At 47.4% G+C, this 71,673-nt stretch overlaps 1 long non-coding RNA gene across 6 annotated transcripts; it reads left to right on the top strand.

The window, feature by feature from the left end:
• The first annotated feature begins 21,260 nt into the window (after positions 1–21,260).
• LOC140476630 (uncharacterized) lies at positions 21,261–69,811 on the top strand. 6 transcript variants are annotated; one of them, XR_011960535.1, is made up of 8 exons: positions 21,261–21,332; positions 23,177–23,332; positions 29,610–29,718; positions 32,248–32,347; positions 49,213–49,305; positions 51,169–51,713; positions 56,761–56,867; positions 62,724–63,043. It is a non-coding gene; the product is annotated as an uncharacterized lncRNA (long non-coding RNA). The 6 variants fall into 6 exon arrangements; XR_011960537.1 differs by lacking the exon at positions 49,213–49,305 and adding an exon at positions 36,581–36,725; XR_011960536.1 differs by lacking the exon at positions 49,213–49,305 and adding an exon at positions 32,614–32,793.
• The last annotated feature ends 1,862 nt before the right edge of the window (positions 69,812–71,673 follow it).

Raw genomic sequence — 71,673 nt, 5'->3', positions numbered from 1 at the left:
AGAGAGTGAGGGGGCAAGAGAGAGACAGGGGGTGGCGAGAGAGAGAGAGGGAGCGAAAGAGAGAGAGAGGGGGAGGGGGTGAGAGCGAGAGGGAGGGGAGCAAGAGAGAGAGGAAAGGGGGTGAGAGATGGGGGTGTACGAGAGAGAGAGAGAGGGAGGGGACGAGAGTGTGAGAGAGGGAACGGGTTGAGAGAGAGGGAGGGGGACGAGAGAGAGAGGTAGAGGGACAAGAGAGAGAGAGAGAGGGAGGGGGTCGAGAGAGAGGGAGGGGGTGAGATAGACAGGGGGGAGTGAGAGAGAGAGAGAGAGAGAGGGAGGGGGCGAGAGAGTGGGAGTGAGATGGGGCGAGAGAGAGAGGGAGGGGGTTAGAAAGAGAGAGAGGGGCGAGAGAGAGAGAGGGAGGGGTAAGAGACAGAGGGAGAGGGTGAGAGCGAGGGAGAGGGTGAGAGAGAGGGAGGGCGTGAGAGAAAGAGGGAGGGGTGAGAGAGAGAGAGAGGGAAGGTTTGAGAGAGGGAGAGGGAGGTGTGCGAGAGAGAGAGGGAGGGGGCGGGCGAGAGAGAGAGAGAGGGGAGCAAAAGAGAGAGAGAGGGAGGGGGTGAGAGAGAGAGGTAGGGGGACGAGAGAGAGAGAGGGATGGGGTCGAGAGTGAGGGAGGGGGTGAGAGACACAGAGGGTGAGTGTGAGAGAGAGGGAGGGGGCGAGAGAGAGGGAGGTGGCGAGAGAGAGGGAGGGAGGTGGGACGAGAGAGAGAGAGGGAGGGGGTGAGAGAGAGAAAGAGGGAGGGGGCAAGAGAGAGAGAGGGAGGGGGCGAGCGAGAGGGAGAGGATTGTGAGAGAGAGAGAGAGAGCGAGCGAGGTGGGTGAGAGGGAGAGGGAGGGGGTGAGAGGAAGGGAGTGAGGGGGCGAGAGCGAGGGAGGGAGGGGGATGAGAGAGAGAATGGGAGGGCGGGTGAGAGATTGAGAGAGGGAGGGTATGAGAGAGGGGGAGGGGGATGAGAGAGAAACAGGGAGGGGGAAAGAGAGAGAGGGAGGGAGGCGAGAGAGAGAGTGCGGGAGGGGGGTTAGAGAGAGAGGGAGGGGGCGAGAGAGAGAGAGGGAGGGGGCAAAAGAGAGAGAGGGGGAGGGGACGAGAGTGTGAGAGAGGGAACAGGTTGAGAGAGAGGGAGGGAGACGAGAGAGAGAGGTAGTGGGATGAGAGAGAGAGGGAGGGGGTCGAGAGAGAGGGAGGGGATTAGAGAGACAGAGGGGAAGTGAGAGAGAGAGGGAGGGGGCGAGAGAGAGAGGGAGGGAAGTGGGGCGAGACAGAGAGGGAGGGGGTGAGAGAGAAATAGGGAGGGGGCAAGAGAGAGAGAGGGGGCGAGAGAGATGGAGAGGATTGTGAGAGAGAGAGCGAGGTGGGAGAGAGGGAGAGGGAGGGGGGTGAGTGGAAGGGAGCGAGGGGGGCGAGAGCGAGGGATGGCGGGGGATGAGAGAGAGAATGGGAGGGCGGGCGAGAGAGTGAGAGAGGGAGGGTATGAGAGGGGAAGGGGATAAGAGCGAGAGAGAAGGTGGGAGGTGAGAGAAAGAGAGGGGGCGAGTGAGAGAGGCAGGGGTGGAGAGACAGAGGGAGGGGAGAGGGACTAGGACAGAGAGCGGGAGGGGCCGTGAGAGAGAGAGAGGGAGGGGGTCGAGAGAGTGGGGGAGGGGGAGTGAGAGAGGGAGAGGTAGGAGAGGAGAGAGAAGGAGTGGGACGAGAGAGAGAGGGGGACAATAGAGAGGGTGGGGGCGTGAGAGAGAGGGAATGCGAGAGAGAGGGAGGGGTGAGAGAGAGTGGGAGGGGAGTGAGAGAGAGGAATGGAGGGCAGGCGAGAGAGACAGAGAGAGAGGGGTGAGAGGGAGAGGGAGGGGGATGAGAGGGAGAGAGAGGGTGAGGGTTGAGAGAAAGAGAGGGAGGGGGAGGAGAGAGAGAGGGAGGATGATGAGAGAGAGAGGGAGGGGGACCGAGAGAGAGAGAGCGGGAGGGGGTGTTAGAGAGAGAGTGAGGGGGCGAGAGAGAGGGGGCGGCGCAAGAGAGAGAGAGAGGGAGGGGGAGAGAGAGAGAGAGATGCAGGGGGCGAGAGAGAGAGAGGAAAGGGGACGAGAGAGAGAGGGACGGGGTGAGAGAGACACGGAGGGGGATGAGAGAGAGACCGAGGGAGGGTGAGAAAGAAAGAGGGAGGGTGCAACAGAGAGAGAGTGAGGGGCAACAGAGAGAGAGGGAGGGAGGGGTTGAGAGTGAAAGGGAGGGGGAGAGAGAGAGGGCATAGAGAGAGCGAGAGAGGCACGGGGCGGGAGAGAGTCAGGTAAGGGGACGAGAGAGAGAGGGACGGGGTGAAGGGAGAGACGGAGGGGGACGAGAGAGAGAGGGAGGGAGGGTGAGGCGGGGCGAGAGAGGGGGATGGAGGGGGCGAGAGAGAGAGAGAAGGGGATTAGAGAGAGAGGGAGAGGTACGAGAGAGAGGGGGCGAGAGAGAGTGGGAGGCAGGATGAGAAAGAAAGAGGGAGGGTGCAAGAGAGAGAGAGTGAGGGGCAACAGAGAGAGAGGGAGGGAGGGGTTGAGAGTGAGAGGGAGGGGGAGAGAGAGAGAGGGGGAGAGAGAGAGGCAGGGGTCGGGAGAGAGAGAGGTAAGGGGACAAGAGAGAGAGGGACGGGGTGAGAGAGAGAGAGAAGGGGATGAGAGAGAGAGTGAGAAGTACGAGAGAGAGGGGGCGAGAGAGAGAGAGGGAGAGAGTATGAGGAAGAAAGAGGGAGGGCGCAAGAGAGAGAGAGTGAGGGGCAACAGAGGGAGAAGGAGGGAGTGGTTGAGAGGCGGAGGGAGGGGGCGAGAGAGAGAGGGAGGGACGCGGGAGAGTGAGAGGGAGGGGCTGTGAGAGAGAGAGAGGGAGGGGGACAAGAGTGAGAGGGAGGGGGACGAGAGAGAGGGAGGGAGGGGGATGAGAGAGAGAGGGAGGGAGGGGTGTTTGAGAGAGAGGAAAGGGGGTGAGAGAGAGAGAGGGAGGGGGACAAGAGTGTGAGAGAGGGAGGGGGTTGAGAGAGAGGGAGGGGCGAGAGAGAGAGGGAGTGGGGTGAGAGAGAGGGGGCGGACGAGAGAGAGAGAGAGAGGGAGGAGGCAAGAAAGACAGAGAGATGGGGCGAGAGAGAGAGAGGGAGAAGGAGGGAGAGAGAGAGAGGGGGAGAGAGAGAGGGGGAGAGAGAGAGGGGGAGAGAGAGAGGGGGGGAGTGAGAGAGAGAGAGGGTGGAGTGAGAGAGAGAGAGGGGGAGAGAGTGAGAGGGACGGGGCGAGAGAGAGAGGGACGGGGCGAGAGAGAGAGGGACGGGGCGAGAGAGAGAGGGGGAGGGGGTGAGAAAAGGGGAAGAGTGCGAAAGAGAGAAAGAGGGAGGGGGTGAGAGAGAGAGAGGGAGGTGGGCGAGAGAGAGAGAGGGAGGTGGGCGAGAGAGGGAGGGGGCGAGAGAGAGAGGGAGTGGGGTGAGAGAGAGGGGGCGGACGAGAGAGACTGAGAGGGAGAGGGGCGGATGAGAGATAGAGGGAGGGGCTGGGAGTTACAGGGAGGGAGGGGGCCAAGAGAAAGAGGCAGGGGGGCCAGAGATAGAGAGAGGGAGCAAGAGAGAGAGGGAGGGGATGTGAGAGACAGGAAGGGTGGCGAGAGAGAAAGAGACAGAGGGGGTGAGGGTGAGGGAGAGAGAGGCTCAGAGAGAGAGAGAGAGAGGGAGAGGGCGAGAGAGAGGGAGAGAGAGGGGCTGAGAGAGAGTGGGAAGGGCTGAGAGAGAGAGTGAGGGTTCGAGAGCGGGAGAGAGGTGGGGGGACAAGAGAGAGAGGGAGAGAGGCGAAAGAGAGAGGGAGGGGCGAGTGAGAAAGGGAGGGGCGAGAGAGAGGGATGGGGGAGAGAGAGAGGGAGGGAGAGAGAGAGAGAGAGGGAGGGGGCGAGAGAGAGGGAGGGGTGAGAGAGAGAGGGAGATGGTAAGAGAGATCGTGAGAGTTCGAGTATGGGAGAGGGGTGCGGGGGCAAGAAGAGAGGGAGGCTACCGAGAGAGAGATGGAGGGGAGCGAGAGAGAGGGGCAAGAGAGAGGTGGATGAGAGAGGGAGGGGGGCAGGAGAAAGAGGGAAAGGGCGACAGAGAAAAAGGGTATGAAAGAGATAGAGGAAGGGAGTGAGAGAGAGATTGGGAGGAGGACGAGAGAGGGAGGGGGCGAGAAAGAGTGAGGGTGTGGGCGAGAGATAGGGAGGGAGACGAGAGAGAGAGGAAGGGGAGTGAGACAGGGAGAGAGAGAGATTGGGGCGAGAGCGAGTGATTGGAGCGAGAGAGAGAGATTGGGGCGAGCAAGAGAGAGGGAGGGGGCGAGACAGGGAGAGAGAGATTGGGGATGAGAGAGAGAGAGTGTTTGGGGGCGAGAGAGAGAGAGAGGTGGGGGAGCGAGAGAGAGGGAGGGAAGTGAAAGAAAGCGGAGGGGTCGAGAAGTAGAGGGAGGGGGATGGGTGATAGAGGAAGGGGTGTGAGAGACAGAGAGAGAGAGAGAGAGAGAGAGAGAGAGGGAGGAGGGTGAGAGAGAGGGGGTCGAGAGAGGGAGGGGGAGGGTGGCAGGAGAGAGATGGAGGGTGCGGGAGAGAGAGGGAGTGGGCGAGAGAGAGAGGGGTCGAGAGAGAGGAAGTGATGAGAGAGAGAGATAGAGGGGGCGAGACAGAGAGGGAGTGGGCGAGAGAGAGAGGAAGGGTGGTGACAGGGAGATGGAGGGGGACGAGAGAGGGAGGGGGCAAAAGAAATGGGAGGAAATGAGAGAGAAAGAAATAGGGGAGAGAGAGAGGGAGGGGTGCGATAGAGAGCGAGGGAGGGGGAGAGAGAGAGGGAGGGGGCGAGAGAGAGAGGGAGGGGTCGAGAGAGAGAGTGGGCGCGAGAGAGAGAAGGAGGAGGCAAGTGAGAGAGGGAGGGAGTGAGAGAGAGGAGGAGGAGGCATGAGAGAGGGAGGGGAGCGAGATACAGAGGGGGTCGAGCGAGAGAGAGGGGGGAGCTGGTGAGAGAGAGAGAGCGCGAGAGAGGCGAGAGAGAGTGCGAGGGTACGAGAGAGAGAGAAGGGGCAAGAGAGAGAGAGGGAGGGAGCAATTGAGAGAGGGAGGGGGACAAGAGAAGTGGAGCGAGAGATTTAGAGGGAGGGGGCGAGAGAGAGAGGCGGTCGGGTCAGAAAGAGCGTGAGGGGGCGAGAGAGAGAGTGAGGGGGCGCGAGAGATTGGGCGAAAGAGAGAGGGACGGGGCGAGAGAGAGAGAGGGGGCGAGAGAGAGAGAGGGGGCGAGAGAGAGATGGAGAGGACGAGACAGAAAGGGGGGGCGAAAGAGGGGGATGAGAAACCGACAGAGAGTTGGTCGAGAGAGAGAGGGATGGGGGTGAAAGAGGGAGGGGGGTGAGAGAGAGAGAGAGGGAAGGGGCGAGAGAGAGAGGGAGGGGGCGAGAGAGAGAGAGGGAGGGGACGAGAGAGAGGGAGGGGAGCGAGAGCGAGATAGAGATGGGGTCGAGCGAGAGAGAGAGAGGGTGGCAGACAAGAAGTGGGGCGAGAGATTTAGAGGGAGGGGTGAGAGAGAGAGGGAGGTGGGTGAGAAAGAGCAGGAGGGGGCGAGAGAGAGTGGGCGAAAGAGAGAGGGACGGGGCGATAGAGAGGGAGGGGACGAGACAGAGAGGGAGGGGGCAAGAGAGAGAGGGAGGTGGTGAGTTAGAGAAGGAGGAGTACGAGAGAAGTGGGGCGAGAGAGATAGCGGGAGAGGGGCGAGAGAGAAAGAAGGGAGGGGGTGAAAGAGAGAGAGAGGGGGCATTCGAGAGAGAGAGTGAGGGCGAGAGAGAGAGAGAGAGAGAGAGAGAGAGATTGTGAGAGACAGAGGGAGAGGGCGCGTGAGTGAGAGGGAAGTGGCAAGGGCGGGGTGAAAGAAAGAGGGAGGCGAGAGAGAGAGAGGGCGTGGCGAGTGAAAGAATGGAGGCGAGAGAGAGAGGGTGGCAGGAGAGAGACAGAGGGGCGGGCGGGCGAGAGAGAGAGAGGGAGTGCGCGAGAGTGAGAGGGAAGGGGCGAGAGAGTGGGGTGCGAGAGAAAGAGGGGAGGTGAGAGAGAGAGAGGGAGGGGGACGAGAGATGGAGGGGGGGAGGGAAAGAGAGGGAGTTGGGCGAAAGTGAAAGGGAGTGAGGCGAGAGAGAGGGAGGGGGCGAGAAAGAGAGAGAGGGGAAAGAGAGAGAGAGAGGGAGAGGGGGGAGGAGAGTGGTATGGAGGCAAGAGAAAGAGAAGGAGGGGGCGAGAGAGAGAGGGACGGCGGCGAGAGAGGAAGGGAGGCGGGTAAGAGACATAGGGAGGCGGTGAAAGAGAGAGAGGGAGCACGCGAGAGAGAGGGAGAGGGTGAGAGTGAACGGCAGCGAGGTGAGAGAGAGAGGGAGGGGCAAGAAAGAGAGGGCGAGAGAGAGAGGGAGGGGAGGAGAGAGAGGGGGGCGTGAGAGAGAGAGGGAGAGGGCGAGAGAGAGAGGGAAGGGCGCTAGAGTGAGTGGGGGTGAAAGAAAGAGGGAGTCTAGAGAGAGAGGGGGGCGAGAGATAGAGGAGGTCAAGGGAGTGGGAGGGGGGCGAGAGGGAAAGGGCGCGAGGCGAGAGAGAGAGAGGGTGTGGGTGAGAGAGAGAGCGAGGCGGCGAATGAGAGAGATGGAGGGTGGCAAGAGAGAGGGAATGGGCAACAGAAGAGGGAGGGGGCGAGAGAGAGGGAGATGAAGGGGGAGGAGAGAGGGAGGGAGGCAAGAGAGAGAGAGAGAGAGAGAGAGAGGGTGGGAGCGAGACAGAAAGGGGGGACGAGAGAGACCGAGGGAGGTGGGGGTGAGGGAGAGAGGGATGGGGCGAGAGAGAGATGAAGGGGGCGAGAGAGAGTGGGAGGAGGCGAGAAAGAGAGAGGGATGAGAGGGAGTGGGGGTGTGTGAGAGAGATAGAGGAGAGGGGCGAGAGAGAGAGAGGGAGGGGGCGAGAGAGAGAGGGGTGCTGGCGAGAGAGAGAGGGAGAAGGCCGAGAGAGACAGGGATGGGGCGAGAGAGAGATGGAGGGTGGCCAGAGAGAAAGGGAAGGGGCAAGAGAAGAGGGAAGGGGCGAGAGAGAGAGTGGGAGGGGGAGGAGAGAGGGAGGGAGGCAAGAGAGAGAGAGGGTGGGGGGCGACAGAAAGAGAGGGGGGCAAGAGAGAGAGGGAGAGTGTTGTGAGAGAGAGTGGGGGCGAGACAGACAGGGGGGATGAGAGAGAGGGAGGTGGGGGTGAGAGAGAGAGGGAGGGGGCGAGAAAGAGAGAGAGGGAGGGGGTGAGACCGAGAGAGGGATGTGAGGGAGAGGGAGTTTGCGCGAGAGAGAGAGGGAAGGGGTGAGAGAGAGAGGGACGGGGCAAGAGAATGGAGGGGTTAAAGAGAGGGAGGGGGTGAGAGAGAGGGAGGGGGGCGACAGAGAGAGGGAGGGGGCGAGAGAGACAGAGAGAGAGAGGGAGGCGGCAAGAGAGAGAGGGAGTGGGCGAGAGGGAGAGGGAGAGGGACGAGAGAGAGGGAGGGGGCGAGAGAGCATGAGTGGGGCGAGAGAGAGAGCGCGAGAAGGCGAGAGAGAGAGCGAGGGGTGCGAGAGAGAGGGACGGGGCGAGAGAAAGGGAGGGGCTGAGAGAAAGGTATGGGGTGAGAGAGAGAGAGGGAGAGGGTGAGAGCGAGAGAGGGAGGGGGCGAGAGAGAGAGAAGGGGGTGCGAGAGAGAGAGGGAGAGAGAGTGAGAGAGAGAGGGAGGAGGCGAGAGAGGGAGGGGGGCGAGAGAGAGAGAGAGGGAAGGGGGCAAGAGAGAGAGAGAGAGGGAAGGGCGCGAGAGAGAGAGAGGGGAGGGGGACGAGAGAGAGAGGGATGGGGGGAGAGAGAGAGAGGGAGGTGGTGAGGGCGAGAGAGTGGGAGGAAGGGGGGCGATAGAGAGAGGGAGGGGGCGAGAGCGAGAGGGACGGGGCGAGACGGAGACGGAAGGGGCGGGCGAGAGAGAGAGAGAGAGGGAGGGGGCGAGAGCGAGAGAGAGGGGGCTAGGGAGAGAGGTGGGAGAGCGTGTTCGAGGGGGTGAGAGAGATAGTGAAGGGAGCAAGAGAGTGAGACAGAGAGAGAGAGAGCGAAAGGGAGGGCAATTGAGAGATGGTGGGGGCGAGAGAGAGAGGGAGGGGGTGTGAAAGAGAGAGAGGGAGGGGGTGAGAGAGAGAGAGAGAGAGGGAGGTGGTGAGAGAGAGAGGGGGAGGGGCGAGAGAGAGAGGGAGGGGGCGAGAGGGAGAGTGAGAGGGATGAGAGAGAGGGGGGCGAGAGAGAGAGGGACGGGGTGAGAGAGAGGGAGGGAGGGGGCGAGAGAGAAAGAGAGAGGGATGGGGTGAGAGAGAGAGAGTGAAAAGGTGAGGGCGAGAGAGGGAGGGGGCGATAGAGAGTGGAGGAGGGCGAGAGAGAGAGAGAGAGAGAGGGGGAGCGGGAGAGAGAGAGAGGGAGGGGGCGAGAGAGAGGGGGAGGGGACGAGATAGAGGGAGGGAGGGGGCGAGAGGAGAGGAAGCGGGCGAGAGAGAGAGGGAGGGGGTGAGAGAGAGGGATTGGGCGAGAGACAGAGGGAGGGGCGTGACAGAGAGAGAGAGAGGAATGGTGTGAGAGAGAGAGAAAAAGGGATGCGACGAGAGAGAGAGAGGGAGAGGGTGAGAGAGATAAGGAGGGGGTCAGAGAGAGAGAGGGAGGGGGACGAGAGAGAGAGGGAGAGAGGACGAGAGAGAGAGTGACGAGAGAGAGAGGGAGGGGCCGAGCGAGGAACAGGGAGAGGGAGGGGGCCAGAGACAGAGAGAGGGAGGGGGTAGAAAGAGAGTGGTAGGGGGTCGAGAGAGAGAGTGGGAGGGGGTCGAGAGAGAGAGAGTGGGAGGGGGTCGAGAGAGAGAGAGGGAGGGGGCGAGAGAGAGAGAGAGAGAGGGAGTGATGGGGGCAAGAGAGAGCAGGAGAGGGTGGCAGCGAGAGGGAAATGGGCAAGACAGAGAGGGAGGTGGCGAGAGGGAGGGGGCGAGAGAGAGAGAGAGGGAGGGGGCAAGAGAGAGAGAGAGGGAGGGGCGCGAGAGAGAGAGAGAGGGAGGGGGCGAGAGAGAGAGATGGCGAGAGAGACAGGGAGGTGGTAAGGGCGAGAGAGTGGGAGGAAGGGGGTGCCAGAGAGAGAGAGGTGGCGAGAGAGAGAGAGTGGGAGGAAGGGGGGGCGAGAGAGAGAGGGAGGTGGCGAGAGAGAGAGAGAGAGGGAGATGGCGAGAGAGAGAGAGAGAGAGAGAGAGAGAGAGAGAGAGAGAGAATGGAACGGGGGTCAAGAGAGAGGGAGGGGTACAAGAGAGGGTGGGAGGGGGCGAGAGAGAGAGGGAGGTGGCAAGAGAGAGAGAGGGAGGTGGCGAGAGAGAGAGAGAGAGGGAGGTGGCGAGAGAGAGAGAGAGAGAGAGAGAGAATGGAACGGGGGTCAAGAGAGAGGGAGAGGTACAAGAGTGAGAGGGAGGGGGCAAGAGAGAGAGGGCGAGTCTGATGGGGACGGGGGGCGAGAGAGAGGGGGGGGCGAGTCTGAGGGGGGGCGAGAGAGAGAGAGAGAGAGGGGGTGAGAGAGTGGAGAGCGAGTGAGAAGAGGGCGAGTGAGAAGAGGGCGAGTGAGAAGAGGTCGAGTGCGAGAGGGAGCCAGAACGAGAGCAGGAGACACAGAGAGATGAACAATTTGGGCGAGCAAGTGAGCAAGCGAGCGCGTGAGAGAGACAGCGAGAGAATGAGGCCGCGAGAGAGAGAGTGCGAGAGAGACAGAGAGAGGGGGCAAGAGAGAGAGAGTAAGAGACAGAGAGAGAGTGGACACGAGAGAGAGAGATGGTCGAGAGAGAGAGGATTGGTAGAGAGAGGAGGGGGCAGGATAGAGAGAGAGGGCTACAGAGAAAGAATGGGGGAAAGTGAGAGTGTGAGAGAGAGGCTGCGAGAGAGAGAGTGTCGGAGCGAGAGAGAAGGGGTAGTGAGATGGAGAGACAGGGCGAGCGAGAGGTAAAGCAATGAGAGATGGGTGAACGAGAGAGAGGAGGCGAGAGACAGAGGGAAGGCCCAGAGAGGCAGAGACAGAGGGGTGAGAGAGGAAGAGAGGATGCAAGAGCGATGGGGCAAGAGCGAATGAGAGAGAGGTGGTGAGAGAGAGATGTGCCAAAGAAAGAGTGGGGCAAGAGAGAGAGATACGGGAGAGAGTGGGATAGAGTGGGGAGAGAGAGAGAGAGAGAGAGAGGAGCGAGATGGAGAGAGGGGGGCCTCATAGAGAGAGGGAGAGAGTGACCAAGAGTGAGTGAGAGAGAGAACGAGCGAGAGAAAACGAGAGAAAGAGGGAGAGAGTTGCAAGAAAGAGGGAAGGAGGGGGCAAATACGAGAGAGAGAGAGAGCGCGAGGGAAAGAGAGAGGGAGAGAGGGTATGGGAGAGAAGGTGAGGGAGAGAGTGATTGAGAAAGAGCAAGTGAGGGGTTAGAGAAGGGCAACAGAGAGAGCGAGAGAGAGTGAGAGGAGCGAGAGGGAGAGGTGACAGAGAAGGATAGAGAGAGAGCGAGAGAGGTGAGTGATGGTGACAGGGGGAACAAAGAGAGAGATATATATCGAGAGAGGGGCGAAAGTGTGTGTAAAAGAGAGAGAGGGTCACGTGCAAAAGAGAGAGAGGCAAGAGAGGGCGATAGTGTTGGGGGAGAGAGAGGAGAGAAAGGTGGTGTGAGAGAGGGGAGAAAGGAGAGCGAGAGAGAGAAGGAGTGAGAGAGAGGAGTGAGGGAGAGAGTTGGGGAGAGCGAGAGGGCGAGAGAAACAGGGGTTGAGTGAGAGAGAGAGGGATGAGAGACAGAGTGGTGTGAGAGAGGGAGGGAGGGCTGAGACAGAGAGCACGAGCAAGAGAGAGCGAAAGATAGAGATGCAAGAAAGAGCAAGAGAGAGAGAGAGAGGGCAGATACGAGAGAGAGAGAGAGAGAAAGGAGAGAGCGAGATTGGCAGAGTGGGAGCATCGAAGCGTGGGAGCGTGGGAACGAGGGAGTGAGGGAGTGAGGGAGCGAGAGTGGCAGAGTGGCTGTGAGGGAGCGGCAAGAAAGAAAGTGAGAGAGATGGGGAGGGTGGATAGAGGGAGGGGAGTTAGAGGGAGGGGATAGAAGGAGGGGGTCGAGGGAGAGGGAGTAGAGGAAGAGGGGGGTAGAGGGGGGTGGGGGGGCAGAGAGGGAGGGTGAGAGCGTGGGGGGTAGAGGGAGGGGGGTAGAGGGAGGGGGGTAGAGGGAGGTGGGAGAATTGGTGCGAGGGGGTGCGGGGGGGTGAGAGGGTGGCAGCAACAGGGGGGTGACAAGAGGGGGACGATGAAAGGGGGGCGATGGGGTGGGAGGGAGTGGGGAAGGGGGGAGAAGGAGTGAGAAGGGGGGTGGGGGGGCGAATGGATGGCCCGGTTGTCCGGAGGTGGTGCGAGAGGGGGGCAAGGGGGGGCGAGAGGGGGCGGCGAGGGGGGGCGAGGGGGGGCGAGGGCGGAGTGAGAGGGGGCGAGAGGGGATGCAAGAGGGGGGTTAGAGAGGGGGTGCTGGGGGGTGAGGGGAGGAGAGGGGGGTGAGGGGGGGCAAGGGGGGCGAGAGGGTGGCAAGAGGGGGGCGAGAGGAGGCGAGAGGGGGGTGAGTGGGGGGCGAGTGGGGTGCGAGGGGGGTGAGGGGGGCGAGGGGGGCGAGGGGGGCGAGGGGGCGAGGTGGCAATACAGGGCGAAGAGGGGGCGAGGGGGGAAGAGAGGGGTGGGGAGAGAGGTGGGGTCTTAAGAGGGGGATGCCGGGAGCATGCAAGAGGGTGGGGGAGGGGGGTGGGAGGGGTGGAGAGAGGGGGCAGAGAGTAGGGGAGAGAGGGAAGGAGAGTGCTGGCTGTGTCATTTCATCATCTGTGAAACACATTCAGACCGGCGAAGTCCCTCATCCTGATGATTTTCTGGTCAGGACTCCAGTCACTAACTTGCTGCCAGGTTCTGATAAATAACCAAAAACACAACAGGAATTGCACTTGCAGAGAAAAAGGGAGCCATGGTTTCATCAACATCAGAGCACAAGGAAGCTATTTCGCTCCATGAGCCTATTCCACCATTCACCCAAATTACAGTAATCTTCATCATCCTGACAAATCTCTGTCTTTGTCCCATAATCCTTCATCATTTTCATTCCAAATCTACCAATCTCAGATTTAAAATTTGCAAATGATTTCCAATCAATCGCTGTTTGTGGAACTTTATCCATTTCTGTGTATAAAAGTGTTCCCCGTTATCACAACTCAATGTGCTGACAATAACACTTTATCTGTTTAATCTTTCTTCTTAAATTAAACCTTGGAATCCAAATATCACTTCAGTAAATCTACACTGCACTTCCACTCAGAGGGATACTCTCCTTAAGCCGTAGTGCCCAGCCCTGACAGCTTGGTCTAACTGGGTTCGGATTTGCTGAAGCATGACTTCTAATCCTTTGGTTTCTTGTCTTCTGCAGAGATCAATTTCAACATTCCACCGGCCCCTTGATCACTTTTCTGAACCTGTCTGTGACATTTTCATAAACTATACAGCTGGATCAATCACTCTCTCTCTAATTCCACAATCAAGAAATATCCTATTTTGATCCAAACTCTCACTTGCCGACACAAACTCATCTGTTGTTGTTTTTCTCATTTACTGAATCTATCAAGATTGATTTCTAATGCTATGCTTCCATCTACCTACACTTGGAATCTCTTTAATCTGCAGAGTGGCCTCAAATTTTGAATGTGGTTTTCCTTTCATTATGAATAGTGAATAAATAGGGCTCCAACATTGATCCGTGCAGGATATCACTAACCATATCCTTCCAATGATAATATGTCTTATTATCTACACAAATGTCTCTTGTTCAAATCAAATTCATCTGCAAGGACATCTTTTGCATCTTATTACCTTTAATGGACAGTTGAAAGGTGTAAATTCAGGGACATTCTTTGCAGTCAAATTTGCCTTGTGTTTATATGATTGGGAGAGCAGTGAATACCATTAAATATTAATCTTTGTCTTCACCACATGGTAACTCGATCACAAAGATTAACAATGTGAAATATTTATTCTCCTTCATGATTGATAAACTCTGGGCACATTGTTACCGAGTGGAACTGGCTTTTTTTTCAAAAACACAGGCCCCGCCCAACTGTTGGCTCACACCCGTTACACCATGTGGTCCTCGTCCTCTCCATCTGAATCTTATGGCAAAGTACCTCGAACATGGAGAGGAGCAACTATTCCAAGCACTGAGATCGCAGTAAGTGGTACCACCACTCACCCTAATCCATTGGAGAAGCCGATTGGTCCCACACTATGTCCTCATCTGAATCATGCTGCTGGCTGCGTTCGTTCCCCATATTAAAGTGGTGATGGCTCTCTGATGGCAGAAGGAATGGAAGATTTCTCTTTAATCTGATCTTTAGTCATTGACTCGTTGAATTTAAGGGAGTACTGAGTGGGAACAGAAGTAGAGTCTGGAGAGACAATAAATGATTGACATTGTTCTATGTTATTTTGCATTGCTCACTGAAAGGTTTATAAATTGAACTTGAAGTTAAGGGCTGAGCTAGAATCCTTGGGTTAATTATCTGCTCAAGGAGCAGAGTTGGGTTACAATTATTGATTCAACACAACTTTGATATTGAATCAGACATTGTTTAAGTTTCCTTATGCACAACCCCAGATCCAAGGGAAACACAAGGAAGGTGGATTGAATAGCTGAAGCACATGACTGAATAAAGGAATCTTTGACCCACATATCCTTTGGGGAGGGAAGGGGTGCTCACGCAGCAAAAGATTTGATTGATTGAAATCATCTAACTGAAGAGACACATTTCCCTGCTTAAGTCATGAGATCAGTGGAAGGACAAAACATCATTTCTGGTTAAAGAATTCATCTTTCTCACCAGGTAATGAAGGCACACTGTCTCTGCGGATCGAGACCTAGACCACTGTTTGACCCACCTCCTCAATAGAGCTATTTCCCTTTTGTGTGGCCAGAGGTTCTGCTTTTCTCCAAGAATGGTAAGGGTGAGCTGCCTTGTTTACTGCTGCCGCTGCTGCTCCTATAGAAATGTCACAGAACAACACAGATGCATAGTTTCAGGACACAAAACAGGTTCTCAGTATTTGTGATTTACTCAGACATCCTTCCCAACCTAAACCCATCAATATAGTTTTCTTCGATTTCTTGTATTCCAAGCTCCTCCTTGAATTCATCTGTGATTTGCTTCAATTATTCCTGATGAAGTAAGTTCTACATTCAAACCCCTTTTTGTTAAAGACTTTGTCGCCCTCTGCAAATTCCCCATTAGATTTAATAGTGATTACAATTATATCCCCAGATCCAGTGGATTCTGTCATTCACAAGCAGAAACATCTTTTCCATGTCTACTCGATCAAACGTAACTGGACCATGTCACTCTTTTTCAATGAGACAAGACTGCCCAATCTTACTTGATGAATTCAAACTCAGTTTGGATATAATTCCAGTAACTATTCTTTACCTTCCCCGATCCGAACTGTGTGCAGTGCTCCAAGGGTGACCTGTCCATGGTCCTACACATATCGAACACATTTCCATTCTGTCGCCCCCGAAATAAACCCATGACCTACTTCTCCATCTAACCTCACAAACCGGTGCCACTTGCTGCCAGTGACTCATTCCTATCTCCAGATCCTTCTGCCCTATTTAAGGACATATTTCCAAAGAGGAAGTCGTCTCTTTAGTCTTTTGATCAGAGTGTACTACCTCACACATGGGTGGAGGTTAATCTTCCACAGCTTTGACTGCAATATTCCCTTAACCAAATCTTCCCAACAGTAAGTCTTCCTAAAAACAAAACTCCAATATATTAATGTACTTAATCTCATCAACTATTTCTTATTTGAAAAGCACTAACTGTCCAGCTCAGTTTTGAACAAACCTCCTCTGCCACAGTTATTAAAATGGCACAAGCTGAACTACAACCACTATTTTCATTCATATTCATTGGAGCCCAAGAATGAGAGGTGGTATCATTGAGGGTCTATAAAATGGTCAAGGGATTGACCAAGTAGATGCATAGAAGATGATTCAATCTACAATGAGTCGTCATAAGTTTAAAATAAAGGGAAAGTTGGAGGAAATAGTTCTTTCAGAGAATGGTTAATCTTGGGAATTCACTCCCTCAGAACAATGTGGATTCTGGGACATGAAGTAAATTTAAATAAGAGACACACAGGTTTTTAATTAGTAATGGGTTGAAGAGTTAAGGAGAGCTGGCAGGAAAGTGGTGTTCAGGCCAAGATGAGATTAACCATGTCTGTAGCAAATGGCAGAGCAGGTACAAGGGGCTGGATTAATAATCCTGCTCCTCATTCTGATGCTCTTATGTTCTTATTTCAAAATGTGGAAGTAAGAGGAATGGACAAATACAAGGTGTTTAATGGGGTATTGGAAAGACTATGGTGAGAGGCTGTTTGATTTGGTGAGGTGAGGCACAATATCTCTACAGTAGTGTCAGCAGACCAGCTGAGCCCAGCACAGAGAAAAGACCGTGATGTCTCCTTTGCAGCATCGTTCCCCTCCTATCCATTTCTAGCCTCTACCTTATTCCCCCCTCCCTAGCTTTCAGCCTGAAGCTCCTTCACCAAAAACCTTGCAGCCTCTTTCTTCAAACCCACCATCACCAAATCCCCCACCATCAACATTCTGGGGGTTTACTATTTAGAAATTGAAGTGGACTTCCCATATAACTACGGTAAGTAAACCACCCTCCAAATCTCTGAAGCCTGTCCACCATCTACAAGAATCAACTCAGGAGTACAATAGGATATTCACGACTTGGCTAGGTTTGGGTGCAGCTCCAAGAACACTCAAGAAGCTTGACAGTGTCAGGGAAAAGCAGACTGCTTGACTGGCACCACATTCACTCCCTCCTCCACTGATGCCCAGAGCAGTACTATGTACTATCTACAAGATACATTACATCAATTCATAACACTTCAATAGCATCTTCCAAACCTATGACCAATACCAAATAAAAGGAAAAGGGAAGCAGATTCATGGGAACATCACCTCCTGCAGGTTCCCTTCCAAGCCACTACCATCTGGAGTTGAAAATCTTTCAGCAGTCCTGAAGTGTCATTGAGCCAAAATTCTGGAATTCCTTCCCAACAGCACTACCAATAGGTTTCTTAACCACACCGAATGCAGTGAATCAAAAAGGAAGCTCATAACCACCTTCTCAAGGGCATGAGAATGAGGGAATAAATGTTCGCACAGCCAGTGACACCCATATTCCATAAATTCATTTATTCCTTCATGCCTCCTCCTTCCTTCCACAACACCCCCACCCAAAGACAGCTGCGCTGCGCAAACACAAAGCCTTGAGCAGCATGTGGTAACCCACAAGGAGGCCCAAGCCACATTCAAGCCATGCTCAGACAGGGGTGGTCCTGACTGAACAATCATCCCCAGTGATTCACACACCGTAGTCAACAGTGAAACTATCAGTTGCCAACGTTTTCACAAAGAGATTGGTCGCTACATGGGATGACCGGCCAGAGGAAGTGGTAGATGCAAGTACAGTTACAACATTTAAAAGACATTTGGAGAGGGACATGAATAGGAAAGGGTGAGGAATATGAGCCAAATGCAGGCAAACTGCACTGGCATAGTTTGGGAAATTTGGTTGACATGGATGAGTTGGACCAAAGGGTTAATTTCCATGTTGGTGACTATGATTCTATTCTTTTCAGCCACAGTGGCATTTTGCAATTGTCCTAAACTATGGTGTAATTGAACAAGTTAATGGAGGCTTTTGACATGAGGGCCACAGTACTCTGCAGGTAAAGTGTTGAGTAGTAGCTGCAATTTAGTGGACATTTAATAAACAACATAATGAAGAAGTATAGAAGGAAATTACTACAGATGGTGGAACCTGTCCTGAAAACAGCAAATGCTGGAGCTGACAGCAGGTCAGAAAGCATCCCTGGAGACCAAGCAAGTTAACGATGTGTCTCGATGACTCGATCAGAGATCTGATGTAGAGTCATCTGGACTCAAAATGTTAGCTTGGTCTCTCCATTGAAGTTCATGGGATGAGGGTGTCATTGACTCAGCAGCATTCATTGCTCATCCCTAATTGCCCAATGGGCAGTTAAAAGTCAATCTCAGTGCTGTGTGTCTGGAGTCACATGTAGGACAAACTCGGTAAGGATGGTAGCTTCTTACTTCAAGCACGTTAGTGAACCAGATGGGTTTTCCGTAACCCGACAAAGGATTCATGGTCATGAGATTCCTAATTCCAGATATTCACTGAATTCAAATGCCACCATTTTCTGTGACACAATTCGAACCTGGTTCTCCAGAATGCAACCTGGATCTTTGGATAAACAGTCCAGCAGTAATACCACTCAGCCATCGGCTCTCTCCTGTGAGCTTCAGTATTTGTTGTATTCAGTTCTCAAGAAATATGTTATGTATTAATTTTGAACTCTGTAAAAGCATCCACAGTGAACACAAAAAGCCCACCTCCAGTTATGATGTTTGAGTCTGGATGACTCAGTCAGATTGGCTAATGAAGCAGATTTATGCATTTTAATACCTGGCAGTTTCTCCGCAGTTTCGGCTGGCGTTGGGCTGGTCTCATTCCTTCTGCGATGAAACAAACAAAGAGATAACAGTCGATACTCCCCACTAAATCTCTAAATTCAATTGCACCGCAACCAAAGTAATTTATTTTAAATCAAAAATGTTTCAGTGAAAGACATTTCAGCAAGCTCACCACCACCTGTCTCAGTTTAATGGGAAATGGGATCAATTCTGTCGCGCCTCCTGTCCCAGTGTTCAAGGCCACTGGTTTAAGCCCCTGAACAGGCTATCAGCTGATCTGAATTTTCAATCTTGTTCTTTGACAGATTGCAACATGTTTTGCACAAGGGGGCATACAGACAGGTCAAACTTCAATTATATTCAACACAAGAAAAGGCAATTCCATTAAAATGAGGCAGATTAATTGAGATCAGGCCTCAGGTGAGGATACAAACAGTCATGTTTGGAATTTCCAGAGACCATCAACATTGTCCATTCAATTACTGAAGTTTGTCTCAGTATTGCTTTCCCAATCAACCTATTTCAATGCATTGTGACACCTCTGGAGCAGGTGGCACAGTTCCAGGCCTTCTGGCTCAAAGTTGGAGACACTACCACAGCATCACAAGAGCACTGTGTTTTAGGCTGAGTAGCTGGTGGGTTAATTTGCCCAATTATCTTACTAATCCGGAAGATACTGTCACCATCCTAATGCTGGGAAATAAGCAAGGTATTAATGGGAGCAAAGATGTTACAACAGTCTCTCTGACAAGGGACAAAATATCTTCTATCTGTTCATCCTTCGATAGTTTGAATTTTTTAAACTTTCTAGTCGAACATCATCTTTGCAGTTTTGTACATCTTTTCTTTCAATTTGATGTCACTCATAATTCCCTCAGCTATGCACTGCTGTTCATCGTGCATTTCTTTTACAAGTTAATATATATTGTTGAGAATTATAAAATAACTGAATATATTCTTCTGCTTTAACATTCTAACTAGAGTCCCATTCCAGTTTAGCGAACTACTCCCTTATCCCCTTGTGATTGCCTTTAAGTTTAGATACTAGTTGAAGAACCAAATTCCTCACCCTAAAGCTAAATTCTATCATGCTGCATTGCATCTTACCAAAAGGGTCTTTTACATTGAGCTCATTAATCAATCATATTATCAGGTCTAAAATAGCTGTTCCATGATTGGTTCCAGAGCATCTGTTCTGTGAAATTGCACAGAGCAGTCGACCTCAAACTGCTTCAGAAGGTAATGTAAGCTGAGTGCACAATACTATTTTAACTAACAGAGAACCCTCTGAATACCAGGATTCTATGAGATCCCCAAAATTACTCAGAGCATGGAATCCTTACGTTGTGGAAACAGACCCTTCAACCCAACAAATCCACACCAACCCTCCATAGAGTATACCAACCAAACCTATTCCTCAATGTTTACCCCTGATTAATGCACCAAAACTGTGCATCCCTGGACACTATGGCAATTTAGCAGGACCAATTCACCTAACCTGCAGTTCTTCGGATTGTGGATTTGCAGCCCTGGTTCGCAGTTGCTTCGTGAAGTCTGAATGTTGTTGCCTCTATTAGTCCAACAACACTGTCACTGACACAGGAGCTGTTCCTCCAGATCCGTTTGTGGCAGAATGAGATCCTGCGACAACCTGCGCACATGCCAACCCAGTCATCTCAATCAGAAAGAATTAGTACAGCACAGATTAGAAGACAACTTGGATCACATTATGCTTTTGAAATCAGAGGCTTTTGAAATGTTATAACAGTCTTTGTTACAAGGGACAACGTATTGACCAACTAATAGGACTAAAGGCAGACAGGACCTCATGGCTTGGATCAAACATTTTTAACGCAACTGACTGCAGAGATATTCAAGGCATCGATTGGAATATTCCAGAATCAGGGGATACAGGAAGCATCCAGTGGATTGATGCACCTGTTTAAGAAGGGAAGGGAGACAGAAATCAGGAAACTACAGACTAGTTAGTTTAATATCTGTTTTTGTAATACGGCAGAGTCGAATATTAAAGTAATAAATAGCAGGGCATTTAGAAAAGCTTATAATTAAACATGGTAGACTGGGTTTTGTGAAAGAGACACTATGACAAATTTGCGACAGTTCATTGAGGAGATAACAAGCAGGGCTGAGAAAGGGCAATCCAATGATGTTCTGTATTTGGATTTTAGAAATGCAAATGATAAGGTGCTACAGAAAAGTTAATTCCATAATACAGGAGCTCACTGTTTCAAGGGTGACGTATTTGCATGGAGTGAGGATTGGTTAACCACACTGGCTGTTGCTGAGACCTCACTTGGAGTACTGTATGCAATGTTAGCTCCCATATTTAATAAGGGATAAACCAGTATTGGAGACCATTCAAAAAAAGATTCAGCTAGCTGCTTCGAGGACAAAAAGGTTGACCTATCAAGAATAGCTAAACAGGTTAGGTCATTATACAATAGAATCTCAACAAACAGATTACATACTGTGTGGAAACAGGCGCTTGGCCCAACAAGTCCACACCGATCCGCCGAAGCACAACCCACCCAGACCCATTCCCCTACATTTACCCCTTCACCTAAAACTACAGGCAATTTAGCATTGCCAATTCACCTAACCTGCACTTTTTTTTTGGATTGTGGGAGGATACCGGAGCACCCGGAAGAAAGCCACGCAGACAACGTGCAAACTCCACACAGAGAGTCACGTGAGGCAGGAATAAAACCCAGGTCTCTGGCACTGTGAGACATCAGTGCTAACCACTGTGCCACCCACGTAATATAAGGGGTGATCTTATGGAAACAAGTGAAGTGTCAAACCAGGGGACATTACATCAGGGAACATTCATTTTGTAAAAAATGTAAAGAATTTTTTTCTCTCAGTGAATGGCTAGAATTTTCTAGCCCAAACAATTGTGAAAGTTAAATGTGGTAGGGGAATAGATCTGGTTGGGTTACTCTTCAGAGGGTTGTGTGGCTTGTTGGGCCGAAGGGCCTGTTTCCACACAGTAGGGAATTTATGATTCTATCTCAAATTATTCAAAAAGAGGGCAGATAGATTTTTGAAATATTGAGCAGTTGAGGGCTGTGCGGATCAAGCATTAAAGAGGTGTTGAGGTCTGGGTTGGCCCAGCCATGATCTGATAGAATGGGGGAACAAGCCGAAGGGAATGAATGCCCTACTCCTGCTCTGATTCCTTGAGGCTCCATTTCATGCTTTTTTTTATCTCCAAAGAAGAGTGCGATACAATGTGCTGAAGATCTCAGATGTTGTGAAAATGGTGTGTTTATGTACTGGTTCAGATGGCATTGGTTCATCAATCACAGCTATGCAGTCATGAGTAGGAAGGGAATTCCCTCCATGAATAAAGGAAATCTACTGCAGAGCTCACACAAAGGGATCCAACCCCTCAGTAAACTCTCCATCACATTACCCAACACATTAGCAAAAGCAGGACGCACTGCGCATGCTTTAGCCAACAAAGGGACCTCGGTTGATTGATGTCAGCACCGGACCAATGAAAGGACGGTGGGCGGAACTGGAGGACCTGGCGGGTGGTTGCTCCTCCAACCAATCAAAGCGAACTAGGGGCAGAACTAGATAAACCACGTGATCACCCTCGCGCACAGCGGCGAGTCGCTGTAATGAATTCTCAGGAAGTTATGGAGCGAAAGGATACGGTAAGGAAAGAAACAAATAAACAGAGGGAAACGGGAGAAAAACTGTGTTGCTACGAGGGGAGAGGTTTTACAAACATGTTGTGTACGTTGGAAAACACAAATTTGAACGTCCCAGTCCCGTGTTTGTAGTAAACGGGAAATTGCCTCAGCGCGGCTGCAGGCCTGAGTGAGCGCCGCCATCTTTATTCGGGGCAACGATTCATTGGACACGTGCGCGGCCGCCATCTTTGTAGGGGGCAAGGTGCAGCCAGGCGCATGTGCAGCCTTTCTCTGGTACAGAGTCATTGGGCAGGATTTACACAGAGCACGTTCAAACTCAGAGAAATGGATGTTTATTTCTGGATTTGTTTCGTCATTCATTTAAATGGCTTGCTGTCGTAACTGAGTTTGCAGGTCATTCAAAATTGGAGATATTGTGCATAGTGAAGAAGGTCACCTCAGGTTCCAGTGAGATATTGATCAGATACGGATTAATTTAGATAAATGTGAGGTGCTGCATTTTGGAAAAGCAAGTCACGGCAGGACTTATACACTAGGGGAAAGTGAAGACTGCAGATGCAGGAGATCAGAGCTGAAAAATGTGTTGCTAGAAAATCGCAGCAGGTCAAGCAGCATCCAAAGATCAGGAGAATCGACATTTCGGGCATGAGGATTCCTGAAGAAGGGCTCATGGCTGAAATGTCGATTATCCTGATCTTTGGATGCTGCCTAATCTGCTGTGCTTTTCCAGCAACACGTTTTTCAGCCCAGGACTTATACACTGAATGGCAAGGCCCTGGAGACGCTTGCAGAACAAAGAGACCTTGGACTGCAGGATCATAGTCCTTGCAAGTCAAGTTGCAGGTAGATAGGATGATGAAGAAGGTGTTCAGTGTATTTTCCTTTATTGGTTAGAGCATTGAGTATAGGATGTGGGAGGTCATGTTGCTGTACAGGACATTTGTTAGGCCACTTTTGGAATATTGTGTGCAGTTCTGGCCTGCCTCCTATCAGAAGGGTGCTGTGAAACTTGAAAGGTTTCAAAAAAGACTGACAAGGATGTTGTTGGGGTTGGAGGATTTGAGCTACAGGATGAGGCATAAAAGGCTGGGGCTGTTTTCCCTGGAGTGCCATAGGCTGAGTGGTGATGTTATGGAGGTTTATACAATCATGAGGAGCATGAACAGGGTAAATGAATAAGGTGTTTTCCCTGGAGTAGTGGTGTCCAAAAGTAGAGGACATTGCTTTAGGGTGAACGGGCAAAAATTCAAAGGGGGCTAAAGAGCAACTCTTTCATGCGGTGGGTGGAATGAGCTGCCAGAGGAAGTGGTGGAGGCTAGTACAATTAAAACTTGTTGAAGGCATCTAAATAGACACATGATATGATTAGGAAGCGTTTACAGGGATATGGGCCAAGTGCTGGGAAATGGGAATAGATGAGGTTCGGATACCGGGTTGGCATGGATGAGTTAAACCGAAAGGTCTTTGTCGGTGCTATACATCTCTATGACTGTGGGATCATAACAGCTTATACAGCTCTGCTTCATCTCTGGGCTCCCTTATGACCACTTTGTCAATATCTAGCTTGCTCAGTATCGAACAATGGGTGTATTTTTGGTCTGTTTAGTATTTCACGATTACTTTTACAGACATTTTTGTAAGTTAATTTTTCTCTGCTGCCCAGCCCCTGACCATGTGCTGCTTATTAATTTTTTCTGGAAAATATTTGACAGTCAAGAATTCTTTTTTTCCAATAAGCAAGTGTATTTTCCTTCCATTTCTGACACTCAAATTCTGCATCATTTTCATTCCCTGTAATCTGTTTTGCACTCCCTGAAACATCAACTGTGTTTCTCCTTCCACAGAAACCAGTGATGAATGTCAAAGCCCTGTTGCCTATGGAGAGGGTGATGTTTGACTTTCTTGTACAGCTGCAGTTTATGTGGTGAAGGTGCTCCCACAGTGTGGTTGGGTAAGAGACATGACAGAGTATTCATTACAGCAACAGTGATGATTTGAAGGTAATTTCCAAATCAAGAACAGTTTGTAGTTTTATTATCCTTATAATTTCACAAAAATATTATTGGGAACTTTAGACATCAGGTCAGAGACTGATGATATTAGGTCAGGTGACCAAAAGCATTGCCAAATAAGCAGACTTTGAGGAATGTCTTAAAGGAGGAAAGCAAACCTGTGAGGGTTTGGCTGCGAATTTCAGAAAATGTTGCTTTGACAACTGTAAAAGCAGCCACACAGGTGAAGTAATGAATTAACAGATCATTGGGAGTCTCGAACAGAATGGGTTGTCGAAGTCTTCAAGGATGTGTGATGCAGTGAGTTAGGGATGATCATAATCAGGAATTAAATCAAGGGTGAGAATTTTAAATTGAGGGATGTGGGCCGGATGCTGGCAGGTGAGACTAGATTGGGTTGGAATATCTGGTCGGCATGGATGGGTTGGATTGAAGGGTCTGTTTCCATGCTGTACATCTCTGTGGCTGTATGTTGTAGATTACGAATAGGAGCCTTTTGATGGATTGACAATATTTTGTACGAGGGAGTACTTGGGCAGCAGAGATTTCGTTTTTCTTAAGATTACTGGGGTATTGAATGTGGGAAGCTGGCCAGGAGTATGTTTGGATACTGAAGTCTGGAGATAACACAAGGTGGATGAGAGTATATGAGCTGAGACAAGGGTGGACACAGCTAGAAATAGTGGTCTTGTAGTGGGACTGGGCTGTCACCCTCACCTCACCTCTGGGATTCAGTTAGTTGTTAGATTGTGAATCAGGGCGGTAACACAATCGGGAGCTAAGTGGCCCTGGTGGAGCCTATAATGAGTGTCGCTCAGCTGACTGTTGCTGAGCAGCTGCTGCTTGGTAGCCCTGTTCATAACACCTTCCATCACTTTACTGCTGATCGAGTGTGGACTGATAGATGGAACTTGCCTGGGTTGGATTGCCCTGTGTTTTTGTGTTGAACATCCCTGGGCAATGTTCCACATTGTCGGTAGATGCCAGTGCTGGAGCGGGACGTGGATTGGTGGGTGGCAAGTTCTGGAGCACAAACCATCAGTATTATTGCCAGAATATTGGTAGGGCCTGTAGCCTTTGCACTACTTAACCATTTCTTGATGTTATTCAAACTGAATCAAACTGGCTTAAAACTCACATCTGTGATGTTGGAAACCACTGGAGAAGGCTGAGATGGATCATCCCACTTTGCACTTCTGGCTGCAGATTGCTGCAAATGCTGTTGTCTTATCTGGTGCGATAGGGTTAGGGTTGTGTGAGGCCCCTCCATCAGTAAGGGTGGGGATATCTGTGATACTTCCTACAGTGAGTTGTTTAATTATCCATCACTGTTCACAACTGGGTGTGGCAGAGCTGCAGAGCTCCGATCTGATCTTTTGGTTGTGGGATCGTTTAGCTCAGTTGCTTGCTGCTGATGGTGTTTGACATGAAATAGCTTCAGGAAATGGTTTAAGTAGAAATCAGAGATTAAGCAAATATATCACAGACAAAAGATGAACTGGACCATAGAATAGGACCCCTTAAAGATTAACAAGGCTGTCTATGGAACCACCGGGGGTGGGAAAGATATGCAAATATTTCACGTCATTTTTACTGGAGAAAGATATGGAAGCTCGAGAGTTTGGGGAAATAAACAGAGAGAACTTGAAAAGTATCCATGTTACAGTGGAGGTGTTACTGGATGTCTTGAATCGCATCAAGGTGGATAAAGCCCTGGGACCTGATCAGATGTATCCTGGAACTTTCTGGAAATCTAGGGAAGTGATTGTTGGGCCTCTCCTGAGGTATTTGTATCATTGATCGTGACAGGTGAGGTGCCATTATTTTAAAAAGGTGATAAGGAGAGGCCATGGAACAAGAGAATAGTGAGCCTGAAGTCAGTGGCAGGCAAGTTGTTGGAAGGGATTCTTAGGGACAGGATATCCATCTATTTGGAAAAGTAAGGAATAATCACTGACTGTTGTCAATGTATCTTTGTACGTGCACAATCGTGTCTCACTAACTTGACTGAATGTTTTGAAGTGACAAAGAAAGTTGATTAAACCAGGCTGTGAACGTTGTTTATATGGACATTCAACAAGGTTCCACAAAGCAGACTGGTTAGCAGGGTTACATAACATGGAATGAAGGAGAACAAGCCATTTGCGTACAAAACTGGCTTGATGGTAGGAGACAGAGGGTGATGATGGAGGTTTGCTTTGTGGACTGGAGGACTGTAAGCAGCAGTGTGTTACAAGGATCGATTATTGGGTCCTTAGATAAATGACTTGGATGTGAATATATGAGGCATGGTTAGTAGCTTTACACAAGACACCAAAATTGGAGGTGTAGTGGACAGCGAAGAAGGTTAGTTCAGAATACAACAGGATCTTGATCAGATGGGCCAGTGGAGCAAGGAATGGCAGATAGAGTTCAATTTAGATAAATGTTAGTTGTTGGAATTTGGAAAGGCAAATCAGGGTAGGACTTATACACTTGCTGGTAAGGTCCTGGGAAGTGTTGCTGAACAAAGAGACCATGGAGTGCAGGTTCATAGTTCCTTGAAAGTAGAGTCACAGGTAGGTAAGGGAGTGAATGCAGCGTTTGTTATGCTCTTCCTCATGTTATGGCTGTACAGGACATTGATTAAGGCTCTTCTGGAATTCTGTTTTCAGTTCCAATCTCCCTGTTCCAGGAATGATGTTGTGAAGCTTGAAACTTTTCAGAAAATGTTTGCAAGGACTTTGCCAGAGTTGGACAGTTTGAGGGCAGTGCATGTTTGGAGTGAGCTGCCAAGGGAAGGGGTGGAGGCGAGTACAATTACAACATTTAAAAGACATTGATTAAGCCACTTCTCGAATTCTGTTTTCAGTTTGAATTTCCCTGTTCTGGGAAGGATGTTGTGAAACGTGAAAAGGTTCGGACAGGATTTACAAAAACGTTGCCAGATTTGGAGGATTTGGGCTACAGGGAGAGGCTGAATAGGCTGGGGTTAATTTCCCTGCAGAGTCCAAGACTGAGAGGTGATTCATGGAGATTTATAAAATCACGAGCGGCATGGATAAGGTGAGCAGCCGGGGTTCTTTTTCCTGAGGTTAGGTGGGTCCAAAACTAGAGCACGTGGTTGAGAGGGCAATGATTTAAAAGGAATCTAAGGGCAACGTTTCCAAGCTGAGTGTGGTGTATGTATGGAATGAGCTGCCAGATGAAGTAGTGGAGGCTGATAAAATCACAACATTTAAAAGGCATCCGAATGGGTACGTGAACTGTAAGGATTTTGATGGATACAGGCCAACAGTTGGAAAATGGGATTCCAGTAGTTTAGGATTCCTAGTTGGCATGGATGAATTGGACCGAAGTTCTGTTTCTGTGCTGCACATGTTTATGGTGTTAATAAACTAAGATGCGTTCCTCTTTTGTGGAGAGCAAGCTGCAGCACAGATAATTGTCCTTGGAGCTGAGAAGCTGAAGCAGTGATTTCGACCTGGTGCAGATTTGGTTCCAAGGTCTTGAATTTGTGGAGAGAGAGGAATTGATAACACTGTCACAACTTTTAGTAACTACTTTCAAGTAATTGGCAAATAATACAAAGTGAAAATGTGAACATTATTGTACTCAGTAAGCTCTGAGCATCTGGAACATTCTGAACGACACAGATTCAGCAGGTATTCTGAAAGAGACTTGGAATTTTAATTTTTAAGGAAATATTTGGGGGGCTGTGGGCAAATAGGAGGGGAATTGGGACAGATTTGCAGCATCTCCAGAGGGAGAGAGTACAGCCCCAATGGGCTGAATAGCCCCCAGGCCCTGTGCTCTGTGATACTGCCCCATTCACTGTGAATGATGAAGCTCATCCCAGGGCAGAGAGAGGGATTAGCCCTCCACTCTCATCACAATGGGGCCCGGCTGATTGACGGCTGCTCCAGACCAATGGGAGGAAAGTCTGTGTGGTCCTGCAGCCAATAGGAGTGAATGAGGGGTGTGGCCAGCAAGATGACACCTGTCCATGAGCTGTGCAGGTGCAGTGTCACTGTTTGGGGTTGGGAGAGACAGCAGAGACTGGGACAGAGGCTGTTGGACCTGAATTACAAACTCCCGGGAAATTAAAACCAAAGGAACTGCGGAAGATGTAAATCAGAAACAACAACCAGAAGGTTCTGGAAAAGCTCAGCAGGTCTGGCAGTTTCTGTGATGAAAACTCAGAGTTAAAGTTTCAGACCCAGTGTCCCTTCCTCAGAACTGATACTGAGAGAAAAAATGTTGGTTTAGATGCAGAAGGTAGGGTTTAGGGGAGGGTGTAAGGAGTAAAGGATAGGTGGGGATAGAGCGAGAAGAAGGGTTAGATAAAGGAGTGGACAACGATCTGGCTGGGGGAGGGTGACTAGCTGTTAATGGAAACTGTTCGTGGCTAACCATAGGTAGTGTGTAATGACAGGCTGTGAGAACAAGGACTGGGGTGTGGGGTAGTGGGCCAGGGCATGGGGTTGCTAAACTATGGTTAGCCACTAACTGTCTCCGTTGTAAGCTGTTCTCCACAGACATCACTCCATGATTGGAGCTGCAGAGAACAGTTGCAGATGGGCGGCATGGTGGCATAGTGGTTAGCACTGCTGCCTCTCAGCGCCAGAGACCCGGGTTCTATTCCCACCTCAGGCAACTGTCTGTGTGGAGTTTGCACATTCTCCCAGTGTCTGCGTGGGTTTCCTCCGGGTGCTCTGGTTTCCTCCCACAGTCCAAAAATGTACAGGTTAGGTGAATTGGCCATGCTAAATTGCCCGTCGTGTTAGATGTAGGGGAATGGGTCTGGGTGGGTTGCTCTTTAGATGGTTTGTCTGATCTAAAAACCTCTTCAATATCCTTCCCAACCTCCTCTGTACTCCTCAAAGATGTATCTTAAAGTTGTTCTCTTTAATCAATGTTTCCAGCATTCGTGAAGCACTTTAGGAGAATTGTCAGTGTGAAAGACTCCATACAATGCAGGTCGTTGTTGTTAATGTCTGACATTAGGAGAAACAGGAATGAACACTCTCTCTTATACCTGATGAACAGCAGCAAAAGCAGGAAGCACTGAGCATGCTCCAGCCCACAAAGGGCCTCTGGTGATTGATCTCAGTGCAGGACCGATAAGAGGATGGGGACGGGGCTGGAAGACAAGGTAGTGCCGGTTGGTCTGAGTGAATGAGGGGCGTGGCTACACTCAACCACGTGATAAGCTTCTGGATTAGTGGTGCTGGAAGAGCACAGCAGTTCAGGCAGCATCCAATGAGCAGCGAAATTGACATTTCGGGCAAAAGCCCGTCATCAGGAATAAAATGATACCACGTGATAAGCTTCACTGGCAGCACTGTGATGTTGTGACCAAGCCATTGGAAATGTGTGAAGGTGCAGGGCATGGTTAAGGAAAGACATATTGACCAGGAAGAGAAGGAAATTTTAATGGAGCGGTCTGAGAGGTTTTACAGAACTTAGTGCACATCGGAAAACACAAATTTGAAAATCCCAGGCCCGTGTTTGTGGCAAACGGGAAAATGCTTCAAATGGTGAAAGGCGTGAGTGATCACCGCCATCTTTACTGGGGGCAGTGATCCACGGGACACGTGTGTGGCTGCCAACTTTGAGAGGGGCAAGCTGTAGGGGGACACATGCACAGCCTTCCTTGGCAGGGAGTGATAGGGCAGGATTTACACAGTGTCAGAGTCAGGATGTTTTCAATGTCAAAGAGTGTGATGCTAGAAAAGCACAGCAGGTCAGGCAGCAGCCGATTGGTGGGAAGGAATATGGAAACGTAGGACAGGTCAAAAGGGTAGTGCCGAGTTGGAAGGCTGGATCTGGGACAAGGTGGGGGGAGTGGAAATGAGGAAACTGGTGAAATCCACATTGATCCCATGTGGTTGGAGGATCTGAACATCGATGATGAGGCATTCTTCGTCCAAGCATCAGATGCCTGGGATTTGGCGGTGGAGGTGGCCCAGGACCTGCATATCTTTGGTGGAGCGGGAAGGGGAGTTCAAGTCTTTGGTCACTGGCTGTTGGCTTGTTTAGTGTTTTACTGTTACCTTCACAGACCTTTTGTAAGTTAATTTTCCTCTGCTGCCCAACCCCTGACAATGTGCTGCTCTCTAAACGGACTAAATTTTCCACAGTATCTTTGCCAGTGAATAATTCTTTTTTTCAACAAAAGAGTGCATTTTCCTTCCATTTCTGACCATCAAATTCTGTAACATTCTCACTTCCTGTAATGCATTTAGCACTCCCTGAAATATCAACTATGTGTTTCTCTCTCCAGAGACACCAGTGATTAATGCCAGAGTCCCATTGCCTCTGGAGAGGGTGATGTTTGACTTCCTTGTCCAGCTGCAGTTCGTGTGGTGAAGGTGCTCCCACAATGTTCTTGGGTAAGAGATGTTACAGATTATTCACTCTGCGACAGTGAAGAGTTGACAATGTGTGTGCAAATCAACAACGGTTTGTATTTTTATCGTTTTTATAATTTCACAGAAATTGAGAATTTCTGACATATCCCCATTCTGATGGAGATATTGGGTCAGGTGATCAAAAGTATTGCCAAATAAGCAGGTTTTCAGGAATACCTTAAAGGAGGAAAGCAGGTCTGAGAGGGTCAGGGAGTGAATTCCAGACTGTGTTCCCTTGACCGTGTCGAAACAGCCAGACAGGTGAAGCAATGAATAAATGCATCTTTGGGAGTCTGAAAGAAAATGAGTTATCGGGGTCTCACAGGTTGTGTGGTGCAGGGAGACAGGGATGTTCACAGCCAGGAATTACATCACGGGAGAGAATATTAAATTGTTGCTTGTTAATAGGAGCCTTTTGATGGATCAACAAGCTTTGGTACAAGTGAGCTCTTGGGCAGTAGGGTTTTAGATATTCTTGAGCTTATATGTAAGTTGAATGTGGGAGGCTGGCCAGGACTGTGTTTGGATAATGAAGTCTGGAGATAACACAGGGATGGACGAGTATTTCAGTAAATGGGCTGAGACTAGGGTGGCGTTGGGTGATGTCACTGATGTAGAAATAGCAGTTTTGGAGTCGGGCTCCTGCTCATCACCCCCCTCACCAATTCACAAATATTGTTCGTTGTTCTGTCTGTCTTTTCTGGTTATGTCCTTCTCTCCAATTCTGCTAAGAACTAATATTTGACCTCCCGGTTGTTGGAAAATCCTGCTCCATCTCCACTCTCCCTTTCCTTTCTGAATTCCTCATATGTGGTGTCCATCCAGGATCTATCTTTGTCCCCTCCTGTATCTCACCTACATACTGCCAGGAGGTGACATCGTATTGGTTTCCCATGTACACTGACAATGCCCAGCTCTCTCTCCCTATCATCCCTCTCCATTGCTCCACTGTTACTCATTCATCAAACTGCTTACCACTCAATTGGCTGCAATTTCCACCAATGAAACACTGCAATGGTTAAACCCATTGCCTTCAGTTGCTATTACAAATTCCTTTCCCTTACTGTTGAGCCCCTCCCTCTCACTGGGAAATGCCTGAGGCAGAACTTCACAATATTGCTCTCATATTCTGACCCCAAGGTGACCTTCTGATCAGACATCTACACAATCGCAAACACCAGGAACTCCAATCTCTAAAATGGTATTTTTCTCCACCTCACCCCAGCTCCATTGCTACTGAAACCCCTTACCCATGTCTGTGTTGCATTAAAGTTGACAAATCTAAAACAGAACCCTTGATTCTGCAGGTAAAAACGCTTTTGCCCGAAACGTCGATTTCGCTGCTCGTTGGATGCTGCCTGAACTGCTGTGCTCTTCCAGCACCACTAATCCAGTCCTTGATTCTGCAACTGACCCAGAATCTGGTTCTAGGTTCCCTCATGATGGGACACATCCTCTCAGTATTTACCCTGTAATACCCCTTAATAAGCCTATATGTTTCAATAAGATCCCCTCTCATTCTCCCCCAAATCCAATGAGTCAAGTCCCAATTTCTTCAGCCTTTTCTTAAAAGATAGTCCCTGCAAACCAGGTATCATCCCAGTCAATCTTCTCTAAATGCTTCCGATGAAGTGATGTATTTCCTTAAATAAAGGGACCAAACCTTCTCTCATTACTCCAGATGTGGTCTCACTCGCACTATATAAAGTGGCTCTCAGGTATATACTCGAAACTCTTCTACTGCAAATCCCCTGAAATCAGGAACAATATTCCATTCCCCTTCCTGATGACCTGTTGTAACTGTGTGCTAGCTTTCTGTGTTTCCTGTACAGTTACCCCCGGTCCCTTTTGTGTTGCAGCTTTCTACAGTTTCCATCATTTAAATAGTCCTCTGTTCTTTTATTACCTCCTCCAAAATTAACAACCTCACAGTATCCCAAGTTATGCTCCATTTACCAACTTGTCCACTTCTCCGAATCCCTCTCTTTAAATTGTTTATAATCCTTTTAGAAGTTTACTGTTCTACATTTTCCAGGAGATACCCCCCTCATTCTTCTGAATCTTTCCAGGGATCACCGGCCAGTGGGAAGCATGCTGAGTTGCTGTCTTCAGAGAGACTCTTTGGAGTGACTGGGAGGATCTTGCTGCCCATTGGTCAGAATGGAGACAACTTGCCCATCAAGCTGCATGAGCCTTTCACCCCCCCGCCCCCCCCATGTCTTATTGATGAGGCACAGCGGCAGCACGGAAGGATAGAAAAGGAAGAAAATCCTGCTGTCCGCATCTCACTGACTCTTGCAACATTCTGTCCCATGTGTCAAAGATCTGTCCTGTTCAGTCACATGAAGTCCCAAGGTGGAAACTCATAGAAACCCACATAGATTTCCCCCTGAACTGACTGCTGACCTCCACAAGGGGTAATGTGTACAGTCATCCTGGGCCAGGAGGAGGGGATGGTGCGAGTTTCTAACCTGACCTGACAGTGACAGATTTTATAAACTTGTATTACAGGATACTACAGGTGGATATTCAGATGGGAATCTCAGTAATTGTAACACCAAACTCTGATTGAATTACTCCATTCATCAGGACCTGGATATTTGCACTGTGTGTGAGTATTTTTTTCCAGCTCAATTCCATTTTCTGCATAAAAATTCTCCTTTGAATCAAACCGTCCTGTCAATAAATTTCCCCGAAATCTTCAATATGTGTCCAGTAATCCTTTTATGATGAGTTGATGAGTGTAAGGTTTAACATCCTGATGTATATGTTTTGTAAGCACTTGTCTCTCAGCTCCCCTCAATTTCCTTTGCTACAAGGAGAACAATCTGTTTTCCCAAACACCTGATTCCCCAATGTCTGTTTGCTCTCTATAAGGCACACATCAGGATCGTGTTGGAACATTCTCCACTTGCCTGCATCAGTGCAGCCCTCAGCAGTATTAAAGAAAGCGAACATCCTCCAGGACAAAGCACTGTGCCTGAGTGGTGTCCCATCCACCACCTTCAGCATTCCCTCTCTCCACCCCCGGTGCACAGTGGCATCACTGTGTAAAAGGTAAAGTCAGTATTGTCCTACCAGACCATAGGGCTGCTCTCTTATTAGGGAGAGATGTCTGGTGGTGGTTTAACCTGAAGGTTACCACAGCCCAGGCAAGGGGAGAGGTTGAGAATGAGAGTCCATCTATTATAGATGGATATTCTTGATATGTATTAACAACACCCATGTCCCTGCAACTAAAATCCCCCATTCCTTGAACCATCCTGGTAACTCTCCTGTGCCCCCTCTCAGGGACCCTGCCAACCTTCCCAATTTGTGGGCGATCTCTGGTTTGCACAGACCCAGCTGCTCTGTGTTCCTGTGGGTGATGTCATCATCGAGCACCAGTTGCACTAAACCTCACTGTCTGTGAGGGTGGGAGACATAAATCCCCAAAACATTTGAGATGTATTTAGTGTGCACTTGCTATGCCATGATAGATGACACTTTTCCACAAGTACTGGAAAATAGATGAGGATAGTTCGGTGGTAGTTTTCTTTCTCACAGACTCGATGGACCACCAGAGCGTTTTCCTGTTCTGTAGACCGCTGAGATGTTTATTATAAGAATATGACCGGCTCCATTGGACATCAGGTCAGAAAAGGTGATTCTAGAATAGATGACATGTGATTGGTCGATTTTCTTGGGAGGAAAGTGAGACGCAAAGGTTTAAGAGGAAATTCAGAAGCTCAGCGCAGGAATTGTAAAGGGCTATTATCAAGTGAGAAATAAACATTGGGCATCCTGAAAGCTGGAAATAACGAAAGGCACATATAGCAGAGCTTTGAGAGACTGGAGGGGATTAGACATGGGGAGGATAATGAAGCTGGAGGAGATGCAAGTTGGAAAGGATTGTGAGGATGGAGGATGTTACAGAGATAGAGATATTTGTGATAGAGATTTTTGGATTTTGAGGCTGGAGAGGAATTATAGAGGTGAGGAGGATTTGTAAGGCTGGATGAGGTGGCACTGATAGGGAGAGTTCCAAGCATAGAGGAATTTATAGAGATAACGAGTCATAAAGTTACACAGCATCGACACAGACCCTGTGGTCCAACCAGTCCGTGTCGACCATAAATTTGAACTGAACTAATCTCATCTGCCTCCACTTGGTCTAAGTCCATCCGAGCATTCTCTATGGCTCCAAATATACAGGTCCAAATGTTTTTTTCCTATTAGAATCCCATTCCCCTACCCTTTTGCTCTACAATTACCCCTGACTAATTCACTCAACTCAATCATTCCTGAACACTATGGGCAATTGAGCACGGCCAGTTCACCTCCCCTGTACATCTGTGGATTGTGGGAGGAAACGGCAGCACCTGGAGGAACCCACGCTGTCATGGGGAAGAATATGCAAACTCCACATGGACAGTCACCCAATACAGGAATTGAGCCTGTGTCCCTGGCGCTGAGAGGTAGCAGTGCTAACCGTTGAGCCACTGTGCCACCCTGAAATTGTAATTGTATTCACAGCTACCATGTCCTCTGCAAGTTTATTCCACGTGTAAACCACTCTCTGTCCAGAAACAAAAAATAAAATCCAGAACTTCTTTTTAAAACCTTCCTTTTCTCACTTTAAAAAGTATGTCCCCAATCTTGAATCGCGCCCCCTCCTGGAAAGGGCACCTGCTGTTGACATTACCAAAACTCTTCAGGATTTTATAAACCTCTAATAAGGTCACCCCTCAGCCTCCTGTGCTTTTGTGAAAAAGGACCCAGCCTATCCAGACTGCTTATAATTCAATCCCTCCGTTCCCATTACCATCCTGGTAAATCTCTTCTGAACCTGCTCCGATTTAATAATATCCTTCCTATAACAGCACAACCAGAACTGGGCACAGTATTCCAGAAGAGGCCTCCCCAACATCTTGTACAACCTCATCATAACGTCCTAACTCCTATATTCAAAGATCTGAGCAATGAAGGCAAATGTGCTAAAGCCCTTCTGAACCACCCTGTCTGCATGTGACACATAGTTCAAAGATCTGAACCCCTCGGTCTCTTTGTTTCAAATCACTATCCGAGGCCAAACTTTTAATCAGTGTAATTCCTGCCCTCGTTAGTTTCACCAAGATGTAATATTTTGCATTTATTCCAGTCCAAAAATCACAAACATCCTTCGAGTATAAAGGCAACAGGAGCATACTTCAGAATAAAATCAGTAAGGCAAAAAGGGGACAGGACATGGCTTTGGTGAATAGGGCGGTTTGGACAAACCTGGGAACTACAGATGCTGTGCTAGACGAGGTGTTGGAGGGAGCCCGAAGCGACAGGATTTGCGTGTATTTGGAAAAGCACAGACTGATTAGGGATAGTCAGCATAACTTTCTGCATGGGAAATCATGTGTCACATATTCGATCTGGTTTTTAAGAAGTAACAAAGAGGAGTGATGAGAGCAGAGCAGTAGATGTGATCTATATGGACTTCAGTAAGGCGTTCGACAAGGTTCCCCATGGGAGACTGGTTGGCAAGGTTCGATCTCACGGAAGTAGCCATTTGGATATAGAACTGACTCAAAGGCAGAAGACAGAGGGTGGTGCTGATGGATGATTATTTTTCAGACTGGAGGCCTGTGACTAGTGGAATGCCACAAGGATTGGTGCTGGGTCCACTACCTCTCATCATTTATATAAATGAATTAGATGTGAACATGGGAGGTATAGTTAGTAAGTTTGTAGATGGCACCAAAATTGGAGGTGTAGTGGACAGTGAAGAAGGTTACCTCAGATTTCAATGGGATTTTGATCAGATGGGCAAATGGGCTGAGGAGTGGCAGATGGAGTTCAATTCAGATAAGTGCGAGGTGCTGCATTTTGGAAAAGCAAAGCTTAGTAGGACTGATACACATCATGGTCAGGTCCTGGGGAGTGTTGCTGAACAAAGAGACCTTGCTGTGCAGGTTCACAGCTCCTTGAAAGTAGAGGCGCAGTTAGATAGGATAGTGAAGGTATATGGTATGATTTCCTTTATTGGTCAGAGTATTGAGGAAGAGAGTTGGGAGGTCATGTTGCAGCTGTTCAGGACATTGGTTTGGCCACTCTTACAATATTGTGCACAATTCTGTTCTCCACCTATCACACGGATGTTGTGTAACTTGAAAGGTTCACGAAAGATTTATCAGGATTTTGCCAGGGTTGGAGGGTTTGAGATATAGGGAGAGGCTGTATAGGCTGGGGCTGTTTTCCCTGGAGCGTCAGAGGCTAAGGAGTGATCTCAGAGGTTTCTAAAATCATGAGCATGGATCAGATAGATAGACAAGGTATTTTCACTGGAGTGGGGGAGTCTAGAACTAGAGGGTATAGATTTAGCGTGAGAGGGGAAAGATATAAAAGGGACCTAAGGGGCAACTTTTTCATGCGACGGTGTTGCGTTTATGGAATGAGCTGCCAGAGGGAGTTATGAAGGCTGGTACAATTGCAACATTTTTATAGGCATCTGGATGGGTATATGAATAGGAAGGGTTTAGAGGGATATCGACCAAGTGCTGGCAAATGGGACGAGATTAGGTTCGGATATCTGGTCGGTATGGACGAGTTTGACTGAAGTGTCTGTTTCCGTGCTGTATGTCTGTGACTCGCAGCCGGGGATCAGCTCAGTGGGTTTCAGTCTCTTAAAAGGTAAATCTTACTCTGCTTTACTTTTTAAAATCCGCAACATTCAGTAGGGTGAGTGTTTACTAGTTTAAGTGCCTCTGTTATGATCTTTTGGTTGAATGTTTTAAATATAAAATACAGGTTCTAATGTATTCGAGAGTAGTCTTCTGTAAAGCTGTAAGACTCTGCCCTTTTTCTGGGTCTACAGATTAAGGTGCAGAGATGGCCATTCGTACAGTGATGTGCACTTCCTGGAGGAGAGTAGGGGGAGTTTGAATGATCCTGATGATAGCCTGCAGGAAGTGATGCAAATCCTCTTGGATTACATGGATCAGATGGAGCGGTGCTTAATGGTAATGATGAATTTACAAGAGTCGGGATGTGTGATAGGTAGCAGTTTCAGGCCGAAAAACTGCCGATACAGTCAGGTAGATGGGTTACCTATCGGAAAGGTAGGAGAGGGAGGAAGGTAGAGCAGGAGTCTCCTGTGGAGAAAGTGAGGACTGCAGATTCTGGAGATCAGAGCTGAAAAATGTTTTGCTAGAAAAGGGCTTATGCCCGAAACGTCCTGCTCCTTTCATGCTGCCTGACCTGCTGCGCTTTTCCAGCAACACAACTTTTCAGCCATGAGTCTCCTGTGGATATCCCCATCTCAAACAAGTTTACTGTTTTGGATAATGTAAGTGGTCATAGACTTTCAGGGAATGTTGCACTGACAGCCAAGTTACTGGTACTGAGATTGACTCCACTATAATGAGAGGTATATCAGATTCCAAACGCTCAAGGATGATAAGGGACTTTCTAGTTGGGCACAGACTGCTGTTTCTGCAGCTGATAGTCAGACATCAGATTGGGGTGGAACCTCCCTGGTGCCAGGGTCAAGGATGTTTCAGACAGGTAGCAGAATATTATCAAAGGAAAGAATGACCAGTGGGAGGTCATTGTACATTGGTACCAATGACATAAGAAGGGGAAAAGATAAAGTCCTGATGAGAGAATATAGCAAATTAGCCTGGAATATAATAAAGCAGGTCCTCGGTCATAATATGTGGATTACTCCAGGTGCTCCATGCTCGTGAGACTAGGAATAGCAGGATGGAGGAGATGAATGATTGGCTAAGGAGCTGGTGTAGGGCAGAAGGATTCACATCTTTTGATCATTGTAATCTCCTCTTGAGTAGAGTTGATGTGCATGAGAAGGATGGATTGTACCTGAATTGGAAGGTGTCTGATATCCAGGCAGGGAGATTTGCTCGTGATACTCAGGAGTCATTAAACCAGTGAGGGAGTGTGGGTAAACTCAAGGAGATAGTGAGAAAAGAGGTAGGTCTGAGGCTGGTACAGTTCAGAAGTCAGACAGTCAAGGCAGGCAAGGGCAAGGCACAGAACCAGGTAGAACTGACAAGTTTCACTGCATTTACTTCAATGCAAGAGGCCTGACAGGGAAGGCAGATGGGCTCAGGGTATGGTTTTGAATGTGGCACTGGGATATCATGGGTATTACAGAAACGTTGCTCAGAGATGGGTAGGACGGGCAGCGTAATGTTCCAGGGTATCGATGCAAGAGGAAGGATAGAAAGGGGGACATGAGAGGAGGCGGAGTGTCCTTTTTGATTAGGGGTAGCATTCCAGTTGTGCTGAGGGAGGATATTCTGAGATTACGTCCAGCAAGGTTATTTAGGTTGACCTGGGAAATAAGAAAGGGATGATCACCTTGTTGTTATTACCTGCGTGGGTTTCATCTGTTTGCTGTGGTTTCCTCCCACTATCTAAAGATATGCAGGTTGGGTGGATATTCCAGGCTGAATTTCCCATATTGTTCAGGGATGTGCAGGCCAGGTGGATTAGCCATGGGAAATGCAGCGTTACAGGTTTAAGGTAGGAGGCTTTGAGGGTCAGTGTGGATGTGTTGGGCCGAATGGCCTGCTTCCACACTCTCAGGATTATCTGATAATTCTACGAGTTTTAAAATAGTTACAGAAAATACTAAACCAGATCTAAACGGTGTTCTAAATTGGACAAAGGCGAATTTTGACGGTACAAGGCGAGAACTTTCAATATTTCTTTGCTATTCCCAGGTAAAGGGACAGCTGGAAAGTGGGAACATAAGAACATAAGGAAGAGGAGCAGAAGTAGGCTTCCTGGCCCCTCAAGCCTGCTCTGCCTTTCAATAAGATCAGGGCTGATCTTTTCATGGCCTCAGCTCCACTTTCCTGTTCTCTCCCCATAACCCTTAATTCCTTTCCTGTTCACAAATCTACCTTTTGACCTAACGATAGTCAAGTTGATAACGTCAACTGCTGCACTCAGCAGCAAATTCCACAGATTCACAGATTTATCTGAAGAAGTCCATCCTGAACTCAGTCCTAAATCTGATATCCCCTTATTTTGACTCTCTGCTCCCTAGTTTGCTCCGTCCCCAGTGGAATTCACATCCCTTCATAATTTCAACTTTTTTCCTATCCAACCCCCCATACTTCGAAATTCCAATGAGTATAGAACTAGTTTTCTCAATCTCTCCGCATACGTCAACCCTCTGAAATCCTGACTCAAACTAGTGATCCTCCACTGCACCCTCTCCAGTGCCAGTCCATCCTTCCTGAAGTATGGAGACCAAACCTGTACACAGTACTCCAGGTGTGGCCTCTCCAGCACCCTGTACAGCTGCAGCATAACCATTCCTCTAGCAATGAAGGACAATATTCCCTTCACTGTCTTATTTACCTGCTGCACCTGCAAACCAACTTCCTGTGATTCATGCACAAGGAAACCCAGCTCCCTCTGTACAGCAGCGTGCTGCAAGTTTCACCATTTCATCAGTTAGCTGTTAGTCCGACCAAAATGGATGACCTCACATTTCCCAACATTGTCCTCCATCTGTTCGACCCTTACCCACTCACTTGACCTATCCGTATCCCTCTGCAGACTTACATTGGCCTCTACACACATTGCTCTACCACTCAGCTTAGTGTTGTCTACCTTTCATGAATCGATGCTGTGTCTGCTCTGAGACAATTTCTATCCAGATAGCTCACTATTTCTTCCTTGAGAGATCGAGCATTTCCCCCACTACAGAAGTTATGCTAACAGGTCCATTTTAAAATATTGGCATCACATTTGCAGCTATCTAATCTGACAGAACCGTCCCAGAGTCCAGCACATTTTAGTGAATTATCACGAGTGCGTTTGCTATTTAGCCTCTGCCTTCTGTTGTAGTCCCCTGGGATGCACTCCATCACAGCCAGACGACCCATCTACCTTTAGGCTGTTATCTTTCCCAACACCACCTCTTTACTGAGAATGATTGCTTCTCTGTCCTCATCTGCCATTGCATCCATAGGCCTGCGACAATGAGAGTACACAGACAGTATGTTCCTGTTAAGGCCAAGGCTGGGAGGTGAAGGGAATGCTGCCTGTCGAGAGAAATTGAGGGCCTGGTCAAGAAAATGAAGGAGGGATATGGCAGGTACAGACAGCTGGGTTTGCGTGAATCCCTCCAGGAGTAAAAGGGCAGTAGGAGTACAGTCGGGGGAAACCATGAGGGCTAAAAGGGGACATGAGATAGCTTTGGGAAATAGGTTTAAGGGAGAACCCAAAGAGATTCGACAAATACACCTCGGACAAAAGAGTAACCAGGCAGAGATTAGGGACCCTCCAAGATCAGCAAGGCTGTCTGTGGAACCATCGGAGGTGGGAGGATTTTATGTCAGCTTTTACTTAAAGAGGATGTGGATGTGAGACAGTTTGGAAAAATAAATAGTGATAACTTGACAAGTGTCCATATTACAGAGAATGAGGTACTGGATATCTGATAATACATAAAGCTGAATAAATCCCTTGGACCTGATCAGGTGTGTCCCCGAACTTTGTGGGAAGTTAGCGAAGTGATTGCCAGGCCCCTCGCTGAGATATTTGTATCACCAATAGCCACAGGTGAGGTGCTGTAAGACGGGCGCCATTATTTGAGAAAGGTGGTGAAGAAAGTCCAGGGAACAATACACCGGTGAGCCTGAAGTCAGGCAAGTCGTTGGAAGGGCTTCTCAGGGACAAGATTTGGATGGAATTGGAAAGGCAAGAAATAATTAGGGATAGTCAGCATGGCTTTGTGCATGGAAATCACTAACTTGGTCTTCAGAAAGATGTTCAACAGGTTCAACATAACAGACTGGTTAACAAATTATACAAAATTGGCTGGAAAATTGGAGACAGAGGATAGTGGTGAAGGATTGCTTTTCGGACTGGAGGCCTGTGCTGAGCAATATGGTGTAAGGATTGGTGTTGGGTCCACTGCTTTTCATCATTTATATAAATGATTTCTATGTGAATATAGGAGCTATGATTAGTGACTTTACATCGACACCAAAATTGGAGATGCAGTGGACAGGGAAGAAAGTTACCTCCGAGTACAATGAGACTTCAATCAACTGGGCTGAGGAGTGGCAGATGGAGTGGAATTCAGATAAATGTGAGGTGCTGCATTTTGGAAAAACAAATCAGGGCAGGACTTATACATTTAATGGGAAGGGCCTGGGGAGTGTTGCTGAACAAAGAGACGTTGAGGTGCAGGTTCATAGTTCTTTGAAAGTGGAATAGGCAGGGTGATGAAGAAAGCGTTTGGTATACTTGCCTTTATTGGTCTGTGCATTGAGTATAGGAGTTGCGACATTATTTTGCAGCTGTACAGGACATTGATTCAGCCATTTCTGGAATTCTGCTTTCGGTCCTGGACTCCCTGCTATCGGAATGATATTATAAAACATGAAAGGATTCAGAAAAGGTGTGCAAAGATGTTTCCAGGGTTGAGGGTTTGACCCATACAAAGAGAGGCTGAATAGGCTCGGGCTGTTTTCACTGGAGCATCAGATGCTGAGAGGTGACCTTCGAGGTTGATAAATCGTGAAGGTCATGGTTAGGGTGAACAGCCAGGGTCTTATTCCCAGGTTAGGGGAGTCCAAAACCAGAGAGCACAGACGTGAGGTGTGAGGGAAAAGATTTAAATGCGATGTAAAGAGCAATGTTTTCAAGCTGAATATGGTACGTGTATGGAATGAGCTGCCAGAGGAAGTGTGGAGGCTGGTACGATTACATTTAAAAGGCATCTGATTGGGTATGTGTTTAGGAAACTTAGAAGGATATGGGCAAAGTGTTGGCAAATGGGACAAGATTAACTTAGGATATCTGGGCGGCATTGACGAGTTGGACCGAAGTGTCTGTTTCTGTGCTGTGCTTCTCTATGACACTAATAAATTCAAATTAAATTCAAATTAAGATAGATTTCTCTTTTATGGAGAGTTAGCAAAAGGCCTGACAATTCTTCTTGGAGCTGAGAAGGTTAAGCAGTGACTTCAACCAGAAACAGATTTGTTTCCAGGATATTTAATTTACTGAAACACGGAGAGAAATTATTGTCACAAATTTTAGTAACTACTTTCAGGTAATTGGCAAATAATGCAGGTTAAAAATGTGAAGGTTATTTTACTCAGTAGGTTCTGAGCATCTGGAACAGTTTGAATCACAGCTGGATGCAGCTTTTGTTATTGTCAAAACAGGTTTGCAATTTAACTATTTGAGGATAAATGTGGAGGGCTACTGGTAAATAGGAGTGGAGTAAGGGCAGATTGGCAGCATCTCCAGATGGAGAGAGTACAGCCCCAATGGGCTGAATAGCCGCCAGCCTCTGTGCTCTGTGATACTGCCCCACTCAAAGAATGATGAAGCTCATCCCAGGGCAGAGCCACAGTCATGTACAGCAAGGAAACAGACCCCTTAGTCAAACTCGTCCACACCGACCAGATGTCCCAACCTAATCTAGTCCTGTATGGCAGCAGTTGGCCCATATCACTCTACGCCCTTCCTATTCATATACCCATCCAGCTGCCTTTCAAATGGTGACAGCTTGTATAGTTACACAACTTCCCTGACAGTAGATTCCATACACGCACATGAAAATAGTTGCCCCTTGGGTCTCTTTTATATCATTCTCCTCTCACCTTAAACCTATGCCCCCTTGTTCTGGACTTCCTAACCCCAGGGAAAAGGCCTTGTCACTGTATCCCATCCACGCCTCTCATTATTTTATAAACCTCTGAGGTCACCCCTCAGCCTCCGACCACTGAAGTCACAATGGGACCTGGCTGATTGATGGCAGCTTCAGACCAATAGGGGAGTTGGTGTAATCCTCCCGCCAATGGGAGTGAATGAGGGGTGTGGCCAGCAGGCCAACACGTGACCATGAGCTGTGCAGGTGCAATGTCACTGTGAGGGGGGACCCAGTGAGTGTGAAGGGAGTGGGAGAGACAGCAGAGACTGGGAGAGAAATTGAGTTTGTGGACTGGGTGGGTTGATAAACACACGATGTAGGCTGCTGGACCTGAATTACCAACTCCCAGTAAATGAAAACCAAAGGAATTGCGGATGCTGTAAATCAGAACCAACAACCAGAACATCCTGAAAATGCGCAGCAGGTCTGGCAACATCTGTGAAGAGAAGTCAAAGTTAACATTTCTGATCCAATGACCCTCCGTCAGAACTGATGTTCCTGAGAAACAATGTTGGTTTATATGCAGAAGGTAGGGGTTAAGGTGTAAATGATAGGTGGGGATAGATTCCAAAGAATGCGATGGGAGCAGTTGGACAAAGGAGTGGATAACGATCTGGCTGGGGGAGGGTGAAATAGCTGTTTATGGAGATTGTTAGTGACTAACCATAGGTAGTGTGTAATTGCAGGCGATGTGATAACAGGGCCTGGTCTATGGGATGGGGGCTAGGATACTAGTACGTAGGAGACTTAGGACTTAAAATTATGGAATCCAATGTTGAGACCAGAGTGCTGAAGGGACCCCAGGTACAAGATGAGGTGGTGTTCTTCCAGCTTGTGTTAAAGTGTGGCAGTGGATGTGCACAGCAGATCAGGCAGTATGCAAGGAGCAGGCGAATTGACATATTGGGCCTAAGCACTTCTTCAGGAATGTGAGGGTGGGGAAGAGGACAGATAATAGGATGGGTGTGTAGGGCTGGTGGGAAGGTAGTTGGGAAGGCGATAGGAAAATGCAGGTGGGGGTAATGGTGAGAGGGTGGAGTGAATAATTGGGAAGGAAGATGGACAGATGGGACAGTTTGAGGGCGGTGCTGAGTTGGAGGGTTGGATCTGAGATAAGGTCAGGGGAGAGGAGATGAGTAAATGTTGCCGTGTTGTTGAAGGGTCGCTCCATCCCACCTATTATTTACTCTTTTACCCTATCTCCTGCAGTCCAAAGATGTGTAGGTTAGGTGAATTAGCCAAGCTATATTTCCCGTCGTGTTCAGGGATGTGTAGGTGAGGTGCGTTGTTCAGGAGAAATTTAGAATAATAGAGTAGCGGAATGGGTCTGGGTGGGATACTCTTCGGAGGGTCAGTGTGGATTTGTTGGACCGAATGGCCTGTTTCCACACTAGGGAGTCTAATTTTCCCAGCTGCCATCGGTTCTGAGGAAGGGTCACTGGAGCCGGAATGGTCCTTGGTGTGTGCAGGAGCCGGAAACTGGGAAGGGGGAGCGGCAGCGGAAACCGGGAGAAAATGATTTAGTTTAGACTGGGAGGTTTTATTTACACGTCTGTACAGGGTGGTTAGTCCTGAATTAGAAACTCTTGGTCCCATGTTTACAGCAAATGGGAAAACGGCTGTGGGCCTCAGTCAGTGATAGGTCCTGGGTTATGGCCGCCATTTTTATTGGGTGCACGGTACAGCAAGGTGCATGGACATGTCCTCTTCCTGGGTGGGGGAGGGGTGATTTGAAAGAGGAGCATTTACACAGCAGACACATACCAGAGAAATATTTGTCTTTCCAATTCATCCTGCACTGGCTGAGATTTGTTTTGTGAATTCTCTTTATGGGATATTAAATGAGAATAATTGAGGACGGGATCTCAAAAAAGCAGATTTCTGCAAACAGCGGAGTTATCAGGATCTGAATATCATTAGCATTTTACTGTGGAAGGAGAAAGGGTTGTCTGTTCTGTCTCTGGGAAAATATCTTCAATACTTTTGTAAAGCAAAATGCAGTAAGATGTTCACATTTGTGGTTGAATCCCCCATGGGCGATTTGGCCTGAGTGGAAACAGATCTATCCAGATTATACCTAGTCTCTTTGCAGGAACTGTCAGATTTAGTCCCAGTCACTCACTTCATAATGTTAACCTGTAAACTCCTAATTTTGAACACCCTGCAAAATTCTCATTAAAATTCTTTGTGAACTCAAATTCCAGCACATTTTCAGGTGGAATGTTCCAGGTTCTGACAACTGTCTGTTCATCCAGAAACTGCTGAGGTCCATGTTGACTCTGGGGTTACAAAGGGCTGAGCTGAAAGATGAGATGCAGTTCCTGAGCTCCCATTGAGATGCATTGGAACAGGACAGGAGGCTGAGGGCAGTGTAGGTGTGAGCAGACAATGAAAATGACAGGGCTGCACTGAGTGTTGCTTGACTCAATGAGTGTGTTTTGGAGTTGGGTGAAAACAGAGGGAGATGAGACAGGAAGAAGTTGAAGGTGAAACTCTGGTTTAGTTCAGGCCATTGAGAAATTCACATGGTCCCAATGGGAACAGCCAATTTGTAAGTGATACCTGCAGAGTATTTGTTAAGTTTTTAAAATATAATGTATCAGCTTAAGTAAAGATTAGGGCTTTTGATATATAATGGAAATGTTTGAAGTGAAGGAAGGTTGAAAGCTCTTTTAAATTCTCTTAATGGGAGTAATTAGCTGAATCTAGAGAGACGTTGTGACAGGAGCCCTCAGACCCGTGGTGTGCTCCTCTTGTACAATGTGGGAAATAAGGGATACTTTCAGTGTCCCTGACGGCTCTGTGTGCAGGAAGTGGGCCCACCTGCAGCTGCTGGGAAACTGCTTTTCAGACCTGGAGTTATGAGTGGACTCACTGTGGAGCATCTGAGAATGTATTGGACAGCACATTTAGTGAGTTCGTCACACTGCAAGGTGAGGGTTACACAGGCAGAAAGGGAATGGGTGACCATCAAACCAAATAAAAGGCTCAGGAAGGCAGTGCAGGAATCCCCAGTGATCATCCACTTCTCAAAAAGATACTGAATCCTGCTTGGGATTCTGTTGGGGGTGAATGCGTGGAGTTGCTTCTCGGGAAATCAGCAACAACCAGGTTCATGATACCACAGATAGCTCTGCTGCACAGAACCGGAGGAAAGACAGTGGCAGGGCTATAGTGACAGGGGATTCAATAATCAGGGGTATAGGCAGGCACTTCTGTGGCCACAGACATGAATCCAGGATGGTATGTTACCTCCCTCGTGCCAGGATCCGCGATTATCATGGAGCAGCTACAGGACATTCTGGAGCTGGAGGGGAAAGTCAGTGGTTGTGGAACACACCGATACCAATGACATCACTAAACAAAGGGATGAGGTCCTGAAAGCTGGATATAGGGAGATCTGGGATACAGTAAAATGTAGCTCCTGAAATAAAATAATGTCAGACTGACTCACAGTGCCATGTGCTAGTGAGAGCAGGAATAAGAGGATAGATCAGCTGGACGTGTGACTGGCGAAATGGTGAACCAGAGAAGGGTTTAGATTCTTCAGGCACTGGGACCGTTTCTGGGTGGGTCCTGTACCAGCCTGACCGGTTACCCCTGGGCAGAGCTGGGAGAAATCTCCTGGTGAAGGCTTTTGCCAGTGCCATTGGTGCGGTTTTAACCAGTCTAACAGGGGGATGGGAACTAAAGTGTAGGCTTAGATGGGTCAGATTCAGGACAGGGAATGGGAGGTAGAATATTAGTGATGTAGTTAGCGGCTCAGAAAGTCAAAGGGAAGGAGGATGAAATGAGGATTGAGTCCCTCTTCATCCATCAGTCCTGCCATCCCAGGAATTATAGTCAGCAAAATATGGAGCTGTACAGCTCTCTGACTCTAAGTGCTTGAGCAAAATGGGGGAAATCCACAATAAAAACAAAAAGTGCTGGAGATCCTCAGCAGTTCGGGCAGCATCTGAAATGGTGACAGATGCAGGAAACATTGCAGCCTTGAAGAAGTGTTGAGATGATCACACCAGGTACTACAATATCGGTTACACGCTGAGTGCCAGAACGTGGGACTAGAATTAATAGGTGCTTGATGACCAGCATGAATACGATGGGGCTGGAAAGGTGACATTTCGGGTCAGGACTATTCATCAGGGCTGACAAAGGGTTCTGACCCAAAACATCAACCTTCCTGCTCCTGTGATGCAGCCTGACCTGCTGCACTTCCCCAGATTTACATTGTATAAACTCTGATTTCTAGTAGCTGCAGCCCATAACTATCTCCACATCCCAGGACTCAGGCTGGTGACCCTCCTTTACTCTCTCAATAACCAGGGTAGCTCTCCTTCGGAAAGGGGAACAAAGATATACACAGTATTTCAGGTGTGGTCTCACCAAGGCCCTTCCAGAAAGGGATTCCTGCTCCTGTACACGAATCCTCGCACTAGGAAGATCACCCATCATTTACATTCTCCACTGCTTCCCACTCCTGCCTGCTTCCGAAAAGAGGGAATCACAGAGAAACATGGAATCAAATGAGGTCAGAGTCTCTGGTATAAAACTGTTGAACACAATGCCCCCATCTTCTACATACTGGCCATCAAGCGCACGTGCCTGGTGTGATAATCTAACCACTTCTTCAAGGCTGCAATATTTCCTGCATCTGTCAGCGTTTCAGACGCTGCCCGACCTGCTAAGGATTTCCAGCACTTTCTGTTTTCTCTGTTGTGCAGTACTGAAAGGGGGGATTTGCAGTTGAGAATTTCAAATTGAACTTCATGTTCAGTTTTGATAGTTACTTGATCCGTGCCGATCTGAATATCATTGACCTTATCTGGATGGAAAGGTGTGCATTCTGCCCGTGGACGAATATTTCAAATGTTAGTGTGACTGGGGACAAAGTACTGAGACAGTGAAGTCCATGTTAGCGTGGGGACTGTGGAGAGAGATTTCATTGGTTTTTGAAAGTCTAAAAAATCATGACACATTTCCCAGGAACAGTTAAGCCACTGGTTTTGTATGAGGACAATTAACCATGAAACCAGAAAGACAAAAGGATTCCTGCATCATGGAAAAAGCTATGAAAATGGGATTGTTGTTACGGGGTAAATTATCAATCATTGATTGTAATCCATTGGCGTTGTCATGTCTGTTCCAATGCCGTGGGGAAACACTGGAAATGTGATGAATGCAGTGTAGGTTTCAGTTATTAAACTGGAAAAGGTGCCGAAGAAATTTACAAGGATGATGCCAGGGCTCAGGGATCTGAGTTACAGGGAGAGGTTGGACAAGTGAGGGCTTTTTTGTTTAGAGCAGAGGAAACTGAGGGGGAATATTTTATAGAAGTGTATAAGATCATGAGAGGCATGGGTAAGGTGAATGCACTCAGTGTTTTTCCCAGGGAACCAAGGACTGGAGGGCATCAGTTTATAATTAGAGGAGAAAGAATAAAAGGGAAGCTGAGGGGCAACTGTTTTACACCGAGGGTGGTATGTATATGGAATGAGCTGCCAGTGGAAGTGGTTGAGGCGGGTACGCGATCAACATGTAAAAGGCATTTGGACAAATACATGGATCGGAAAGGGTCAGAGAAAGATGAGCCGAGTGCAGGGAAATAGGGTCAGTGTGGATGGACATTCTGATCGGCATTGGCCATTTTGGGCCAAAGGGCCTGTCTCTGCTGTAGGATGCGGTAACTAAGTGCATTTGCTATTTCTCCCACGAACTCTGTTGGTATCCTGGGATGTATTCCATCAGGGGAAGGAGACTTGTCTACCTTTAGCGCCATTAGTTTGCCCAGCTCTAACTCTTTCATGATAATGGTCGTTTCTAGATCCTCCCCTTCCTCAATCTCCTTATCAATTACTGGCATGTTCTTCGTGTTCTCCACTGTGAAGACTGACTGCTGTGTCCTCATCTTCCTGAACCATGCTGGATAGGAATTACAAGGCACAGAACTCCGAGAGGTCTTCTTTGAGTCTTTATTGATGAGACATGGTAGTTACCTGGGTATTTTATGTGCAAAATGCCTTTAGGCAGCATCAGGTCCGATGTACGGCTCCCATTCTTCTACCTTTGTAATTTGTGACTTTGTATAGAGGCTGTCTCTCAGGATTATCTCCCTGGCAACAACAGTTAAAAAGTCTAGTTCAGTTCAACTCTGTGGTTCAACCACACACCCCTCCCCCACAGCCCCGTGGCTCTCTCAAGTACCTGACAGGCACTTCAGTTTCCGTGGGGCTCTCTATCAGGATTCTGATGTGGAGGAGCCGGGGTTGGGGTGGGGTGGACAAAGTTAAATACCATACAACACCAGGTTATAGTCCAACAGGTTTATTTGGAAGTACAAGCTTCTGGAGTGTGCTGTGATTTTTAATTTGATCAGGATTATCTCTCTGGTAACTGTTAAATGCTTCAACAATTAGAGAGGCCATATGTTCACCAAACAATAGGTTTCCCTCTAACAGTGTAAACTGCTATTCTGTCCCTGGGCATTGCTGCTCATCACTTTTTATACCCAATCCCGTCAAGCTTTCAGTTGACCTTTTGAAGTTTATCTAATCTCCTAATTTCTCCTTGGTCTTTGCCAATTTGTATGCCTTCTATTTCAATTTGATTTCCTTAGACACCCACGGCAATTTACTCCTTTTCCGACAGTCCTTCCTTTTCACTGATATATACTTTTGCTCAACACTTCAAAAAATTGCTCTGATATTCCTCCACTGTCTGTCAACTGTCCCACCGTAAAGTCTTTGCTCCCAGTCTACATTACCAACTCCTGCCTCATCCTATTGTAGTCTTCTTTGTTTTAGCACAGGATCTTCGGACTGGATTTAATCTTCCCGCTTTCCATCTGTGTTCTAAATTCAACCAGATTTATCTCGCGGCTTTTGTCAGATTACGAGGTGAGGCGATGTTTCCTGGGTGTTTTGGTTTTCATTATCAGTGACCTTGGCTTTGTAATAAATTACAGAATAGATATTCACAACAGAGTATTCTGGACAGTGTGAATGTACCACACGGTCTATAACCATAAATCACTGTTCCCCCTCAGTTTAAAATTGCAAAATCATTATCTTCTACACGCTTCCTCACTATCTCAGTTTTGAATACTATTCCAGTTGACTATCCTACATTTTCCGAAAATCTCCTTTGGTGAAGATGGTGAGTTTTGGATTCCGCTTTCCAGTTATTACCGTAAGAAGATAAGCCCTGGGCACAGGAGAGGCAATGCAGCCCTTCGAATCAACTCCACCATTTAATACCATGATGATTGAGCTCACCTCGGTCTCAGCTGGATTTTCCTGCCTGCTCTCTCTTTCTCTCTCTCTCTCTCTCTCTCTCTCCTCTCTCTCTCTCTCTCTCTCTCTCTCTCTCTCTCTCTCTCTCTCTCTCTCTCTCTCTCTCTCTCTCTCTCTCTCTCTCTCTCTCTCTCTCTCTCTCTCTCTCTCTCTCTCTCTCACACCCTTCAGCCCATTGCAAATTAAAAATCTGTATCTGTCCATTAAATTTGCTCATTGTCTTGGCATCCACTGTGTTTTGAATAGGGAATTCCACAGATTCATAACACATTGAGATTGGTACATTCTTCTTCATGAGAATAGAATAGAATCCCTACAGTGCAGAAGCAGGGTATTCATCTATCGAGTCCACACCAATCCTATAATTCAGACTCACCCATTCCCAGTATTTCCCATTGTTAATGGCTTAACCTGCACATGCATGGACACTGTGGTTTAGCATGGCGAATCCACCTAACCTGCACATCTTTGGACTTTGGGAAGAAACTGGAACACCGAACAAAACCATGCAGCCACTGGGAGAACGTGTAAACTCCACACAGTCACCAAAGGCTTGAATCAAACCAGGGTCTCTGAAGCTGTGAGGCAGAGGTGCGAGCCACTGAGCCACCTCTGCCTAAAACTGCTTCCCCTTACTGACCCCTCCACCCCGCAATTGACTGAATCTATATTCCGTACGTTAGAAATTGGGTTGTCTAACCTGATGTCCCAGTAAAACCCAGTGACAAGCCATATGTCCTGTCTGTCAGCATAGGGATCCTATACACAACACCCTTCCATCCCACACGTTTCATTCACTTTCCAGAGACAGGGCTCCAGTGACTTCATGGGGACTGCAACTTCCATAATTCCTGAGGCAGGATCCACAAGTGTGTGGGGAAACCCGGCACTGTACATGTACAGAATGTGGGCGTGTTTTGGAGCACATGTTTTGGGGTAATTAGGGGAAAGCATTTCACACTGTGATTGGCTAGAGGAGGTATGTATCTGCTTGTAGAATTGATCAGTTAGGGGGTCAAAGTGTCACTTCGCCCTCGTGGGACCACTCTCCATCCCCAGTTCATTGTAATGCTGAGAATAAACTAATGGGAAACAAGGAAGCATCTGACCCATTCTCCCAGACTGAAGGTTCCTCTTCTGTCCAGGATCTGCCACCTCCCTTTCTGTTTCCTTTTGTTTCATTCTGCTCTTACATTATTGACTTGCAGCAACTGAAGGGAAAGCAAGTGAACCCAGAAAGGGTGCAGAGTCTAACCAGGATGGGAAGTGGTGGCATGGAGCTGTTTATCAACAACTCCATGAGAATGGGGAGGGTGTACATTAGGGGGCAGCAGAGTCAGAATGGTGGGAGAGAGTAAGTAGGCTGGAGGGTTACAGCTTTGGGGGAAGAAAGGGGAAAAAGATATTCCAGAGAAACTAGAATAGTCTGTTCTGAATTTCTAACCTGTACATATTCCTTTTATACAGTGTGCTAGATGGTGAAGATTTGCAGACTGAAATCTCAAAATCATGTCCAGATTGTGATTAAGTTAACCAGCATTTGAAGAACCAAAGATGGAGAATCACTGGGCCAAAATCCTGTAACACTCTCCCTCCCAGCATTGTCGGTCTATCTGTGCCAAATGGACTGTGAATGGTACAAGACAGCAGCTCACGACCATCTTCTCAATGGTACCTAGTGGTGGGGCTGAGCCAGTGATGCCCATATCCTGGAAATGGGATCTATCTCTCGTTGCTGAAACCCAGTTGATGTTACTGCAGGATGATGAGGGACACTGAGTCCTCCAGGAAGAGCACCATCACATTCCCCCTGCCTACACCCAGCAATAACACATCAACATCGCTGGTATAAAAGGCAGTGAAGCCCAAGGAGGACTGAAATCTAGTTCTTCAAGGTGAAGTCATGAAAGCGGATTGGAACAGGAGACTGAACTGGATGGTCAGCTGTTTCCCATTGAATGGTGGAGCCAGATTCAAAGGCTGAATGGCCTTCTCCTGCTGCTATCTCCCAGGTATGTATATAGCCATGGAGCCCGGGTAGGAAGAAGTAGTCAGGGCAGGGATTCTGCAGGAGATTGCACTTCCACCTCTGTTTTCAGTGAGGGATGGTTTGATGGATTTTATTTAACATTTATCTTTAACGCAAGGTTTGTGAATTTGTTTTTTTTTTAAAAAGTACAAGTTTAATCCACAAGAAATAAAACTTAAAGAATCGAAACTATCTGCATTTAACAGTTTTTAAAATTTCAAATGCCCTTTAAACAAAATCCTGTCTACTCCCGGACCCCATCACTTTTCAGTTACTCAAACTCCAGGGAAATATTCCTTCCCTCTTTGAACCTTTGGTTTGATGTAACTACTTTCAGTTCTTGTTCTGTGAGCTGTGAAGCATTGTTCTCCCATTTCTCCTCCCCTGAAGTGTTATCTCACCCAGCTGAGCAACCTTCCCACCATCAACATCATTATTCCATTATTTTCTTTTTTGTTAACGTATAATCACCAGCCGTAGCACACCAGTGTCATCAGTTGAATATTTACAAACAAAGCCCATTATGGGCAAAACAAACCATTACAAGTGACAGAGTGGGAAGGGGCTAAATCAAAGTAGAGTTGGGGGTGAGGGGTTGGGGGTGACGGTGGAGACAATGCACTGTATCCCCTGCGGTGCCCACCTCTATCTAATGGCATAGAGAGCATTGATATACCCCACATGCTCCTCCTCCAAGGCGACCCTGAGAATATTCTTTATCCTCAATCATACAATATAATCCCTACAGTGTGGAAGGAGAGCATTGGTCCATCAAATCCCACCAACCATCTGAAGAACATCCCGCCCAGAGCACTCCATCCCTGTAACACTGTATTTCCCATGGCTGATTCACTTAATCTGTAAATTCTGAACACTGTGGACAATTTATGACGACCGATCCACCTAACCTGCATATCTTTGAATTGTGGGAGAAAGCCAGCGCACATGGAGGGGACCCCCACTATTATGGGGAGAATGTGGATACCCCACATAGGCCGTTGACCAAGGCTGGACTCTAACCTTTTACCTGGTGCTGTGACACAGCAGTGCTATGATCACAATTTAAATCAAGACAGATAAACCTTGCTCCTTGTCACATTGCTGTTTGTGGAGACCTACTGCCCAGAGAGGCATCCTGAGGTTCAGAAAGTGGCAATATAAATTCAGTCAACTCCAGCCCAGTTAATGTGGTTAACAACAACATCAATACTCCAGCAGTGTCATCATGAACAAGGTCCACTCCTGACTCTGATGGACAGTAACTGCAGAATCAGAGTCCTGCAGTGATGTGTGAACTCTACACCACAAGGAGCAGGGGGATGACCACTTCCCTGTGTGCACTCACTGGGCTCTCAGTCGTGTTGAAGTCTCAGCAAATCCCTTGTCACACAGAGAGGGAAACAGCTCCTACCCAGTGTGAACTCGCTGGTGTCTCAGGGGGTCAGGATGAATCACTGAATCCCCTCTCACACCCTGACCATCTGAATGGTCTCTCCCCTGTGTGGGCTCACTGGGGTCTCAGGGGGTCAGGATGAATCACTGAATCCCCTCTCACACCCTGACCATCTGAATGGCCTCTCCCCCTGTGTGGGCTCACTGGGGTCTCAGGGGGTCAGGATGAATCACTGAATCCCCTCTCACACCCTGACCATCTGAATGGTCTCTCCCCTGTGTGGGCTCACTGGGGTCTCAGCAGGTGGTGCATTTGAGTGAATCTCTCCCCACATTGGGTGCAAGTGAATGGTCATTCTCCAGAGTGAGCTCGCTGGTGTTTCATCAGATCAGAGGACTGAGTGAATCCTTTCCCACACATGGAGCAGGTGAAGGATCTAAATCCATTGTGACCCCTCTGGTGCCTCAGCAGATTGTAAGATCGAGTAAATCCCTTCCTATACGTGAGGCAGGTGAACAGCCTCTCCCCAGTGTGAATGTGTCAGTGAGTGTCCCACTGAGAGGGGTAAGTAAATTTCTTCACATTTACACAGCTTCGCCCTGGTCCCGTTACATTGGTGTCTTCCCAGATCACATGACCGGTTAAATATTCGACAACCTGCCTAACATGGGAATGATTTCTCTGAGCTAGGAATGCTGCTTTCCCCTTTTATGTTACTGATACGGATCAGGACCTGCAGTTGATGTGATGTCAAAGCTGAGTTTTCCATCTGTGAACTCTCTCTCTCTGTGAAACAAGTTTTGCCTATCATTACGACAACTGCCAACACCAACTCTCCATTCAGCTCTCCTGAATGTCTAAATTTGGACTAAGGCAAAGACCTCAGGAATGTGCTTTTCTCTCACTTGCTTCTGAAAGTAAATTGGAGCCATTCTGAATAAATTTATACACTTTACCAGCAGAACTCATGCCGACTCTGTCATTTACGATTTGTAACCTCTGGGAAATTTGTTACCGTCTTCGATGACCGTTATAATGCTCTGCACACTTCTCTGGAGCCAGGATAAGTCAATTTTAACAATTACCAATAGATTGTATCTAAACAGAATGTCCCCACAACAGTAGGCACTCTGACACTCAGTGCCCATCATTTAAGTACTTTTTCTTAAAGCCCCTCATGTGTCTGGCAATCTGGCAATACAAGTGAAGATATTTTATACAGTAACCTTTCAGTCTCAATTGCCGGTTCCAGTCCTTGAAGCAGCCAGTAACACGCCATAGTGACATGATTGCTAACAGCAGCATTGCCTTGGCAGAAGAGATTGAGGAGAATGAAGCTGTCTTTGGACTATCTAAACATGGAACACTTCAAATGAACAAAAATCTTAGAGATCAATATGGTAGACACAGCAAGGGTGTGTGCCCTGGCTGGTGTGTCTGGAATGAAATAAGCACTAACTGTGGTATCTTTACCCAGCATGCCCTTTAGCTGCATAAATGTTTAAGATCTATTTGCTGCTCTAATTCCACTCTCTTGATCACTCCCATTTGTAACTGCTGTAATGTTGGCAGCCGTGCAAATTGATAACATTTGATTCAATCCATCCCAAAACCTCTCTGTTCACTTTTGTTCACTGAGACGCTCATTCAATCTGACCTCTTTACAAACCCTGCCCTGATATTCCCTTAGAGGGCTCAGAATAAAATGTTCACAGAATTGTTAATGCTGAAAGGAGGCTGGTTAACTCATCAGCTCTCCAAAGGTAAGAGGGCTGAGAGGTAAATAAGAGGGGTGTGTGGGGTTTGTGGGATGGGAACTCGGAAGGCAATAGGTAGATGTAGATGGGAGGTAATGGGGAGAGGTTGGAGTGGATAATTGGGAAGGAAGATGACAGGTGGGACAGTTCAAGAGGCCAGTGTCGAGTTGGAGGGTTGAATCTGAGATAAGGTGGGGGGGGGGGGAGGGGAGATGAGCAAACCTTGATGCCGTGTGGTTGAAGGGTCCCAAGGTGGAAGATAAGGTGTTATTCCTCCAGACGTCGGGTGGCTGGGATTTGGCGATGGAGGCAGCCCAGAACCTGCATGTCCTTGGTGGAGTGGGAGAGGGCGTTGAAGTGGTCGGCCACATGGTGGTGGAGTTGGTGCATGTGTTCCAGAAATGTTCTTCTGAATCAAGTTGGCGTCCTGACTCCCCAATGTAGAGGAGACCACATCGTGAGCAAAGGATAAAATAGGTGAGGTATCTGGACGTGCAGGGAAATCTCTGCTGGATGTGGGAGGATCCTTTGGTGCCGTGGATTGACGTGAAGTGAAGGTGTGGGCACAGGTTTTACACCTCTTGAACTGGCAAGCAAAGGTGCTGGGAGTGGAGGGTGGGTTGGTTGGGAGCATGGATCTAATGAGGGAGTCGCAGAGGAAATGGTCTTTGTGGAATGCTGAAAGGGGTGGAAAGGGAAATATATCTCTGATGGTGCGGTCTGATCGAAGGGGTGGAACTGGCAGAGGATGATGTGTTGTATCTGGGTGGAAGGTGAGGACTGGGAGGTTCTATCCTTGTTGCGTTGGAGGTGTGGGGTTCAAGAGTATAGGTGCAGGAAGTGGAGGAGATACACTGGAGGGCATGGTTGACCACATGGGAGGGGAAATTGTGAATCCTTGAAAGAGGAGGCAATTTGGCATGTTCTGGAGTGTTATGCCAGTTTTCATCAAGTTTCACTGGAACACTGCAGTAAGCTTGAGACAGAGATGTTGGCCAGGGAACAGGCTCATGTGTTAAAGTGGCAGGCAACTGGAAGCTCAGGGTCCTTTTTTCAGCAGAACGTAGATCATCAGCCACCATTTCCACTACCGCCACTGAGATGCTGCCAGACACAGGTTCCTGTCCCCTCCATTAACAGCTATGCACCCTCCCAGCCAGATCGTAATACACTCCTTTGTCTTTCCAAATGTTCCTGTCTCTCTTTGCACTCCATCTCAACCTATTACTTACTCTTTATCCCCTATCTCCTGCAGTCCAAAGATATGCAGGTTCAGTAAATTGGCCAAGCTACATTTCCCGTAGTGTTCTGGGATGCATAGATTAGGTGCATTAGTCAGGGGAAATGTAGAGTAATAGGGTCGGGGAATGGGTTTGGGTGGGATAATCATCGGAGGGTGGGTGTGAGCTTGTTGGGCCGAGGGCTCTGTTTCCACACGGTCGCTGGGAAAATTTAGAATTCCTACAATCGGATCTAAGGAAGGGTCATAGGTACCAGAATGACCCTTGGTGTGTGAAGGAGGTCGAAACAGGAAAGGGGAAGTTTTCGGAAACCGAATGAAATGTATCAGTTTAGACTGGAAGGGGTTTAATTACACTCTGTACAGGTCGCTAATTCTGCATTAGAAACTCCTGCTCCCACGTTTGCAGCATATGGGAAAATGTCTGTGGCCCTCAGGCAATGATAGGTCCTGCGTTCTAGCCACCATCTTTATTGGGGGCAAGGTACAGTGAGGCGCATGGACATGTCCTCTTCCTGTGTCGGGGCGGGGCGATTTGAAGAGGAACATTTACACATCAGACACACACCAGGGAAATAATTGTCTTTAATATTCATCTTGCACTGACTGTGAGCTTTGTCTTGTGAATTTTTTTTATCAGATATTAATTGAGAATAATTGAGACCGGGATCTCAAAAGCATGTTTCTACAGTCAGCGGAGTCATCAGGATCTGAATATCAATGGCAGTTAACTGTGGAACGAGAAAGGTTTGTCTGTTCTGTCTGTCGAAAAGTAGCTCATATTTTTAGGTAAAAATAATGTCCTGTGGCCCAACATTTTAACTCCCCCCCCCAACTCAGCAAGGACATGGAGGTCCTTGGCCTCCTTCACCGCCGCTCCCTCACCACCCGACGCCTGGAGGAAGAACGCCTCATCTTCTGTCTTTGAACACTTCAACCCCAGGGCATCAATGTAGACTTCACCAGTTTCCTCATTTCCGCTTCCCCCACCTCACCCCAGTTCCAAACTTCCAGCTCATCACTGTCCCCATGACTTGTCCTACCTGCCTATCTTCCTTTCCACCTATCCACTCCACCCTCGTCTCTGACCCATCACCTTCATCATCACTCCACTCACCTGTTGTACTCTTTCCTACGTTCTCCCCACCCCCACCCTCCTCTCATTTATCTCTCCACCCTGCAGGCACCCTGTCTCGATTCCTGATGAAGGGCTTTTGCCCGAAACGTCGATTTTACTGCTCCTCAGATGCTGCCTGAACTGCTGTGCTTTTCCAGAACCACCCTATTCCAGACTCTCATATTTTTGTCAAGCAAATAGCAGAAAGATGTACAAATTCATGGTTGGATCACCCTTGGGGTATGTGCTCTGTTCTGGGCCGTGCAGCCCGGGAAGGAGATATTGGTCTGAGAGGGAACATAGATTTATCCAAACTATACCTCGACTCTTTGCAGGAACTCTCATGTTTAGACCCTGTAAACCACTTCATGACTTTAACCTGTGAACTCCTTATTTTCATTTCCCTGTAAATTTCCCATTGAAATTTCTTATGGACTCAAATTCCAGTAACTTTTCAGGTGGAATTTTACAGATTCTGACAATTATCTGCTCATCCAGAAATTGCTGAAGGCGATGTTGACGCTGAGTGCTGCTTGGCTCAATGAGAATGTTTTGGAGTTGGGTGAAAACAGAGGGAGATGAGACAGGGAGAAGGTGAAGCTGAACCTCAGTTTTAGTTCAGGCCATTCAGAATTTCGCATGGTCCCAATGGGAACAGTCAATTTGTAAGCGATACTGCGGAGTATTTGTAAACAGTTTTTAAAATATAATATATCAGCTGAAGTAAAGATTGGGGATATTGATTATAATGGCCATGTTTGAAGTGAAGGAAGGTTGAAAGCACTTGTAAATTCTCTTCATGGGAGTAACTAGCTGAATCTAGAGAGACATTGAGACAAGAACCCTCAGACCCGTGGTGGGCTCCTCTTGTACAATGTGGGAAATAATGGACACTTCTAGTGTCCCTGACGGCTATGTGTGTAGGAAGTGTGTCCATCTGCGCTACTGGGAAACTGCTTTTCAGACCTGGAGATGTGAGTGGACTCACTGTGGACCATCTTTGACACTGAGAATATTATGGACAGCACGTTTAGTGAGTTCGTCACACTGCAGGTGAGGGTTACACAGGCACTAAGGGAATGGGTGACCATCACATCAAGTTAAAGGCTCAGCAAGGGAGTGCAGGAGTCCCCAGTGATCATCCTCTTCTCAAACAGATACTGTATACCAGTTGGAATTCTGTTGAGGGTGAATGGGTGGGGTGGCCTCTCGGGGAAATCAGCAACAGCCAGGGTCATGACACCACAGATAGCTCTGCTGCACCGAACAGGAGGAAAGACAGTTACAGGGCTATAGTGACATGGGATCAATGGTCAGAGTAAGGGCAGGTACTTCTGTGGCCACAGACATGAATCAAGGATGTTATGTTACCTCCCTGGTGCTATGATCTCTGATAGCATGGAGTGGCTACAGTGAGTTCTGTAGCTGGAGGGTAAATAACCAATGGTTGTGGAACACACAGATACCAACGACATCGCGAAACAAAGGGATGAGGGCCTGAAATATGTATAAAGGAAAATCAGAGATGTATTAAAATGAAAAGTAATAATGTCAGGCTTACACCCAGTGACATGTGCTAGTGAGACCAGGAACAAGAGGATAGATCAGCTGGATGTGTGGCTGGAGAAATGGTGTACAAGAGAAGGGTTTAGATTTTCCAGGCACTGCGACCGTTTCTGGGCTAGGTGAGAATTATACCAGCCTGACTGATTTCCCCTGGGCAGGGCTGGGAGAATTCTCTTGGTGGGGTGATTGCTAGTTCCATTGGTGAGATTGTAAATAGTCTGGCAGGGGGTTGGGAGCTAAAGAGTGGCTTAGATGGGCCAGATTCAGGTCAGGGAATTGGGGATAGAGTATTCGTGATGCAGGCAACAGCTCAGAAAGACAAAGGAAAGGAGAATTAAACGAGGATTGAGTCCTCTTCATCCATCAGTCCTGCTATCCCAGGGGTGAGAGTCAACAAAATATGAAGCCTTTTAAATGTCTATGACTCTATGTGCCTCAGCAAAATCGTGGAAATCTGAAATAAAAACAAAAACAAAAAAAAATTGCTGGAGATCCTCAGCAGGTCTGGCAGCATCTGAAATGGTGACAGTTGCAGGAAACATTGCAGTTTTGAAGACGTTGTATAATGCCATCCCACAACGTCCAATACTCCAGGCAAAATGTCCTCAGCCCCTCCTTATGGTTCACATGTTTCAATACTGGCAGCACCCTTATAAATCTTTTCTGGACTTTTTCAGGTTTCCCAACATCTTTCCTATAGCAGGGAGACTAGAATGTAAAGCAGTCTGGGCATTCCAAAAGTGGCTGAGCCAATAAACTGTACAACCGAACCATGATCTCCCAACTCCTATACTCAATGCACTGCCGAATAACAGCTAACATACCAAACACCACCTTCACCGACCTGTCTACCTTCAGCCCCACTTTCAAGGAACTATCAAACCACTCTGCACAGTGTATTTGTTCATCAACACTTCCCAGGAACTTGTTATTATGGCGCTGAGTCCTATCTTCCTGAAATCAGGGAGACTTGGATTGAATGTAGTATTCTAAAACTGTCCTCACCAATGCCCTGTACAGCCACAACGTGACCTCCTAACTCTTATACTCAGTGACAGAATCCATACAGTGTGGAAGCAGCCCATTCAGCCCATGAGACCTTACCAACCATCGGAATAGCATCCCACCTGAACCATGTGACCCAGCATTACCCCCAGTTAATCCACCTCACCTGCACGTCTTTGGATTTTGTGAGGAAACCAGAGCGCCCAGAGGATGCCCGTGGAAATACACAGAGGGAGAATGTGCAAACACGACACAGAGTGGAATCGAACCCAGGTCCCTTTATTGATGAGTGCACAGACCAATAAATGTCAGCGTCCCAAATGCAGTCTTCAGCACCGAGTCTCCCTGAAACTCGACTTTCCAGGAACTATGCAGTTCTGAGCTCTTCAGAGCAATTGAAAGTGAGGAGGAGAAAACAGGAACAGGGTTGAGTTGTAGATTCATAAAATAACTCTCTGTTCCCCCCTCTCTGTTCCACTCCCCGTTCTCTGATTCTCCCCTACCTCTGCCTGTCCTCCCCTGCCCCCATCTCTGTCCTCACCTGTGCGACCACTCTCAATCCCCACATCCTCTCTTTCCCCCCACCCTCAGCCCACCCTATCTGCCTACTCTCCCCTCACTCTCAGCTAGTGCTGTATAACCCAACCACAGGGAAAGGACCTTGTCTATTTACCCTACCTATGACTGGCTGGTTTTATAAATCTCTATCAGGTCACCCCTCAGCCTCCGACGCTGCAGGGAAAACACCCTATCCAACGCTGGGAACATCCTTGTAATTCTTTTCTGACCCCTTTCAAGTTTGAGAACATCCTTCCGATAAGAAGGAGACCAGAATTGCTGGAATATTTCAAAAGTTGCCTAATCAATGTCCTGTACCGCCACAATATGACATCCCAACACCTATACTACATTCTCTGACCAATAAAGGAAAGCATACCAACTGCCTTTTCACTATCCTATCCACCTGTGACTCTACTTTCGAGGAACTATGAACCTGCAGTCCAAGGTCTCTTTGTTTCGCAACACTCCCTAGGAAGTTACTATTAACTGCAAAAGTCCTGCTAAGGTTTGCTTTCCTAAAATGCAGCATCTCACATTTTTGTAAACTGAACGCCTCAGCCCATTCACCCATCTGGTCCAGATCCCGTTGTACTCTGAGGTAATCTTTTTCACTGTCCACTACACTGCCAATTTTGGTGTCATCTGCAAACATGCTAACAATACCTCTTATGTTCACATTGATATAAATGGCAGACAGTCGTGGATTCAGCACCGATCTTTGTGAAATTCCATTGGTCACAGGCCTCCAGACAGAAAAGCATCACTCTACTACCACTCTCTGTCTTCGACCTTTGAACCAGTTCTATATTCAAATGGTTAGTTCTCCCAGTATTCCAATTATCTAACCTTGCGAACCAATCTCCCATGAGGAACCTTGTCGAACGCCTTACTGAAGTACATGAAGATCATGTTCACCGCTCTGCCATCATCAATCCGCTTTGTTACTTCTTCAGTAAACTCAGTCCAGTTCATGAGACATGATTTCCCACGCACAAGGCTGTTATTGATATCCAGGACTTAACTCGGTACATTGGGGTCTGCGTCGCCCAGTTATAGGAGTTAATATTCTGGATAACGTTCACGTACACCAGCTTTGTGTTTGTGACTGCGTATTGAGTCTTGTTAATAACACCAACACAGGTGAGTTCCTTTTGAAAGACGGTCCCTATATCCCTACCCCCTCCCACCTGCTCTGTCTCCTCCATCTCCACCGTAGACAGTAAGTACGAGGAGCTCATGGAGTTTCCATGTGAGTGAGGATGAGAAAATCTTCCTTTCTTTCCACCAACCCACAATGAAATGGTGGTAGTGTCCTTTCTTCTGGACCAAGAGGTTCGGGTTCAGAGTTTGGTAACAGCGGCTTTGAAGAGGATGATTACAAAACATGCCCAAGCCACCAGGCCATACAGTCTCCCAGCTGTCCCTGCCTGAGTCTCCAAACAGAACCTTCCTGTAGTTTCTCTCCTGTCAGATTCTCCTATTGCTCAGTTTGTCCAGGGTCCCCTCCTGCTGCTGCACTGATCCTGTCCCTCACTGACCTGTCCATCCCCCAGTGTCCTCCACATTCATTCATTGTTGACAATCCCATTATTTCCTGTCCTCCAGCCCCGCCCCCTCCACTCTATTGGGCAGCAGCTGATCTCAATCCTCCAGGCTCCTGTGTGATCGAGAGGATGTTCCGTAGGAAGGGAGATCAGTGCACGGGCGCAGTGCTGGTTAGTTCTTGGCGTATGTGCAGGGCGGGTCAGTGCCAGGGAGGGAGGCTGTGGATGTGTGGGATTAATCTGTCATTAGCACCTCCCTTGCTTCTTTCTTCTGAGGACACGATCCAGGTGAATAGCCCTTTGCCTGCTGTTCTGACGAGTGGTCAAAGTATCAATGGGGGAGCATTTTGCAGCAAGTTGTCAGAACTCTTATGAATAGTCAGGATCGCTTTGGAAAATGACAAGGATGGGCCTCCAATTAGAGTTCTAATTTGGTTAATTTTAGTTCAACCAGATATGATTTGGCCAGTGTGTGCAGAATGGTTCTCATCAGAGAATGGGGGTTCTGGGAGATGGGGGGAGGATTCACCAACATCCTGGAGGCTCCAAGTCAAACTCATTGATTTGGTTCTTAGTCTGCAGACAGCAGCTCGGAAACTGAATTCAAGGCGAGGAGAGAGATTGTGAGAACTGGGTGTGGAGGAAAGGAGGGATGATATTGGTTTGGATTTCAGTTCACAAGAGAGAGAAATTGTGAGACTGAGATTTAAAGCTTTGGGGGAACAAGGAAACTACAATTTAATACTATCATTGTCTTATAAAGTTCCATCCTGTATTAATAATGGTGACTTGTTTTTTTTTCTGTTGTAGGGGACGGAAAGGGTGGATTTGCAGATGAGAAATACAAATTGAACTTCATGTTCAGATCTGATAGATACTTGATCCGTGCCGATCTGAATATCATTGGCCTTTTCATCTGGAAGGAAAGGTGTGCATTCTGCCCGTGGGCGAATATTTCAAATCTCAGTGTGACTGGAAAAAGTACTGAGACACAGCCAAGTCCATGTTAACGTGCTTTGTGGCTTTGAATGGAGGCTGGTTGTCAGGATTATCTCCGTGGTAACGGCAATTTAAAATGTCTAGTTCAATTCGACACTTTGTGTTTAAACAACACGCTCCTCCCCAACACCTCCGTGACTCAGTCAAGTACTTGACAGGTGCTTCAGTTTCGGTGGGGTTGTCTGTCAGGATTCTCATGTGGAGGAGCCGGTGTTGGAATGGGGTGGACAAAGTTAAAAATCACACAACATTAGGTTATACTCCAACAGGTTTATTAGGAAGCACGAGCTTTCCAAGCATGATGTAATTTTTAACTTTATCAGGTTCATCTCTATGCTGACAGACTTCTTCAGATAAGTACTTCAACAATTAAATCGGCCATATGTTCCCCATGCAATAGGTTCCCTCGAGCAGTGTAAACTGCTATTCTTGCCCTGGGGATAGCTACTCATTTGTAGACCCAGTCAAAATCCCATCAGGTTTTTTGTTGATCTTTAAAGTTATTCTAATCTCCTAGTTTCTCCTTGGCCTTTGCCAATTTGTATGTCTTCTATTTCAATTTGATAGACTCCCTTATTTCCTTAGACACAAATGACAGATTACTCCTTTTCCTACAGTCCTTCCTTTTCACTAATATATATAATTTTGCTGTGCACTTTGAAAAATTACTGCCTCATCCTGTTGTAGTCTACTTTGTTTAAGCACAGGATCTTGGGATTGGACTTAATCTTCCAGCTTGCCATCTGTGTTATAAATTCAACCAGACTTCTCACATATTCTTAAAGTGTTCTTTGGATTCATCCTAATCTTCTCAGACTAGGGTATTTCATGTCCACTTTGTCGCCCTCCTGATTTCCATCAAAGGTAAACTCCTATATCCCTTATTGTGCGCCAGGGACTGCCTTGATCCCAGTTGCCTGTGCCTGAGCCACGCATCCCTCTTTTTTCCAGTCAAAGCCTAAATATCTCTTGTCAGCCTGAGTTCCCCATTCCTGCCAACCTTGCCCTTCACCGTCATAGGAACATATAGACGTTGAACTCTAGCTATCTCACGTTTTAAGGCTTCCCACTAGCCAGCGGGCCATTTACCTGCAAACAAATTACTCCAGTCGACCCCTGCAAGATCCTGTCCAATCCCATCAACATTCCCCTTGTCCCAATTTAGATCTTGAGCCTGTGGACCAGCTTTGTCCCTCTCCATAGCTATTTGGAAATTAATAGGACGATGGTCACTGGTCCCAAAGTGCTCCCCCACTGTCACCTCAGTCACCTGTCCTGCCCTGTTTCCCAAGAGTTGTTCGAGTTTTGCCCCTTCCGAAGTAGGACCCTCTACATACAGCTGGAGGAAACTTTCCTGAATTCACTTATCGGATTCCACTCCATCAAATCCCTTCACGCTCTGGCAGTCTCGGTCTGTTACAAAAATTAAAATCCACTCTTATGACAACCATATTGCTCCTGCATGTCTTCCTTCTCCCTGCATATTTGTTACTCAAATTCACGTTGACTATTTGGAGGCCGATCGTACAACCCCGGTGACATCATCATCCACTTCCTACTTCTTAGCTCCACCCGTGAAGCCTCACTGGATGATTGGTCAGTTATTTTATCTCTGATTACTGCTGTGATAATCCCCTTAATCAGAAATTCAACTGCTCCTCCCCTCCTTCCACCATCCCTGTCCCGCCTAATGCACCTGTACCTGATGCATGAAGCTGCCAGTCCTGACCCTCGCTTAGCCATGTTTCTATAAAGGCTATATTATCACAATCCCATGTTCCTATCCACGCCATTAGTTTATTGGTCTTACCTGCCAACCCTCTTGCACAGAAATAAATGTAGTTTAATCCAACAGGCATTCCTTACTCCTTATCATGTTCCAGCCTGACCTGTCTCTTCACTTTATTGTTTCTGATTACTGTATCTCCTACCAGCCTCGTTCTTGCCTCCCTGATAATGAGGGTAACGCTACTCGCCAATATAGTTTAAATCCTCCCTTGTTGCATGAACAAAATTCGCCAAAAAGATACTGGTCCCCTTCCCAGTGCGTGCACCACCTGTCCCTCCTGATATGGTCAACTCTGTCACTGAAAAGACAACAATGTAAAAATCTGAATCTCTCTGCCCCCCACACCCGCACCAATTCTTTAGTTACTTAGTTACCTGCCATATCCTCCTGTTCATACCTTCATTAGCTCATTACAATGGAAGTAATCAGGAGATTACCACCGTCAAGGTCCTGGTTTTTAACTTTTCTCCCAGCTCTCACTAATCACTCTGTACGACCTCATTTCTACATCTACCTGTGTCATTTGTGTCAACGTGCAAAATGATTTCTGGCTGCTCCCCCTCCCCCTTGAGAATGTTCTGCAGCCGCTCGGAGACATCCTGGACCCTGGCACCTGGGCGGTAACTCAACATTCTGGATCCCCATTTGAGGCCACAGAATCTCCAATCTGTCCCTCTAACAATCGACTCTCCTATCTCGAAGGTCCTGTTAACTGTTACCCTTTCCCACTGTGCCTCAGAGTCAATGGTAGTGCCACCAACCTGGCTACTGCTGCTTTCCCCTGGAATGTATTTCCCCTGAACAGTATCCAAAACGGTGTCCTTGTTTTCGTGGGACATTGCCACAGGGGATTCCTGCACCCTCTGCTTACTCTGTTCGCCATTCCAGGTCGTCGCCAACTTCCTCTCTGTCTTGAACACAACAGGGAGCAAGGACTCCTGTTGGATTAAATTTACCTTATTTAAATGCAACAGGAAAGATAGGTAAGCCTGATGTACTCATAGCATGGATCTTAACGCGGCACTGGAATATTATAGTCATTACAGAAACATGACTGGGGCAAGTCTTGGGTGTGAACACAACACGAAAGCTCTTATCTATGAAGTTCTCCATATCTCAGATGATCCTGAGGGCATCCAGCTCCAGCTCCCAAACACGGTCTCCCAGGAGTTGCAGCTGGGTGCATTTTCCACACGTATAGTTACCAGGGACTGTGGGAATTTCCCTGAGCTCCCCACATCCCGTAGGAGGAACGTTCAACAGTCCTAACTGCCATCTCCGTTGCTGCGAGACTAAAGTTGAAAGGACTTTATTTGAGCTTGCCTGCAGTTTTCGCTCAGCTGCTGCTGTCCAAAACCTCTTGAGCCAAACATTACGACTGACTCTGCTACCAACCGCATGTCTCTCTTCCCCTTCATATTTAGTTTTGGTTAGGGAAGGAGGGAGACACTGCAGTGATGTAGCACTTGGGCATTAAGCACTCCTTGACACCTGGCCACTGACGACCTGCTCTCCATCGAAGATCACTGATTGGCCTTGGAAGATGTCTGACAGAGATTTTCCTTCTGGTAGTGCTAACTGCGCTGCTCCTAATCTTCAACCCGACAGCCAATCTGCGTTGTCACAGTCCCTTGGTCCCTTCTGTCTAAGAGTACTGCATTTATTAATTCCTTGAATCCATCGACTGCATTCCAAACTGTGTCTCACTCCACAGCGAGAGAGGTTGATGTTCTAGTGAATACGAGGCTATTGTAAAAATGATACAATTCGACATAGGGACAACAATATGTCTATCCGCTCACTGAGTCTGCTTTTCCACTCAATTCGGTGAGATCGATTTTGATAATCCCCCATTCCACTTGTCTATAATTTCCCCATAAAGCTTGTATGAAAATCAGTCTGCCTCAATCCTAAAGATATTCAATGAGCCAGCCTCAACAGCCCGAAGAATTTTCGAAAATGATTTCCCTCTCACTGATGTGAGATTTGGTGGTCTTAAACCCCATGCGGTATTTCTAGCACTCTGTTTGAAAGTTGTATCAATATCAGATGTTATCCTGTCCTATCACACCTTCTCTGTGGCCAGAGGCAAAACAGAAATGAAAAGTTAAGAGACTGTAATCTCCTCACGTCAGCCTAAGATACAGCTCATCCAGGTCTGTGCATTTGCCTACTCTCTATCCCGCAAAAACTTCCAATTCTTTGTCAGCTTCTGTATCAATTCACTCAAGGATCACACGGTCACTCTCCTTGAATCCAGGAACTCCTTCTTCAAACTGAAGACCGAAATAAAGTCAGTGTTTAACATATTCTCTGGCTCCATGCACAGGCTGCCCCCTTGGTCCCTAATAGTGCCCATTCTCTCCCGCGTTATCCTCTTCCCCTTAATAACCCGAAAGAATGTCTTTGAATTCTTGCTAATCTCTACCCTCGAATGTTTTAACTCCCCGCCACCACTTCTGCTCTTCTACTGACTTTTTAAGTTTAGCCCTACACTTTCTATATTCTTTTCGGACCTCCGTGGACCTGCTCACTTTGTAACTGCTTTAAGCTTCTTTTTCCTTTTTAATTCTGTTCGGAAATGTGTCAATACCCGAGGTTCTCTGGGCTTGTATTCCCAAAATTCTTCTTCGGTGTAACATGCTGGGCCGACACTGTCATCAATTACATTTTGTTCAAGTCATCCCGTAACTCGCGCCCCACACTGTTCTGCTACAGTTGCACCTAGAAGCATCTGCACTTTGGCCAGATCCTGTCATTTTTTTTCATAAAATCGGTATCCAAAATCCAAGAAGCTTTTATTTTTCAAACATTTCTGGGTCTTTTCCTTAGCAAACTCAAGACATAGGAGTCACAGTCACTGGTCCTTTCATGCTCACCCCAATCCTGCCTGCAACATCTGACTGGCTTCGTTCCCCACGGTGAGGCCCAGCACAGCCCCGCCCATTGTTGTATTTGCTACACGTTGACATAACAAGCTCCCAGGAATAAATTTCAAGGCATCTGTCCCATCTTACAAATGTTATCACTGCCCGAATGAAAGGTTGGAATTGAAATGCCTGAATGTAATGATCCTATTGTTGAAAAAGCACACCTCAGTAAATTTGTTCTATATCAGTTCCTGTACTTTCTTTTGTTTGGGAGTCTATAATATATCCCCAGCGGTGTGTCTTCATGGTTTTGATCCTGAGCTCTAACCACCAAGCCTCATTAGATCATTCTTACTGCAGTCACTAACTCCACAATTAGTAATGCGACCCCACTTCCTCTTTTACCACCTCTCCTGTCGTGCTTCTAGATCTTGTACGACAGGACATTGAGTTGTCAGCCCTGACCTCCCTCAAACACATCTCTGTGATGGCAAAAATGTCACACCTCTCCATTTCACCTCATTCCGTTATCACATCTGTTTATCCGATAACATTCCCAGCATTAAGGTAAACAAAATCCAGCCTGGAATGTAACACCTGGAATACTCTATAACGCGGAGTTCTTTCGTCATTCATTGTTTGTTCTCAAGCTGCCCAATTCATGAACCAAACCTGTACCTCTGGGAATGAATGAATATTTGTTGAATTGTAATTTATCGTTTAATAAATGTATTCATCAAATGCAACTTTCCAGAACTAAACAGTCAGCTCCACATGCAACGGGTTTCTGCTGATTAATTCCCTGTTCAGTGTGCAGAGGGGAGAGCTCTAAGTAATGGAGAAAGTGAGAACTGCAGGTACTGGGGATCAGAGTCGAAACGTGTGGTGCTGGCAAAGCACAGCCATTGGGGCAGCATCTGAGGAACAGGAGAGTCAAAGCTTTGGGCATCAGCAGTTCATCAGGATCTGCAGTTCTCACTTTCTCCATTACTTAGTTCTGGAAAGTTGCATTTGATGAATACAAAGAAGTATGAGAGATTACTTGATAGAGGTTTATAAGATGACGAGAGGCAAAGATGGAGTGAATAGCCAGATACTTTTTCCCATGGTGCAAATATCTATCATGAGGGAGAAAAACCTAAAGGTAAGTGGAGGAAGGTTGAATGGAGATGTCAGAGGTAGGTTCCTTTCACAGAGAATGGTGGATGGTTGGAATGTACTGCTGGCAACTGTAGTAGAGTCAGCTGCATTGGGGATATATTAAGAGACGATTGGATAGGCAATTGAATGATAGTATAATGAAGGGTATGTAGGTTAGTCTGATGTTAGAGTAGGATAAAGAGTCAGCAGGACGTCAAGGCCAAAGGGTCTGCACTGTACTGTTCTATGTTTCACTCAGCATGTGGATTCTTTTCAATTGTTGAATGTGAGAGGGAGTGATGTGTGTGAGATCAGGAAGCTCTGTAGGGGCCTTGGGCCAAGACGTCCACTTCTGGGGTGCATTTTTACAGTCACCTGAGTACCAGTACAATATGTGTGTGATGACCTACACCAGACAGAATCTGTCTAGTTCTGTTATTAAGGTTATTCTGGACTTGTCATTTGCTGCTGTTTTCTTCAGATAGATTTTGTTGGTTGATCCATGTATTATTTTTTTGTCCATCAACAGAGATGTACAATTTTATTTGTATACTGGTGAATGTGAAGGTGACATTTATTGGACACGGGTTTGGAGCTTTCTTTGCGAGACACAATGTGCTGCAGAATACTGTCAACTTGTCTTTACCCAGTGTCTGGTCCAGATAGCAGATGCTTGGAGTCTGGGAGGCAGACCAGATATCATCACCATAATTAACTTGTGCGATGTGATTCTGACACTCCATGTCCATTCATCTGCCCCCAGTCAAGGCTCAGACTGAAGATGGAGTTGAAATAATTTGTTGTGAAATAATGTTTGAATGACTGCCGTGACCCAGGTGGAAGCTCTCTGGATTCCTTTAAGAGCAGACAAATGTCTTACCCAGTATCACAGGCAGCTGTGACTGAATTCAAATCATTTAAAGTCTTTTTTTTAAATATAGGTTATGGTTGCAATCTGATCTGAAAAAAAATCAGATATTTGCTATGTTCGTGAATTGTGATTCACAAAAGTGTGAATTATCATTATTCAACCAAACAATAATTGCATCACCTCTGAAAACAATTAGGTCGATGTTATATTTATGGAACTAAAATATACTTTCCTGATGACATTTTATGATACAAAAATAAAGATTGTATATTTTATTTAATACCGAACAAAGAACATGTCTTCTCACAGTAGTGGTGATCACAATTACATGCTTTTGCATACATGAACATCAAGTAACCACAAAAATACATCATCCTCTCTCACTAGTATTTTCACATACAGATGAAGAAGGACACCACTTCAACTGGGACAACACATCCATCATACGACAAACCAAATAGAGGCACGCACGAGAATTCCTAGAAGCATGGCATTTCATCCAGAACTCGATCAACAAAAACACCGAGTTAGAGCTCAACTATCACCCCTGAGAAAAGGAACAGGACGTGACTTCACCACAGGAAATAACATCACCACAGGAAATGACATCACCAACCCAAAGAAACTCAAACACATAAATAGAAAGCAGGAATTTTCAGCGTTGGTTCCCCTGAGGCCCACTGAAGATGAAGATGGTCAAACATCTCGAAATGAACCTCCCAGCTCAGCGAAGAAGCCTACATGCAAAACTTCAACCTGAGCTACAAATCTTCTCAAAACTTGCTACAATTACATACTCATTGTCAGTATTCAAATGAATACATCGTTGCTCCAACATTTGGAAAGTCGTTGGCTTCTGAATGATTGTATTTTTCGAGTTAGAAAACGATTGAACAGTCATATAGAAATTGCGTTCTTACATATTTATACATAATTGATCAGTTTGATTTCTCACTAAATGTGCGAGCTTCAGTTCTTTTCCAGCAATTGAAAAATGACAATAATTCAATATGAACAGAGAATATTAGATTAAATAAATGATTTGTGTTATTAAATTGAAGTGAACAACAATTTGAAACCTTGAAATTTTCAGAATGAATGGTATTTAATGTGAAATGTGAAAAAGAATGAAGAACATACATCCGAGTGAGTGAACGGTCAAACATTTTCAAAAGAGTTTTGTGGCGAAGCAAAGGAAATATTTGTTTTATTTGTTGGGATACAAAATTTAAAATATTCGTGTGCTGAGTACTAATTAGACTTCATCATCAAGCTGAACTTGCAATACTTGCATTATAAATGGTTATGCTGCAGCAAAATGATCAGATATTTGCTAGCATTTACAACTGGAAATAATCTGATACTGGCTTTGACTTGCATCTATACATGATAGAGTACAGGACTTTAATGTACACAAGAAGGCTATTGGGACAGTGTGTATGCATCAGCTTGTGAAGTGTCTCCCAAATCCTCCCATTTGCCACCTCTATCACTGTTGCCCTTTAACTTGGGAACTTTAAAATATATATCCAGTTCCCTCTTGAGTCTTCATTCACAAATCTCCCAGGTAGGGCATTCTGAATCCTAACAACTCTCTTAATAAAGAACATTTGCTTTATCTCACTCCAAGGTCTTGTGCCGACGATCTTGAAACTGGGATGCTGTAATGCCAGCGAAGAGAAACGAATTATTCTTATTTTACCCTGTTTTTTTTTTCCATAATTTTGATCACTGCAATAAGTTCACATCCTCGTCTGTTCTGATCGATCAGGAGTAATTTCATTACTCTAATTTCTCGCATCCTACCTTTAACTAATTTCTTCATTCCACTTATCATTCTGATTAATTATAAGGTTCCAGGTATTCTTCTTCAAAGTAATGAAGGGTGTGTGTGTGTGTGTGAGAGAGAGAGAGAGAGAGAAAGAGAGAGTGAGAGAGAAAACAATTCTCTGTAATGTTTGAATTACACCCAGTGTCTCGTATAAAAGGGGTAAGGATGAGGTAACGATTAAAATGTGGTAAAAGAGCTAGTTCAGGGGCGACGGTTTCAGATTTCTGGATCATTGGGCCCTCTTCCAGGACAGGTGGGGG

This window comes from Chiloscyllium punctatum, chromosome 4 (genome assembly GCF_047496795.1).
Source record: "Chiloscyllium punctatum isolate Juve2018m chromosome 4, sChiPun1.3, whole genome shotgun sequence".
Classification (NCBI taxonomy): Eukaryota; Metazoa; Chordata; class Chondrichthyes; order Orectolobiformes; family Hemiscylliidae; genus Chiloscyllium; species Chiloscyllium punctatum.
The sequence above is the reverse complement of the archived record's forward strand: the minus strand, read 5'-3'. Positions and strand labels throughout refer to the sequence as shown.